The following is a 72,089-nucleotide window of genomic DNA, read 5'->3' as shown; positions in this document are numbered from 1 at the left end:
TTTTTATTAGAAACATTGAGATATCACATCTCATGCTATAGGAAGGGTTTCAGAATTGGAATGGGAAGGAGTTGGATATCACATCTCATGTTATAGAAAGGGTCTCAGGATTGGAATGGGAAGGATTTGGATATCACATCTCTTGCTATAGGAAGGGTCTCAGGTTTTTGTATTAGAAACATTGAGATATCACATCTCATGCTATAGGAAGGGTTTCAGGATTGGAATGGGAAGGATTTGAATATCACATCTCATGCTAAAGGAAGGGTCTCAGGTTTGGAAGGGGAAGGATTTGGATATCATATCTCATGTTATAGGACGGGTCCCAGGTTTGGTATTAGAAGCATTGAGATATCACATCTCATGGTATAGGAAAGGTCTCAGGATTGGAATGGGAAGGAGTTGGATATCCCTTCTCATGCTATAGGAAGGGTCTCAGGTTGGAATGGGAAGGAGTTGGATATCACATCTCATGTTATAGGAAGGGTCTCAGGATTCAAATGGGAAGGATTTGGATATCACATCTCTTGCTATAGGAAGGGTCTCAGGTTTTTTATTAGAAACATTGAGATATCACATCTCATGCTATAGGAAGGGTTTCAGGATTGGAATGGGAAGGATTTGGATATCACATCTCATGCTAAAGGAAGGGTCTCAGGTTTGGAAGGGGAAGGATTTGGATATCATATCTCATGTTATAGGACGGGTCCCAGGTTTGGTATTAGAAGCATTGAGATATCACATCTCATGGTATAGGAAGGGTCTCAGGATTGGAATGGGAAGGAGTTGGTTATCACATCTCATCCAATAGGAAGGGTCTCAGGTTTGGAATGGGAAGGAATTCGATATCACATCTCATGTTATAGGAAGGATCTCAGGATTGGAATGGGAAGGATTTGGATATCACATCTCTTGCTATAGGAAGGGTCTCAGGTTTTTTATTAGAAACATTGAGATATCACATCTCATGCTATAGGAAGGGTTTCAGAATTGGAATGGGAAGGAGTTGGATATCACATCTCATGTTATAGAAAGGGTCTCAGGATTGGAATGTGAAGAATTTTGATATCACATCTCTTGCTATAGGAAGGGTCTCAGGTTTTTTATTAGAAACATTGAGATATCACATCTCATGCTATAGGAAGGGTCTCAGGATTGGAATGGGAAGGAGTTGGATATCACATCTCATCCAATAGGAAGGGTCTCAGGTTTGGAATGGGAAGGAATTCGATATCACATCTCATGTTATAGGAAGGATCTCAGGATTGGAATGGGAAGGATTTGGATATCACATCTCTTGCTATAGGAAGGGTCTCAGGTTTTTTATTAGAAACATTGAGATATCACATCTCATGCTATAGGAAGGGTTTCAGAATTGGAATGGGAAGGAGTTGGATATCACATCTCATGTTATAGAAAGGGTCTCAGGATTGGAATGTGAAGAATTTTGATATCACATCTCTTGCTATAGGAAGGGTCTCAGGTTTTTTATTAGAAACATTGAGATATCACATCTCATGGTATAGGAAGGGTCTCAGGATTGGAATGGGAAGGAGTTGGATATCCCTTCTCATGCTATAGGAAGGGTCTCAGGTTGGAATGGGAAGGAGTTGGATATCACATCTCATGTTATAGGAAGGGTCTCAGGATTCAAATTGGAAGGATTTGGATATCCCTTATGCTATAGGAAGGGTTTCAGGATTGGAATGGGAAGGATTTGGATATCACATCTCATGCTAAAGGAAGGGTCTCAGGTTTGGAAGGGGAAGGATTTGGATATCATATCTCATGTTATAGGACGGGTCCCAGGTTTGGTATTAGAAGCATTGAGATATCACATCTCATGGTATAGGAAGGGTCTCAGGATTGGAATGGGAAGGAATTGGATATCACATCTCATGTTATAGGAAGGATCTCAGGATTGGAATGGGAAGGATTTGGATATCACATCTCTTGCTATAGGAAGGGTCTCAGGTTTTTTATTAGAAACATTGAGATATCACATCTCATGCTATAGGAAGGGTTTCAGGATTGGAATGGGAAGGATTTGGATATCACATCTCATGCTAAAGGAAGGGTCTCAGGTTTGGAAGGGGAAGGATTTGGACATCATATCTCATGTTATAGGACGGGTCCCAGGTTTGGTCTTAGAAGCATTGAGATATCACATCTCATGGTATAGGAAGGGTCTCAGGATTGGAATGGGAAGGAGTTGGATATCCCTTCTCATGCTATAGGAAGGGTCTCAGGTTGGAATGGGAAGGAGTTGGATATCACATCTCATGTTATAGGAAGGGTTTCAGGATTCAAATTGGAAGGATTTGGATATCACATCTCTTGCTATAGGATGGGTCTCAGGTTTTTTATTAGAAACATTGAGATATCACATCTCATGCTATAGGAAGGGTTTCAGGATTGGAATGGGAAGGATTTGGATATCCCTTCTCATGCTATAGGAAGGGTCTCAGGTTGTAATGGGAACGAGTTGGATATCACATCTCATGTTATAGGAAGGGTCTCAGGATTGGAATGGGAAGGATTTGGATATCACATCTCTTGCTATAGGATGGGTCTCAGGTTTTTTATTAGAAACATTGAGATATCACATCTCATGCTATAGGAAGGGTTTCAGGATTGGAATGGGAAGGATTTGGATATCACATCACATGCTAAAGGAAGGGTCTCAGGTTTGGAAGGGGAAGGATTTGGACATCATATCTCATGTTATTGGACGGGTCCCAGGTTTGGTCTTAGAAGCATTGAGATATCACATCTCATGGTATAGGAAGGGTCTCAGGATTGGAATGGGAAGGAATTGGATATCACATCTCATCCAATAGAAAGGATCTCAGGTTTGGAATGGGAAGGAATTGGATATCACATCTCATGTTATAGGAAGGATCTCAGGATTGGAATGGGAAGGATTTGGATATCACATCTCTTGCTATAGGAAGGGTTGCAGGTTTTTTATTAGAAACATTGAGATATCACATCTCATGGTATAGGAAGGGTCTCAGGATTGGAATGGTAAGGAGTTGGTTATCACATCTCATCCAATAGGAAGGGTCTCAGGTTTGGAATGGGAAGGAATTGGATATCACATCTCATGTTATAGGAAGGATCTCAGGATTGGAATGGGAAGGATTTGGATATCACATCTCTTCCTATAGGAAGGGTCTCAGGTTTTTTATTAGAAACATTGAGATATCACATCTCATGCTATAGGAAGGGTTTCAGAATTGGAATGGGAAGGAGTTGGATATCACATCTCATGTTATAGAAAGGGTCTCAGGATTGGAATGTGAAGAATTTTGATATCACATCTCTTGCTATAGGAAGGGTCTCAGGTTTTTTATTAGAAACATTGAGATATCACATCTCATGCTATAGGAAGGGTCTCAGGATTGGAATGGGAAGGAGTTGGATATCACATCTCATCCAATAGGAAGGGTCTCAGGTTTTTTATTAGAAACATTGAGATATCACATCTCATGCTATAGGAAGGGTTTCAGAATTGGAATGGGAAGGAGTTGGATATCACATCTCATGTTATAGAAAGGGTCTCAGGATTGGAATGGGAAGGATTTGGATATCACATCTCTTGCTATAGGAAGGGTCTCAGGTTTTTGTATTAGAAACATTGAGATATCACATCTCATGCTATAGGAAGGGTTTCAGGATTGGAATGGGAAGGATTTGAATATCACATCTCATGCTAAAGGAAGGGTCTCAGGTTTGGAAGGGGAAGGATTTGGATATCATATCTCATGTTATAGGACGGGTCCCAGGTTTGGTATTAGAAGCATTGAGATATCACATCTCATGGTATAGGAAAGGTCTCAGGATTGGAATGGGAAGGAGTTGGATATCCCTTCTCATGCTATAGGAAGGGTCTCAGGTTGGAATGGGAAGGAGTTGGATATCACATCTCATGTTATAGGAAGGGTCTCAGGATTCAAATGGGAAGGATTTGGATATCACATCTCTTGCTATAGGAAGGGTCTCAGGTTTTTTATTAGAAACATTGAGATATCACATCTCATGCTATAGGAAGGGTTTCAGGATTGGAATGGGAAGGATTTGGATATCACATCTCATGCTAAAGGAAGGGTCTCAGGTTTGGAAGGGGAAGGATTTGGATATCATATCTCATGTTATAGGACGGGTCCCAGGTTTGGTATTAGAAGCATTGAGATATCACATCTCATGGTATAGGAAGGGTCTCAGGATTGGAATGGGAAGGAGTTGGATATCACAGCTCATGGCAAAGGAAAGGTCTCAGGTTTGGAAGGGGAAGGATTTGGATATCACATCTCAAGTTATAGGACGGGTCTGTGGTTTGGTATTAGAAGCATTGAGATATATCTCATGGTATAGTATGGGTCTCAGGATTGGAATGGGAAGGAGTTGGATATCACATCTCATGCTATAGGAAGGGTCTCAGGATTGGAATGGGAAGGACTTGGACATCACATCTCATGTTATAGGAAGGGTCTCAGGTTTGTTATTAGAAGGATTGAGATATCACATCTCATGTTATAGGACAGTCTCAGGTTTGGTATTAGAAGCATTGAGATATCACATCTCATGGTATAGGACGGGTCTCAGGATTGGAATGGGAAGGAGTTTGATATAACATCTCATGCCATAGGAAGGTCTCAGGATTGGAATGGGAAGGAGTTTTATATCACATCTCATGCCATAGGAAGGTCTCAGGTTTGGTAGAAGCATTAAGATATCACATCTCATGCTATCGGAAGGGTCTCAGGATTGGATTGGGAAGGAGTTGGATATCACATCTCATGCTATAGGAAGGGTCACAGGTTGGAATTCGAAGGAGTTGGATATCACATCTCATGCTATCGGAAGGGTCTCAGGATTGGAATGGGAAGGAGTTGGATATCACATCTTATGGCAAAGGAAAGGTCTCAGGTTTGGAAGGGGAAGGATTTGGATATCACATCTCAAGTTATAGGACGGGTCTGTGGTTTGGTATTAGAAGCATTGAGATATATCTCATGGTATAGTATGGGTCTCAGGATTGGAATGGGAAGGAGTTGGATATCACATCTCATGCTATAGGAAGGGACTCAGGATTGGAATGGGAAGGACTTGGACATCACATCTCATGTTATAGGAAGGGTCTCAGGTTTGTTATTAGAAGGATTGAGATATCACATCTCATGTTATAGGACAGTCTCAGGTTTGGTATTAGAAGCATTGAGATATCACATCTCATGGTATAGGACGGGTCTCAGGATTGGAATGGGAAGGAGTTGGTTATCACATCTCATCCAATAGGAAGGGTCTCAGGTTTGGAATGGGAAGGAATTCGATATCACATCTCATGTTATAGGAAGGATCTCAGGATTGGAATGGGAAGGATTTGGATATCACATCTCTTGCTATAGGAAGGGTCTCAGGTTTTTTATTAGAAACATTGAGATATCACATCTCATGCTATAGGAAGGGTTTCAGAATTGGAATGGGAAGGAGTTGGATATCACATCTCATGTTATAGAAAGGGTCTCAGGATTGGAATGTGAAGAATTTTGATATCACATCTCTTGCTATAGGAAGGGTCTCAGGTTTTTTATTAGAAACATTGAGATATCACATCTCATGCTATAGGAAGGGTCTCAGGATTGGAATGGGAAGGAGTTGGATATCACATCTCATCCAATAGGAAGGGTCTCAGGTTTGGAATGGGAAGGCATTGGATATCACATCTCATGTTATAGGAAGGATCTCAGGATTGGAATGGGAAGGATTTGGATATCACATCTCTTGCTATAGGAAGGGTCTCAGGTTTTTTATTAATAACATTGAGATATCACATCTCATGCTATAGGAAGGGTTTCAGAATTGGAATGGGAAGGAGTTGGATATCACATCTCATGTTATAGAAAGGGTCTCAGGATTGGAATGGGAAGGATTTGGATATCACATCTCTTGCTATAGGAAGGGACTCAGGTTTTTGTATTAGAAACAATGAGATATCACATCTCATGCTATAGGAAGGGTTTCAGGATTGGAATGGGAAGGATTTGGATATCACATCTCATGCTAAAGGAAGGGTCTCAGGTTTGGAAGGGGAAGGATTTGGATATCATATCTCATGTTATAGGACGGGTCCCAGGTTTGGTTTTAGAAGCATTGAGATATCACATCTCATGGTATAGGAAAGGTCTCAGGATTGGAATGGGAAGGAGTTGGATATCCCTTCTCATGCTATAGGAAGGGTCTCAGGTTGGAATGGGAAGGAGTTGGATATCACATCTCATCCAATAGGAAGGGTCTCAGGTTTGGAATGGGAAGGAATTCGATATCACATCTCATGGTATAGGAAGGGTCTCAGGATTGGAATGGGAAGGAGTTGGTTATCACATCTCATCCAATAGGAAGGGTCTCAGGTTTGGAATGGGAAGGAATTCGATATCACATCTCATGTTATAGGAAGGATCTCACGATTGGAATGGGAAGGATTTGGATATCACATCTCTTGCTATAGGAAGGGTCTCAGGTTTTTTATTAGAAACATTGAGATATCACATCTCATGCTATAGGAAGGGTTTCAGAATTGGAATGGGAAGGAGTTGGATATCACATCTCATGTTATAGAAAGGGTCTCAGGATTGGAATGTGAAGAATTTTGATATCACATCTCTTGCTATAGGAAGGGTCTCAGGTTTTTTATTAGAAACATTGAGATATCACATCTCATGCTATAGGAAGGGTCTCAGGACTGGAATGGGAAGGAGTTGGATATCACATCTCATCCAATAGGAAGGGTCTCAGGTTTGGAATGGGAAGGCATTGGATATCACATCTCATGTTATAGGAAGGATCTCAGGATTGGAATGGGAAGGATTTGGATATCACATCTCTTGCTATAGGAAGGGTCTCAGGTTTTTTATTAGAAACATTGAGATATCACATCTCATGCTATAGGAAGGGTTTCAGAATTGGAATGGGAAGGAGTTGGATATCACATCTCATGTTATAGAAAGGGTCTCAGGATTGGAATGGGAAGGATTTGGATATCACATCTCTTGCTATAGGAAGGGTCTCGGGATTTTGTATTAGAAACATTGAGATATCACATCTCATGCTATAGGAAGGGTTTCAGGATTGGAATGGGGAGGATTTGGATATCACATCTCATGCTAAAGGAAGGGTCTCAGGTTTGGAAGGGGAAGGATTTGGATATCATATCTCATGTTATAGGGCGGGTCCCAGGTTTGGTATTAGAAGCATTGAGATATCACATCTCATGGTATAGGAAAGGTCTCAGGATTGGAATGGGAAGGAGTTGGATATCCCTTCTCATGCTATAGGAAGGGTCTCAGGTTGGAATGGGAAGGAGTTGGATATCACATCTCATGTTATAGGAAGGGTCTCAGGATTCAAATGGGAAGGATTTGGATATCACATCTCTTGCTATAGGAAGGGTCTCAGGTTTTTTATTAGAAACATTGAGATATCACATCTCATGCTATAGGAAGGGTTTCAGGATTGGAATGGGAAGGAGTTGGATATCACATCTCATCCAATAGGAAGGATCTCAGGGTTGGAATGGGAAGGAATTGGATATCACATCTCATGTTATAGGAAGGATCTCAGGATTGGAATGGGAAGGATTTGGATATCCCATCTCTTGCTATAGGAAGGGTCTCAGGTTTTTTATTAGAAACATTGAGATATCACATCTCATGCTATAGTAAGGGTTTGAGAATTGGAATGGGAAGGATTTGGATATCACATCTCATGTTATAGAAAGGGTCTCAGGATTGGAATGTGAAGAATTTGGATATCACATCTCTTGCTATAGGAAGGGTCTCAGGTTTTTTATTAGAAACATTGAGATATCACATCTCATGCTATAGGAAGGGTTTCAGAATTGGAATGGGAAGGAGTTGGATATCACATCTCATGTTATAGAAAGGGTCTCAGGATTGGAATGGGAAGGATTTGGATATCACATCTCTTGCTATAGGAAGGGTCTCAGGTTTTTGTATTAGAAACATTGAGATATCACATCTCATGCTATAGGAAGGGTTTCAGGATTGGAATGGGAAGGATTTGGATATCACATCTCATGCTAAAGGAAGGGTCTCAGGTTTGGAAGGGGAAGGATTTGGATATCATATCTCATGTTATAGGACGGGTCCCAGGTTTGGTATTAGAAGCATTGAGATATCACATCTCATGGTACAGGAAAGGTCTCAGGATTGGAATGGGAAGGAGTTGGATATCCCTTCTCATGCTATAGGAAGGGTCTGAGGTTGGAATGGGAAGGAGTTGGATATCACATCTCATGTTATAGGAAGGGTCTCAGGATTCAAATGGGAAGGATTTGGATATCACATCTCTTGCTATAGGAAGGGTCTCAGGTTTTTTATTAGAAACATTGAGATATCACATCTCATGCTATAGGAAGGGTTTCAGGATTGGAATGGGAAGGATTTGGATATCACATCTCATGCTAAAGGAAGGGTCTCAGGTTTGGAAGGGGAAGGATTTGGATATTATATCTCATGTTATAGGACGAGTCCCAGGTTTGGTATTAGAAGCATTGAGATATCACATCTCATGGTATAGGAAGGGTCTCAGGATTGGAATGGGAAGGAGTTGGTTATCACATCTCATCCAATAGGAAGGGTCTCAGGTTTGGAATGGGAAGGAATTGGATATCACATCTCATGTTATAGGAAGGATCTCAGGATTGGAATGGGAAGGATTTGGATATCACATCTCATGCTAAAGGAAGGGTCTCAGGTTTGGAAGGGGAAGGATTTGGACATCACTTCCTATAGCATGAGATGTGATATCCAATTCCTTCCTATTCCAATCCTGAGACCCTTCCTATGGCATGAGATGTGATATCTCAATGCTATTAATACCAAACCTGAGATCCTTCCTATAACATGAGATGTGATATCCAACTCCTTCCCAATCCAATCCTGAGACCCTTCCGATAGCATGAGATGTGATATCTCAATGCTTCTACCAAACCTGAGACCCTTCCTATAGCATGAGATTTGATATCCAACTCCTTCCCATTCCATTCCTGAGACCCGTCCTATACTATGAGATGTTATATCTCAATGCTTCTAATACCAAACCTGAGACTGTCCTATAACATGAGATGTGATATCTCAATGCTTCTAATAACAAACCTGAGACCCTTCCTATAACATGAGATGTGATATCTAAGTCCTTCCCATTCCAATCTCGAGACCCTTCTTATAACATGAGATGTGATATCCAACTCCTTCCCAATCCAATCCTGAGACCCTTCCGATAGCATGAGATATGATATCCAACTCTTCCCATCCAATCCTGAGACCCTTCCTATAACATGAGATGTGATATCCAACTCCTTCCCAATCCAATCCGGAGACCCTTCCGATAGCATGAGATATGATATCTCGATGCTTCTAATATCAAACCTGAGACCCTCCCAATAGCATGAGAGGTGATATCCAACTCCTTCCCATTCCAATCCTGAGACCCTTCCTATAGCATGAGATGTGATATCTCAATGCTTCTACCAAACCTGAGACCCTTCCGATAGCATGAGATGTGATATCCAACTCCTTCCAATTCCAACCTGTGACCCTTCCTATAGCATGAGATGGGATATCCAACTCCTTCCCAATCCAATCCTGAGACCCTTCCGATAGCATGAGATGTGATATCTTAATGCTTCTACCATACCTGAGACCTTCCTATGGCATGAGATGTGATATCAAACTCCTTCCCATTCCAATCCTGAGACCCTTCCTATAGCATGAGATGTGATATCCAACTCCTTCCCATTCCAATCCTGAGACCCGTCCTATACCATGAGATGTGATATCGCAATGCTTCTAATACCAAACCTGGGACCCGTCCTATAACATGAGATATGATATCCAAATCCTTCCCCTTCCAAACCTGAGACCCTTCCTTTAGCATGAGATGTGATATCCAAATCCTTCCCATTCCAATCCTGAAACCCTTCCTATAGCATGAGATGTGATATCTCAATGTTTCTAATCAAAAACCTGAGACCCTTCCTATAGCAAGAGATTTGATATCCAAATCCTTCCCATTTGAATCCTGAGACCCTTCCTATAACATGAGATGTGATATCCAACTCCTTCCCATTCCAACCTGAGACCCTTCCTATAGCATGAGAAGGGATATCCAACTCCTTCCCATTCCAATCCTGAGACCTTTCCTATACCATGAGATGTGATATCTCAATGCTTCTAATACCAAACCTGGGACCCGTCCTATAACATGAGATATGATATCCAAATCCTTCCCCTTCCAAACCTGAGACCCTTCCTTTAGCATGAGATGTGATATCCAAATCCTTCCCATTCCAATCCTGAAACCCTTCCTATAGCATGAGATGTGATATCTCAATGTTTCTAATACAAAAACCTGAGACCCTTCCTATAGCAAGAGATGTGATATCCAAATCCTTCCCATTCCAATCCTGAGACCCTTTCTATAACATGAGATGTGATATCCAACTCCTTCCCAATCCAAACCTGAGACCCTTCCGATAGCATGAGATATGATATCTCAATGCTTCTAATACCAAACCACAGACCCGTCCTATAACTTGAGATGTGATATCCAAATCCTTCCCCTTCCAAACCTGAGACCCTTCCTTTATCATGAGATGTGATATCCAACTCCTTCCCATTCTAATCCTGAGACCCTTCCTATAGCATGAGATGTGATATCCAACTCTTCCCATCCAATCCTGAGACCCTTCCTATAACATGAGATGTGATATCCAACTCCTTCCCAATCCAATCCTGAGACCCTTCCGATAGCATGAGATATGATATCTCGATGCTTCTAATATCAAACCTGAGACCCTCCCAATAGCATGAGAGGTGATATCCAACTCCTTCCCATTCCAATCCTGAGACCCTTCCTATAGCATGAGATGTGATATCTCAATGCTTCTACCAAACCTGAGACCCTTCCGATAGCATGAGATGTGATATCCAACTCCTTCCAATTCCAACCTGTGACCCTTCCTATAGCATGAGATGGGATATCCAACTCCTTCCCAATCCAATCCTGAGACCCTTCCGATAGCATGAGATGTGATATCTTAATGCTTCTACCATACCTGAGACCTTCATATGGCATGAGATGTGATATCAAACTCCTTCCCATTCCAATCCTGAGACCCTTCCTATAGCATGAGATGTGATATCCAACTCCTTCCCATTCCAATCCTGAGACCCGTCCTATACCATGAGATGTGATATCTCAATGCTTCTAATACCAAACCTGGGACCCGTCCTATAACATGAGATATGATATCCAAATCCTTCCCCTTCCAAACCGGAGACCCTTCCTTTAGCATGAGATGTGATATCCAAATCGTTCCCATTCCAATCCTGAAACCCTTCCTATAGCATGAGATGTGATATCTCAATGTTTCTAATAAAAAACCTGAGACCCTTCCTATAGCAAGAGATGTGATATCCAAATCCTTCCCATTTGAATCCTGAGACCCTTCCTATAACATGAGATGTGATATTCAACTCCTTCCCATTCCAACCTGAGACCCTTCCTATAGCATGAGAAGGGATATCCAACTCCTTCCATTCCAATCCTGAGACCTTTCCTATACCATGAGATGTGATATCTCAATGCTTCTAATACCAAACCTGGGACCCGTCCTATAACATGAGATATGATATCCAAATCCTTCCCCTTCCAAACCTGAGACCCTTCCTTTAGCATGAGATGTGATATCCAAATCCTTCCCATTCCAATCCTGAAACCCTTCCTATAGCATGAGATGTGATATCTCAATGTTTCTAATACAAAAACCTGAGACCCTTCCTATAGCAAGAGATGTGATATCCAAATCCTTCCCATTCCAATCCTGAGACCCTTTCTATAACATGAGATGTGATATCCAAATCCTTCCCATTCCAATCCTGAGATCCTTCCTATAACATGAGATGTGATATCCAATTCCTTCCCATTCCAAACCTGAGACCCTTCCAATTTGATGAGATGTGATATCCAACTCCTTCCCATTCCAATCCTGAGACCCTTCCTATAGCATGAGATGTGATATCTCAATGTTTCTAATAAAAAAACCTGAGACCCTTCCTATAGCAAGAGATGTGATATCCAAATCCTTCCCATTTGAATCCTGAGACCCTTCCTATAACATGAGATGTGATATCCAACTCCTTCCCATTCCAACCTGAGACCCTTCCTATAGCATGAGAAGGGATATCCAACTCCTTCCCATTCCAATCCTGAGACCTTTCCTATACCATGAGATGTGATATCTCAATGCTTCTAATACCAAACCTGGGACCCGTCCTATAACATGAGATATGATATCCAAATCCTTCCCCTTCCAAACCTGAGACCCTTCCTTTAGCATGAGATGTGATATCCAAATCCTTCCCATTCCAATCCTGAAACCCTTCCTATAGCATGAGATGTGATATCTCAATGTTTCTAATACAAAAACCTGAGACCCTTCCTATAGCAAGAGATGTGATATCCAAATCCTTCCCATTCCAATCCTGAGACCCTTTCTATAACATGAGATGTGATATCCAACTCCTTCCCATTCCAATTCTGAAACCCTTCCTATAGCATGAGATGTGATATCTCAATGTTTCTAATAAAAAACCTGAGACCCTTCCTATAGCAAGAGATGTGATATCCAAATCCTTCCCATTCCAATCCTGAGATCCTTCCTATAACATGAGATGTGATATCCAATGCCTTCCCATTCCAAACCTGAGACCCTTCCTATTGGATGAGATGTGATATCCAACTCCTTCCCATTCCAATCCTGAGACCCTTCCTATAGCATGAGATGTGATATCTCAATGTTTCTAATAAAAAACCTGAGACCCTTCCTATAGCAAGAGATGTGATATCAAAATTCTTCACATTCCAATCCTGAGACCCTTTCTATAACATGAGATGTGATATCCAACTCCTTCCCATTCCAATTCTGAAACCCTTCCTATAGCATGAGATGTGATATCTCAATGTTTCTAATAAAAAACCTGAGACTCTTCCTATAGCAAGAGATGTGATATCCAAATCCTTCCCATTCCAATCCTGAGATCCTTCCTATAACATGAGATGTGATATCGAATTCCTTCCCATTCCAAACCTGAGACCCTTCCTATTGGATGAGATGTGATAACCAACTCCTTCCCATTCCAATCCTGAGACCCTTCCTATACCATGAGATGTGATATCTCAATGCTTCTAATACCAAACCTGGGACCCGTCCTATAACATGAGATATGATATCCAAATCCTTCCCCTTCCAAACCTGATACCCTTCCTTTAGCATGAGATGTGATAACCAAATCCTTCCCATTCGATTCCTGAAACCCTTCCTATAGCATGAGATGTGATATCTCAATGTTTATAATAAAAAACCTGAGACCCTTCCTATAGCAAGAGATGTGATATCCAAATCCTTCCCATTTGAATCCTGAGACCCTTCCTATAACATGAGATGTGATATCCAACTCCTTCCCATTCCAACCTGAGACCCTTCCTATAGCATGAGAAGGGATATCCAAATCCTTCCCCTTCCAAACCTGAGACCCTTCCTTTAGCATGAGATGTGATATCCAAATCCTTCCCATTCCAATCCTGAAACCCTTCCTATAGCATGAGATGTGATATCTCAATGTTTCTAATACAAAAACCTGAGACCCTTCCTATAGCAAGAGATTTGATATCCAAATCCTTCCCATTCCAATCCTGAGACCCTTTCTATAACATGAGATGTGATATCCAACTCCTTCCCATTCCAATTCTGAAACCCTTCCTATAGCATGAGATGTGATATCTCAATGTTTCTAATAAAAAACCTGAGACCCTTCCTATTGGATGAGATGTGATATCCAACTCCTTCCCATTCCAATCCTGAGACCCTTCCTATAGCATGAAATGTGATATCTCAATGTTTCTAATAAAAAACCTGAGACCCTTCCTATAGCAAGAGATGTGATATCAAAATTCTTTACATTCCAATCCTGAGACCCTTTCTATAACATGAGATGTGATATCCAACTCCTTCCCATTCCAATTCTGAAACCCTTCCTATAGCATGAGATGTGATATCTCAATGTTTCAAATAAAAAACCTGAGACCCTTCCTAAAGCAAGAGATGTGATATCCAAATCCTTCCCATTCCAATCCTGAGATCCTTCCTATAACATGCGATGTGATATCCAATTCCTTCCCATTCCAAACCTGAGACCCTTCCTATTGGATGAGATGTGATAACCAACTCCTTCCTATTCCAATCCTGAGACCCTTCCTTTACCATGAGATGTGATATCTCAATGCTTCTAATACCAAACCTGGGATCCGTCCTATAACATGAGATATGATATCCAAATCCTTCCCCTTCCAAACCTGAGACCCTTCCTTTAGCATGAGATGTGATATCCAAATCCTTCCCATTCCAATCCTGAAACCCTTCCTATAGCATGAGATGTGATATCTCAATGTTTCTAATAAAAAACCTGAGACCCTTCCTATAGCAAGAGATGTGATATCCAAATCCTTCCCATTTGAATCCTGAGACCCTTCCTATAACATGAGATGTGATATCCAACTCCTTCCCATTCCAACCTGAGACCCTTCCTATAGCATGAGAAGGGATATCGAACTCCTTCCCATTCCAATCCTGAGACCTTTCCGATACCATGAGATGTGATATCTCAATGCTTCTAATACCAAACCTGGGACCCGTCCTATAACATGAGATATGATATCCAAATCCTTCCCCTTCCAAACCTGAGACCCTTCCTTTAGCATGAGATGTGATATCCAAATCCTTCCCATTCCAATCCTGAAACCCTTCCTATAGCATGAGATGTGATATCTCAATGTTTCTAATACAAAAAACTGAGACCCTTCCTATAGCAAGAGATGTGATATCCAAATCCTTCCCATTCCAATCCTGAGACCCTTTCTATAACATGAGATGTGATATCCAACTCCTTCCCATTCCAATTCTGAAACCCTTCCTATAGCATGAGATGTGATATCTCAATGTTTCTAATAAAAAACCTGAGACCCTTCCTATAGCAAGAGATGTGATATCCAAATCCTTCCCATTCCAATCCTGAGATCCTTCCTATAACATGAGATGTGATATCCAATGCCTTCCCATTCCAAACCTGAGACCCTTCCTATTGGATGAGATGTGATATCCAACTCCTTCCCATTCCAATCCTGAGACCCTTCCTATAGCATGAGATGTGATATCTCAATGTTTCTAATAAAAAACCTGAGACCCTTCCTATAGCAAGAGATGTGATATCAAAATTCTTCACATTCCAATCCTGAGACCCTTTCTATAACATGAGATGTGATATCCAACTCCTTCCCATTCCAATTCTGAAACCCTTCCTATAGCATGAGATGTGATATCTCAATGTTTCTAATAAAAAACCTGAGACCCTTCCTATAGCAAGAGATGTGATATCCAAATCCTTCCCATTCCAATCCTGAGATCCTTCCTATAACATGAGATGTGATATCGAATTCCTTCCCATTCCAAACCTGAGACCCTTCCTATTGGATGAGATGTGATAACCAACTCCTTCCCATTCCAATCCTGAGACCCTTCCTATACCATGAGATGTGATATCTCAATGCTTCTAATACCAAACCTGGGACCCGTCCTATAACATGAGATATGATATCCTAATCCTTCCCCTTCCAAACCTGATACCCTTCCTTTAGCATGAGATGTGATAACCAAATCCTTCCCATTCCAATCCTGAAACCCTTCCTATAGCATGAGATGTGATATCTCAATGTTTATAATAAAAAACCTGAGACCCTTCCTATAGCAAGAGATGTGATATCCAAATCCTTCCCATTTGAATCCTGAGACCCTTCCTATAACATGAGATGTGATATCCAACTCCTTCCCATTCCAACCTGAGACCCTTCCTATAGCATGAGAAGGGATATCCAAATCCTTCCCCTTCCAAACCTGAGACCCTTCCTTTAGCATGAGAGGTGATATCCAAATCCTTCCCATTCCAATCCTGAAACCCTTCCTATAGCATGAGATGTGATATCTCAATGTTTCTAATACAAAAACCTGAGACCCTTCCTATAGCAAGAGATTTGATATCCAAATCCTTCCCATTCCAATCCTGAGACCCTTTCTATAACATGAGATGTGATATCCAACTCCTTCCCATTCCAATTCTGAAACCCTTCCTATAGCATGAGATGTGATATCTCAATGTTTCTAATAAAAAACCTGAGACCCTTCCTATTGGATGAGATGTGATATCCAACTCCTTCCCATTCCAATCCTGAGACCCTTCCTATAGCATGAAATGTGATATCTCAATGTTTCTAATAAAAAACCTGAGACCCTTCCTATAGCAAGAGATGTGATATCAAAATTCTTTACATTCCAATCCTGAGACCCTTTCTATAACATGAGATGTGATATCCAACTCCTTCCCATTCCAATTCTGAAACCCTTCCTATAGCATGAGATGTGATATCTCAATGTTTCAAATAAAAAACCTGAGACCCTTCCTAAAGCAAGAGATGTGATATCCAAATCCTTCCCATTCCAATCCTGAGATCCTTCCTATAACATGCGATGTGATATCCAATTCCTTCCCATTCCAAACCTGAGACCCTTCCTATTGGATGAGATGTGATAACCAACTCCTTCCTATTCCAATCCTGAGACCCTTCCTTTACCATGAGATGTGATATCTCAATGCTTCTAATACCAAACCTGGGACCCGTCCTATAACATGAGATATGATATCCAAATCCTTCCCCTTCCAAACCTGAGACCCTTCCTTTAGCATGAGATGTGATATCCAAATCCTTCCCATTCCAATCCTGAAACCCTTCCTATAGCATGAGATGTGATATCTCAATGTTTCTAATAAAAAACCTGAGACCCTTCCTATAGCAAGAGATGTGATATCCAAATCCTTCCCATTTGAATCCTGAGACCCTTCCTATAACATGAGATGTGATATCCAACTCCTTCCCATTCCAACCTGAGACCCTTCCTATAGCATGAGAAGGGATATCGAACTCCTTCCCATTCCAATCCTGAGACCTTTCCGATACCATGAGATGCGATATCTCAATGCTTCTAATACCAAACCTGGGACCCGTCCTATAACATGAGATATGATATCCAAATCCTTCCCCTTCCAAACCTGAGACCCTTCCTTTAGCATGAGATGTGATATCCAAATCCTTCCCATTCCAATCCTGAAACCCTTCCTATAGCATGAGATGTGATATCTCAATGTTTCTAATACAAAAACCTGAGACCCTTCCTATAGCAAGAGATGTGATATCCAAATCCTTCCCATTCCAATCCTGAGACCCTTTCTATAACATGAGATGTGATATCCAACTCCTTCCCATTCCAATTCTGAAACCCTTCCTATAGCATGAGATGTGATATCTCAATGTTTCTAATAAAAAACCTGAGACCCTTCCTATTGGATGAGATGTGATATCCAACTCCTTCCCATTCCAATCCTGAGTCCCTTCCTATAGCATGAGATGTGATATCCAATTCCTTCCAATTCCAAACCTGAGACCCTTCCTATTGGATGAGATGTGATAACCAACTCCTTCCCATTCCAATCCTGAGACCCTTCCTATACCATGAGATGTGATATCTCAATGCTTCTAATTAAAAACCTTAGACCCTTCCTATAGCAAGAGATGTGATATCCAAATCCTTCCCATTTGAATCCTGAGACCCTTCCTATAACATGAGATGTGATATCCAACTCCTTCCCATTCCAACCTGAGACCCTTCCTATAGCATGAGAAGGGATATCCAACTCCTTCCCATTCCAATCCTGAGACCTTTCCTATACCATGAGATGTGATATCTCAATGCTTCTAATACCAAACCTGGGACCCGTCCTATAACATGAGATATGATATCCAAATCCTTCCCCTTCCAAACCTGAGACCCTTCCTTTAGCATGAGATGTGATATCCAAATCCTTCCCATTCCAATCCTGAAACCCTTCCTATAGCATGAGATGTGATATCTCAATGTTTCTAATTAAAAACCTTAGACCCTTCCTATAGCAAGAGATGTGATATCCAAATCCTTCCCATTTGAATCCCGAGACCCTTCCTATAACATGACATGTGATATCCAACTCCTTCGCATTCCAACCTGAGACCCTTCCTATAGCATGAGAAGGGATATCCAACTCCTACCCATTCCAATCCTGAGACCCTTCCTATACCATGAGATGTGATATCTCAATGCTTATACCAAACCTGAGACCCTCCCTTAACATGAGATGTGATACCCAACTCCTTCCCGTTCCAAACCTGAGACCCTTCCTATAGCATATGGAATATCCAACTCCTTCCCATTCCAAACATGAGACCCTTCCTATAGCAAGAATGTAATATCCAACTCCTTCCCATTCCAATCCTGAGATCCTTCCTATAACATGAGATGTGATATCCAACTCCTTCCCATTCCAATCCTGAAACCCTTCCTGTAGCATGCGATGTGATATCTCAATGTTTCTAATAAAAAACCTGAGACCCTTCCTATAGCAAGAGATGTGATATCCAAATCCTTCCCATTTGAATCGTGAGACCCTTCCTATAACATGAAATGTGATATCCAACTCTTTCCCATTCCAACCTGAGACCCTTCCTATAGCATGAGAAGGGATATCCAACTCCTTCCCATTCCAATTCTGAGACCTTTCCTATACCATGAGATGTGATATCTCAATGCTTCTAATACCAAACCTGGGACCCGTCCTATAACATGAGATATGATATCCAAATCCTTCCCCTTCCAAACCTAAGACCCTTCCTTTAGCATGAGATGTGATATCCAAATCCTTCCCATTCCAATCCTGAAACCCTTCCTATAGCATGAGATGTGATATCTCAATGTTTCTAATACAAAAACCTGAGACCCTTCCTATAGCAAGAGATGTGATATCAAAATTCTTCACGTTCCAATCCTGAGACCCTTTCTATAACATGAGATGTGATATCCAACTCCTTCCCATTCCAATTCTGAAACCCTTCCTATAGCATGAGATGTGATATCTCAATGTTTATAATAAAAAACCTGAGACCCTTCCTATAGCAAGAGATGTGATATCCAAATCCTTCCCATTCCAATCCTGAGATCCTTCCTATAACATGAGATGTGATATCGAATTCCTTCCCATTCCAAACCTGAGACCCTTCCTATTGGATGAGATGTGATAACCAACTCCTTCCCATTCCAATCCTGAGACCCTTCCTATAGCATGAGATGTGATATCTCAATGTTTCTAATAAAAAACCTGAGACCCTTCCTATAGCAAGAGATGTGATATCCAAATCCTTCCCATTTGAATCCTGAGACCCTTCCTATAACATGAGATGTGATATCCAACTCCTTCCCATTCCAACCTGAGACCCTTCCTATAGCATGAGAAGGGATATCCAACTCCTTTCCATTCCAATCCTGAGACCTTTCCTATACCATGAGATGTGATATCTCAATGCTTCTAATACCAAACCTGGGACCCGTCCTATAACATGAGATATGATATACAAATCCTTCCCCTTCCAAACCTGAGACCCTTCCTTTAGCATGAGATGTGATATCCAAATCCTTCCCATTCCAATCCTGAAACCCTTCCTATAGCATGAGATGTGATATCTCAATGTTTCTAATACAAAAACCTGAGACCCTTCCTATAGCAAGAGATGTGATATCCAAATCCTTCCCATTCCAATCCTGAGACCCTTTCTATAACATGAGATGTGATATCCAACTCCTTCCCATTCCAATTCTGAAACCCTTCCTATAGCATGAGATGTGATATCTCAATGTTTCTAATAAAAAACCTGAGACCCTTCCTATTGGATGAGATGTGATATCCAACTCCTTCCCATTCCAATCCTGAGACCCTTCCTATAGCATGAGATGTGATATCTCAATGTTTCTAATAAAAAACCTGAGACCCTTCCTATAGCAAGAGATGTGATATCAAAATTCTTCACATTCCAATCCTGAGATCCTTCCTATAACATGAGATGTGATATCCAATTCCTTCCCATTCCAAACCTGAGACCCTTCCTATTGGATGAGATGTGATAACCAACTCCTTCCCATTCCAATCCTGAGACCCTTCCTTTACCATGAGATGTGATATCTCAATGTTTCTAATACCAAACCTGGGACCCGTCCTATAACATGAGATATGATATCCAAATCCTTCCCCTTCCAAACCTGAGACCCTTCCTTTAGCATGAGATGTGATATCCAAATCCTTCCCATTCCAATCCTGAAACCCTTCCTATAGCATGAGATGTGATATCTCAATGTTTCTAATAAAAAACCTGAGACCCTTCCTATAGCAAGAGATGTGATATCCAAATCCTTCCCATTTGAATCCTGAGACCCTTCCTATAACATGAGATGTGATATCCAACTCCTTCCCATTCCAACCTGAGACCCTTCCTATAGCATGAGAAGGGATATCCAACTCCTTCCCATTCCAATCCTGAGACCTTTCCGATACCATGAGATGCGATATCTCAATGCTTCTAATACCAAACCTGGGACCCGTCCTATAACATGAGATATGATATCCAAATCCTTCCCCTTCCAAACCTGAGACCCTTCCTTTAGCATGAGATGTGATATCCAAATCCTTCCCATTCCAATCCTGAAACCCTTCCTATAGCATGAGATGTGATATCTCAATGTTTCTAATACAAAAACCTGAGACCCTTCCTATAGCAAGAGATGTGATATCCAAATCCTTCCCATTCCAATCCTGAGACCCTTTCTATAACATGAGATGTGATATCCAACTCCTTCCCATTCCAATTCTGAAACCCTTCCTATAGCATGAGATGTGATATCTCAATGTTTCTAATAAAAAACCTGAGACCCTTCCTATTGGATGAGATGTGATATCCAACTCCTTCCCATTCCAATCCTGAGACCCTTCCTATAGCATGAGATGTGATATCTCAATGTTTCTAATAAAAAACCTGAGACCCTTCCTATAGCAAGAGATGTGATATACAAATTCTTCACATTCCAATCCTGAGACCCTTTCTATAACATGAGATGTGATATCCAACTCCTTCCCATTCCAATTCTGAAACCCTTCCTATAGCATGAGATGTGATATCTCAATGTTTCTAATAAAAAACCTGGGACCCTTCCTATAGCAAGAGATGTGATATCCAAATCCTTCCCATTCCAATCCTGAGATCCTTCCTATAACATGAGATGTGATATCCAATTCCTTCCCATTCCAACCCTGAGATCCTTCCTATTGGATGAGATGTGATATCAAACTCCTTCTTATTCCAATCCTGAGACCCTTCCTATACCATGAGATGTGATATCTCAATGCTTCTAATACCAAAACTGGGACCCGTCCTATAACATGAGATATGATGTCCAAATCCTTCCCCTTCCAAACCTGAGACCCTTCCTTTAGCATGGGATGTGATATCCAAATCCTTCCCATTCCAATCCTGAAACCCTTCCTCTAGCATGAGATGTGATATCTCAATGTTTCTAATTAAAAACGTGAGACCCATCCTATAGCAAGAGATGTGATATCCAAATCCTTCCCATTCCAATCCTGAGACCCTTTCTATAACATGAGATGTGATATCCAACTCCTTCCCATTCCAATCCTGAAACCCTTCCTATAGCATGAGATGTGATATCTCAATGTTTCTAATAAAAAACCTGAGACCCTTCCTATAGCAAGAGATGTGATATCCAAATCCTTCCCATTCCAATCCTGAGATCCTTCCTATAACATGAGATGTGATATCCAATTCCTTCCAATTCCAAACCTGAGACCCTTCCTATTGGATGAGATGTGATAACCAACTCCTTCCCATTCCAATCCTGAGACCCTTCCAATACCATGAGATGTGATATCTCAATGCTTCTAATACCAAACCTGGGACCCGTTCTATAACATGAGATATGATATCCAAATCCTTCCCCTTCCAAACCTGAGACCCTTCCTTTAGCATGAGATGTGATATCCAAATCCTTCCCATTCCAATCCTGAAACCCTTCCTATAGCATGAGATGTGATATCTCAATGTTTCTAATTAAAAACCTTAGACCCTTCCTATAGCAAGAGATGTGATATCCAAATCCTTCCCATTTGAATCCCGAGACCCTTCCTATAACATGAGATGTGATATCCAACTCCTTCGCATTCCAACCTGAGACCCTTCCTATAGCATGAGAAGGGATATCCAACTCCTTCCCATTCCAATCCTGAGACCCTTCCTATACCATGAGATGTGATATCTCAATGCTTATACCAAACCTGAGACCCTCCCTTAACATGAGATGTGATACCCAACTCCTTCATGTTCCAAACCTGAGACCCTTCCTATAGCATATGGAATATCCAACTCCTTCCCATTCCAAACATGAGACCCTTCCTATAGCAAGAATGTAATATCCAACTCCTTCCCATTCCAATCCTGAGATCCTTCCTATAACATGAGATGTGATATCCAATTCCTTCCCATTCCAAACCTGAGACCCTTCCTATTGGATGAGATGTGATATCCAACTCCTTCCCATTCCAATCCTGAGACCCTTCCTATATCATGAGATGTGATATCTCAATGCTTCTAATACCAAACCTGGGACCCGTCCTATAACATGAGATATGATATCCAAATCCTTCCCCTTCCAAACCTGAGACCCTTCCTACAGCATGCGATGTGATATCTCAATGCTTCTAATACCAAACCTGAGACCCGTCCTATAACATGAGATGTGATATCCAAATCCTTCCCCTTCCAAACCTGAGACCCTTCCTTTAGCATGAGATGTCATATCTCAATGCTTCTAATATCAATACTGAGATCCTCCTTATAGCATGAGACGTGATATCCAACTCCTTCCCATTCCAATCCTGAGACCCTTCCTATAGCATGAGATGTGATATCTCAATGCTTCTACCAAAACTGAGACCCTTCCTTTAGCATGAGATGTGATATCCAACTCCTTCCCATTCCAATCCTGAGACCCTTCCTATAGCATGAGATGTGATATCTCAATGCTTCTAATACCAAACCTGAGATCCTTCCGATAGCATGAGATGTGATATCTCAATGCTTCCAATACCAAACCTGAGTTCCTTCCTATAACATGAGATGTGATATCCAACTCCTTACCATTCCAAACCTGAGACCCCTCCTATAGCATGGGATTTGATATCTCAATGTTTCTACTACCAAACCTGAGACCTTTCCTATAACATGAGACGTGATATCCAACTCCTTCCCATTCCAATCCTGAGACACTTTCTATAGCATGAGATGTGATATCTCAATGCTTCTAATACCAAACCTGAGACCCTTCCTATGGCATGAGATTTGATATCAAACTCCTTCCCATTCCAATCCTGAGACCCTTCCTATAGCATGAGATATGATATCCAACTCCTCCCCATTCCAATCCTGAAACCCTTCCTATACCATGAAGTGTGATATCTCAATGCTTCTAATACCAAACCTGAGACCCGTCCTATAACATGAGATGTGATATCCAAATCCTTCCCCTTCCAAACCTGAGACCCTTCCTTTAGCAGGAGATGTGATATCCAGCTCCTTCCCATTCCAATCCTGAGACCCTTCCGATAGCATGAGATGTGATATCTCAATGCTTCTAATATCAAAACTGAGATCCTCCTTATAGCATGAGACGTGATATCCAACTCCTTCCCATTCCAATCCTGAGACCCTTCCTATAGCACGAGATGTGATATCTCAATGCTTCTACCAAAACTGAGACCCTTCCTTTAGCATGAGATGTGATATCCAACTCCTTCCCATTCCAATCCTGAGACCCTTCCTATAGCATGAGATGTGAAATCTCAATGATTCTAATACCAAACCTGAGATCCTTCCTATAACATGAGATGTGATATCCAAATCCTTCCACTTCCAAACCTGAGACCCTCCCTTTAGCATGAGATGTGATATCCGACTCCTTCCCATTCCAATCCTGAGACCCTTCTGATAGCATGAGATGTGATATCTCAATGCTTCTAATACCAAACCTGAGATCCTTCCGATAGCATGAGATGTGATATCTCAATGCTTCGAATACCAAACCTGAGATCCTTCCTATAGCATGAGATGTGAAATCCAACTCCTTCCCATTCCAATCCTGAGACCCTTCTGATAGCATGAGATGTGATATCTCAATGCTTCTAATACCAAACCTGAGATCCTTCCGATAGCATGAGATGTGATATCTCAATGCTTCGAATACCAAACCTGAGATCCTTCCTATAGCATGAGATGTGAAATCCAACTCCTTCCCATTCCAATCCTGAGACCCTTCCTATAGCATGAGATGTGATATCTCAAGGCTTCCCATACCAAACCTGAGTTCCTTCCTATAACATGAGATGTGATATCAAACTCTTTTCCATTCCAATCCTGAGACCCTTCCTATAGCTTGAGATGGGATATCCAACTCCTTCCCATTCCAATCCTGAGACCCTTCCTATTGCATGAGATGTGATATCTCAATGCTTATACCAAACCTGAGACCCTTCCTATAGCATGAGATGTGCTATCCAACTCCTTCCCATTCCAATCCTGAGACCCTTCCTATAGCATGAGATGTGATATCTCAATGCCTCTAATACCAAATCTGAGATCCTTCCTCTAACATGAAATGTAATATCCAACTCCTTCCCTTTCCAAACCTGAGAGCCTACCTATAGCGTGAGATGTGATATCCAAGTCCTTCCCATTCCAATCCTTAGACCCTTCCTACAGCATGCGATATGATATCTCAATGAATCTAATACCAATCCTGAGACCCGTCCTATAACATGAGATGGGATATCCAACTCCTTCCCATTCCAATCCTGAGATACTTCCGATAGCAGAGATATGATATCTCAATGCTTATACCAAACCTGAGACGCTTCCTATAACATGAGATGTGATATCCAACTCCTTCCAGTTCCAAACCTGAGACCCTTCCTATAGCATGAGATGTGATATCCAACTCCTTCCCATTCCAATCCTGAGACCCATCCGATAGCATGAGATGTGATATCTCAATGCTTCTAATACCAAACCTGAGATCCTTCCTACAACATGAGATGTGATATCCAAATCCCCTTCCAAACCTGAGACCCTCCCTATAGCATGAGATGTGATATCCAAGTCCTTCCAGTTCCAAACCTGAGACCCTTCCTATAGCATGAGATGTGATATCCAACTCCTTCCCATTCCAATCCTGAGACCCTTCCGATAGCATGAGATGTTATATCTCAATGCCTCAAATACCAAACCTGAGATCCTTCCTCTAACAGGAAATGTGATATCAACTCCTTCCCTTTCCAAACCTGAGAGCATTCCTATAGCATGAAATGTGATATCCAAGTCCTTCCCATTCCAATCCTGAGACCCTTCCTATAACATGAGATGTGATATCCAACTCCTTCCCATTCCAACCTGAGACCCTTCCTTTAGCATGAGATGGGATATCCAACTCCATCCAAATCCAATCCTGAGACCGTTCCGATAGCATGAGATGTGATATCTCAATGCTTCTAATACCAAACCTGAGACCCTTCCTATAACATGAGATGGGATATCCAACTCCTTCCCATTCCAATCCCGAGACCCTTCCGATAGCAGAGATGTGATATATCAATGCTTATACCAAACCTGAGACCCTTCCTATGACATGAGATGTCATATACTACTCCTTCCCATTCCAATCCTGAGACCCTGCCTATAGCATGAGATGTGATATCTCAATGCTTCTACCAAACCTGAGACCCTTCCTATAGCGTGAGATGTGATATCTCAATGCTTCTAATACGAAACCTGAGACCCTTCCTAAAGCATGAGATGTGATATCCAACTCCTTCCCATTCCAATCCTGAGACCCTTCCTATAGCATGAGATGTTATATCTCAATGCTTCTAATACCAAACCTGAGACCCTTCCTATAACATGAGATGGGATATCCAACTCCTTCCCATTCCAATCCCGAGACCCTTCCGATAGCAGAGATGTGATATATCAATGCTTATACCAAACCTGAGACCCTTCCTATGACGTGAGATGTGATATCTCAATGCTTCTAATATCAAACCTGAGACCCTCCCTATAGCATGAGATGTGATATCCAAGTCCTTCCCATTCCAATCCTGAGACCCTTCCTATAACATGAGATGTTATATCTTAATGCTTCTAATACCAAACCTGAGACCCTTCCTATAACATGAGATGGGATATCCAACTCCTTCACATTCCAATCCCGAGACCCTTCCGATAGCAGAGATGTGATATATCAATGCTTATACCAAACCTGAGACCCTTCCTATGACATGAGATGTCATATACTACTCCTTCCCATTCCAATCCCGATACCCTGCCTATAGCATGAGATGTGATATCTCAATGCTTCTACCAAACCTGAGACCCTTTCTATAGCATGAGATGTGATATCCAACTTCTTCCCATTCCAATCCTGAGACCATTCCTATAGCATGATATGTGATATCTCAATGCTTCTAATACCAAACCTGATATCCTTCCTATAACATGAGATGGGATATCCAACTCCTTCCCATTCCAATCCTGAGATCCTTCCTATACCATGAGATGTGATATGTCAATGTTTCTCATACCAAACCTGAGGACCTTCCTATAGCAAGATGTGATATACAAATCCCTCCCATTCTAAACCTGAGACCCTTCCTATAGCATGAGATGTGATATCCGACTCCTTCCCAATGCAATCCTGAGACCCTTCCTATAGCATGAGATGTAATATCACAATGCTTCTAATACCAAACCTGATATCCTTCTTATAACATGAGATGGGATATCCAACTCCTTCCCATTCCAATCCTGAGATCCTTCCTATACCATGAGATGTGATATGTCAATGTTTCTCATACCAAACCTGAGGCCCTTACTATAGCAAGATGTGATATACAAATCCTTCCCATTCCAAACCTGAGACCCTTCCTATAGCATGAGATGTGATATCCGACTCCTTCCCAATCCAAACCTGAGACCCTTCCTATAGCATGAGATGGGATATCCAACTCCTTCCCATTCCAATCCTGAGACACTTCCGATAGCAGAGATGTGATATCTCAATGCTTATACCAAACCTGAGACCCTTCCTATAACATGAGATGTGATACCCAACTCCTTCCCGTTCCAAACCTGAGACCCTTTCTATAGCATATGTGATATCCAACTCCTTCCCATTCCAATCCTGAGACCCTTCCTATAGCATGAGATGGGATATCCAACTCCTTCCCATTCCAATCCTGAGACACTTCCGATAGCAGAGATGTGATATCTCAATGCTTACACCAAACCTGAGACCCTTCCTATAACATGAGATGTGATACCCAACTCCTTCCCGTTCCAAACCTGAGACCCTTCCTATAGCATATGTGATATCCAACTCCTTCCCATTCCAAACATGAGACCCTTCCTATAGCAAGAATGTAATATCCAACTCCTTCCCATTCCAATCCTGAGACCATTCCTATAGCATGAGATGTGATATCTCAATGCTTCTAATACCAAACCTGAGATCCTTCCTATGACATGAGATGTGATATCCAATTCCTTCCCATTCCAAACCTGAGACCCTTCCTACAGCATGCGATGTGATATCGCAATGCTTCTAATACCAAACCTGAGACCCGTCCTATAACATGAGATGGGATATCCAACTCCTTCCCATTCCAAATCTGAGACACTTCGTATAGCATGAGATTTGATATCCAACTCCTTCCCATCCCAATCATGAGACACTACCGATAGCAGAGATGTGATATCCAACTCCTTCCCATTCCAACCTGAGACCCTTCCTACAGCATGAGATGGGATATCCAACTCCTTCCAAATCCAATCCTGATACCCTTCCGATAGCATGAGATGTGATATCCCAATGCTTCTACCAAACCTGAGACCCATACTATGGCATGAGATGTGATATCAAACTCCTTCCCATTCCAATCCTGAGACCCTTCCTATAGCTTGAGATGGGATATCCAAGTCCTTCCCATTCCAATCCTTAGACCCTTCCGATAGCAGAGATGTGATATATCAATGCTTATACCAAACCTGAGACCCTTCCTATGACATGAGATGTCATATACTACTGCTTCCCATTCCAATCCTGAGACCCTTCCTATAGCATGAGATGTGATATCTCAATGCTTCTAATACCAAACCTGAGACCATTCCTATAGCATGAGATGTGATATCTAACTCCTTCCCATTCCAATCCTGAGACCCTTCCTATAGCATGAGATGTGATATCTCAATGCTTCTAATACCAAACCTGATATCCTTCCTATAACATGAGATGGGATATCCAACTCCTTCCCATTCCAATCCTGAGATCCTTCCTAAACCATGAGATGTGATATCTCAATGTTTCTCATACCAAACCTGAGACCCTTCCTATAGCATGAGATGTGATATCCGACTCCTTCCCAATCCAATCCTGAGACCCTTCATATAGCATGAGATGTGATATCCAACTCCTTCCTATTCCAATCCTGAGACCCTTCCTATAGCATGAGACGTGACATCTCAATGCTTCTAATACCAATCCTGAGACCCTTCCTATAGCATGATATGGGTTATCCAACTCCTTCCCATTCCAATCCTGAGACACTTCCGATAGCAGAGATGTGATATCTCAATGCTTATACCAAACCTGAGACCCTTCCTATAACATGAGATGTGATACCCAACTCCTTCCCGTTCCAAACCTGAAGGGTCTCAGGTCTGGTATTAGAAACATTGAGATATAACATCTCATGGTATAGGAAGGGTCTCAGGATTGGAATCGGAAGGAGTTGGATATCACATCTCATGTTATAGGAAGGGTCTCAGGTTTTGTATTAGAAGCACTGAGATATCAAATCTCATGCTGTATGAAGAGACGCAGGATTGGAATGGGAAGAAGTTGGATATCACATCTCTTGCAATAGGAAGGGTCTCAGGTTTGGTATTAGAAACATTGAGATATCTCATCTCATGGTATAGGAAGGGTCTCAGGATTGGAATCGGAAGGAGTTGGATATAACATCTCATGTTATAGGAAGGGTCTCAGGTTTGTTATAAGAAGCACTGAGATATCAAATCTTATGCTACATGAAGGGACGCAGGATTGGAATGGGAAGGAGTTGGATATCACATCTCATGCTATAGGAACGGTCCAACTTTGGTATTAGAAGCATTGAGATAGCACATCTCATGGAAGGGGCTCAGGATTGGAATGGGAAGGAGTTGGATATCACATCTCATGTTATAGGAATGATCGCAGGTTTGGTATTAAGAGCATTGAGATATCACATCTCATGCTATAGGAAGGGTCTCAGGATTGGATCGGGAAGGAGTTGGATATCACATCTCATGCTATAGGAAGGGTCTCAGGTTTGGTAGAAGCATTGAGATATCACATCTCATGCTATAGGAAGGGCCTCATGATGGGAATGGGAAGGAGTTGGATATCACATCTCATGTTATAGGAAGGGACTCAGGTTTGGTATTAGAAGCACTGAGATATCAGATCTCATCCTTTAGGAAGGGACTCAAGTTTGGTATTTGAAGGAGTGAGATAATAAATCTCATCCTATCGGAAGGGTCTCAGGATTGGAATGGGAAGGAGTTGAATATCACATCTCATGCTATAGGAAGGATCTCAGGTTTGGTAGAAGCATTGAGATATCACATCTCATGCTATAGGAAGGGTCTCAGGATTGGAATGGCAAGGAGTTGGATATCACATCTCATCCTATAGGAAGGGTCTCAGGTTTGTTAGAAGCATTGAGATATCACATCTCATGCTATAGGAAGGGCCTCATGATTGGAATGGGAAGGAGTTGGATATCACATCTCAGGCTATCGGAAGGGTCTCAGGATTGGAATGGGAAGGAGTTGGATATCCCATCTCATGCTATAGGGAGGGTCTCAGGTTTGGTATTAATAGCATTGAGATATCACTTCTCATGCTATAGGAAGGGTCTCAGGATTGGATGGGAATAAGTTGGATATCACATTTCATGCTATAGGAAGGGTCTCAGATTTGGTAGAAGCATTGAGATATCACATCTCATGTTATAGGAAGGGCCTCATGATTGGAATTGGAAGGAGTTGGATATCACATCTCATGCCATCGGAAAGGTCTCAGGTTTGGTAGAAGCATTGGGATATCACATCTCATGCTATAGGAAGGGTCTCAGGATTGGAATGGGAAGGAGTTGGATATCACAGCTCATGGCAAAGGAAAGGTCTCAGGTTTGGAAGGGGAAAGATTTGGATATCACATCTCAAGTTATAGGACGGGTCTGTGGTTTGGTATTAGAAGCATTGAGATATATCTCATGGTATAGTATGGGTCTCAGGATTGGAATGGGAAGGAGTTGGATATCACATCTCATGCTATAGGAAGGGTCTCAGGATTGGAATGGGAAGGACTTGGACATCACATCTCATGTTATAGGAAGGGTCTCAGGTTTGTTATTAGAAGGATTGAGATATCACATCTCATGTTATACGACAGTCTCAGGTTTGGTATTAGAAGCATTGAGATATCACATCTCATGGTATAGGACGGGTCTCAGGATTGGAATGGGAAGGAGTTTGATATAACATCTCATGCCATAGAAAGGTCTCAGGATTGGAATGGGAAGGAGTTTGATATCACATCCCATGCCATAGGAAGGTCTCAGGTTTGGTAGAAGCATTAAGATATCACATCTCATGCTATCGGAAGGGTCTCAGGATTGGATTGGGAAGGAGTTGGATATCACATCTCATGCTATAGGAAGGGTCACAGGTTGGAATTCGAAGGAGTTGGATATCACATCTCATGCTATCGGAAGGGTCTCAGGATTGGAATGGGAAGGAGTTGGATATCACATCTCATGGCAAAGGAAAGGTCTCAGGTTTGGAAGGGGAAGGATTTGGATATCACATCTCAAGTTATAGGACGGGTCTGTGGTTTGGTATTAGAAGCATTGAGATATATCTCATGGTATAGTATGGGTCTCAGGATTGGAATGGGAAGGAGTTGGATATCACATCTCATGCTATAGGAAGGGTCTCAGGATTGGAATGGGAAGGACTTGGACATCACATCTCATGTTATAGGAAGGGTCTCAGGTTTGTTATTAGAAGGATTGAGATATCACATCTCATGTTATAGGACAGTCTCAGGTTTGGTATTAGAAGCATTGAGATATCACATCTCATGGTATAGGACGGGTCTCAGGATTGGAATGGGAAGGAGTTGGATATCACATCTCATGCTATAGGAAGGGTCTCAGGATTGGAATGGGAAGGAGTTTGATATCACATTTCATGCTATAGGAAGGGTCTCAGATTTGGTAGAAGCATTGAGATATCACATCTCATGCTATAGGAAAGGGCCTCATGATTGGAATGGGAAGGAGTTGGATATCACCTCTCAGGCCATCGGAAAGGTCTCAGGTTTGGTAGAAGCATTGGGATATCACATCTCATGCTAAAGGAAAGGTCTCAGGTTTGGAAGGGGAAGGATTTGGATATCACATCTCAAGTTATAGGACGGGTCTGTGGTTTGGTATTAGAAGCATTGAGATATATCTCATGGTATAGTATGGGTCTCAGGATTGGAATGGGAAGGAGTTGGATATCACATCTCATGCTATAGGAAGGGTCTCAGGATTGGAACGGGAAGGAGTTGGATATCACATCTCATGCTATAGGAAGGGTCACAGGTTGGAATTCGAAGGAGTTGGATATCACATCTCATGCTATCGGAAGGGTCTCAGGATTGGAATGGGAAGGAGTTGGATATCACATCTCATGGCAAAGGAAAGGTCTCAGGTTTGGAAGGGGAAGGATTTGGATATCACATCTCAAGTTATAGGACGGGTCTGTGGTTTGGTATTAGAAGCATTGAGATATATCTCATGGTATAGTATGGGTCTCAGGATTGGAATGGGAAGGAGTTGGATATCACATCTCATGCTATAGGAAGGGTCTCAGGATTGGAATGGAAAGGACTTGGACATCACATCTCATGTTATAGGAAGGGTCTCAGGTTTGTTATTAGAAGGATTGAGATATCACATCTCATGTTATACGACAGTCTCAGGTTTGGTATTAGAAGCATTGAGATATCACATCTCATGGTATAGGACGGGTCTCAGGATTGGAATGGGAAGGAGTTGGATATCACATCTCATGCTATAGGAAGGGTCTCAGGATTGGAATGGGAAGGAGTTTGATATCACATTTCATGCTATAGGAAGGGTCTCAGATTTGGTAGAAGCATTGAGATATCACATCTCATGCTATAGGAAAGGGCCTCATGATTGGAATGGGAAGGAGTTGGATATCACCTCTCAGGCCATCGGAAAGGTCTCAGGTTTGGTAGAAGCATTGGGATATCACATCTCATGCTAAAGGAAAGGTCTCAGGTTTGGAAGGGGAAGGATTTGGATATCACATCTCAAGTTATAGGACGGGTCTGTGGTTTGGTATTAGAAGCATTGAGATATATCTCATGGTATAGTATGGGTCTCAGGATTGGAATGGGAAGGAGTTGGATATCACATCTCATGCTATAGGAAGGGTCTCAGGATTGGAACGGGAAGGAGTTGGATATCACATCTCATGCTATAGGAAGGGTCTCAGGTTTGGTAGAAGCATTGAGCTATCACATCTCATGCTATAGGAAGGGCCTCATGATTGGAATGGGAGGAGTTGGATATCACATCTCAGGCTATCGGAAGGCACTCAGGATTGGAATGGGAAGGAGTTGGATATCACATCTCATGCTATAGGGCGGGTCTCAGGTTTGGTATTAATAGCATTGAGATATCACTTCTCATGCTATAGGAAGGGTCTCAGGATTGGATGGGAATAAGTTGGATATCACATTTCATGCTATAGGAAGGGTCTCAGATTTGGTAGAAGCATTGAGATATCACATCTCATGCTATAGGAAGGGCCTCATGATTGATATGGGAAGGAGTTGGATATCACATCTCAGGCCATCGGAAAGGTCTCAGGTTTGGTAGAAGCATTGGGATATCACATCTCATGCTATAGGAAGGGTCTCAGGATTGGAATGGGAAGGAGTTGGATATCACATCTCATGGCAAAGGAAAGGTCTCAGGTTTGAAAGGGGAAGGATTTGGATATCACATCTCAAGTTATAGGACGGGTCTGTGGTTTGGTATTAGACGCATTGAGATATATCTCATGGTATAGTATGGGTCTCATGATTGGAATGGGAAGGAGTTGGATATCACATCTCATGCTATAGGAAGGGTCTCAGGATTGGAATGGGAAGGACTTGGACATCACATCTCATGTTATAGGAGGGTCTCAGGTTTGTTATTAGAAGGATTGAGATATCACATCTCATGTTATAGGACAGTGTCAGGTTTGGTATTAGAAGCATTGAGATATCACATCTCATGGTATAGGACGGGTCTCAGGATTGGAATGGGAAGCATTTGGATATCACATCTCTTGCAATAGGAAGGGTCTCAGGTTTGGTATTAGAAACATTGAGATATCACATTTCATGGTATAGGAAGGGTCTCAGGATTGGAATCGGAATGAGTTGGATAGCACATCTCATGTTATAGGAAGGGTCTCAGGTTTTGTATTAGAAGCACTGAGATATCAAATTTCATGCTATATGAAGAGACGCAGGATTGGAATGGGAAGAAGTTGGATATCTCGTCTCATGGTATAGGAAGGGTCTCAGGATTGGAATCGGAAGGAATTGGATATCACAACTCATGTTATAGGAAGGGTCTCAGGTTTTGTATTAGAAGCACTGAGATATCAAATTTCATGCTATATGAAGAGACGCAGGATTGGAATGGGAAGAAGTTGGATATCTCATCTCATGGTATAGGAAGGGTCTCAGGATTGGAATCGGAAGGAGTTGGATATAACAACTCATGTTATAGGAAGGGTCTCAGGTTTGGTATTAGAAGCACTGAGATATCAAATCTCATGCTAAATTAAGGGACACAGGATTGGAATGGGAAGGAGTTGGATATCACATCTCATGGTATAGGAACGGTCCAACTTTGGTATTAGAAGTATTGAGATATCACATCTCATGGAAGGGGCTTAGGATTGGAATGGGAAGGAGTTGGATATCACATCTCATGTTATAGGAATGATCCCAGGTTTGGTATTAAGAGCATTGAGATATCACATCTCATGCTATAGGAAGGGTCTCAGGTTTGGTAGAAGCATTGAGATATCACATCTCATGCTACAGGAAGGGCCTCATGATTGGAATGGGAAGGAGTTGGATATCACATCTCATGTTATAGGAAGGGACTCAGGTTTGGTATTAGAAGCACTGAGATATCAGATCTCATCCGTTAGGAAGGGACTCAAGTTTGGTATTTGAAGGAGTGAGATAATAAATCTCATCCTATCGGAAGGGTCTCAGGATTGGAATGGGAAGGAGTTGAATATCACATCTCATTCTATAGGACGGATCTCAGGTTTGGTAGAAGCATTGAGATATCACATCTCATGCTATAGGAAGGGTCTCAGGATTGGAATGGGAAGGAGTTGGATATCATCTCATGCTATAGGAAGGGCCTCATGATTGGAATGGGAGTTGGATATCACATCTCAGGCTATCGGAAGGGACTCAGGATTGGAATGGGAAGGAGTTGGATATCACATCTCATGCTATAGGGAGGGTCTCAGGTTTGGTATTAATAGCATTGAGATATCACTTCTCATGCTAAAGGAAGGGTCTCAGGATTGGATGGGAATATGTTGGATATCACATTTCATGCTATAGGAAGGGTCTCAGATTTGGTAGAAGCATTGAGATATCACATCTCATGCTATAGGAAGGGCCTCATGATTGGAATGGGAAGGAGTTGGATATCACATCTCATGCCATCGGAAATTTCTCAGGTTTGGCAGAAGCATTGGGATATCACATCTCATGCTATAGGAAGGGTCTCAGGATTGGAATGGGAAGGAGTTGGATATCACATCTCATGTTATAGGAATGATCGCAGGTTTGGTATTAAGAGCATTGAGATATCACATCTCATGCTATAGGAAGGGTCTCAGGATTGGATCGGGAAGGAGTTGGATATCACATCTCATGCTATAGGAAGGGTCTCAGGTTTGGTAGAAGCATTGAGATATCACATCTCATGCTATAGGAAGGGCCTCATGATTGGAATGGGAAGGAGTTGGATATCACATCTCATGTTAAGGAAGAGACTCAGGTTTGGTATTAGAAGCACTGAGATATCAGATCTCATCCTTTAGGAAGGGACTCAAGTTTGGTATTTGAAGGAGTGAGATAATAAATCTCATCCTATCGGAAGGGTCTCAGGATTGGAATGGGAAGGAGTTGAATATCACATCTCATGCTATAGGAAGGATCTCAGGTTTGGTAGAAGCATTGAGATATCACATCTCATGCTATAGGAAGGGTCTCAGGATTGGAAGGGGAAGGAGTTGGATATCATCTCATGCTATAGGAAGGGCCTCATGATTGGAATGGGAGGAGTTGGATATCACATCTCAGGCTATCGGAAGGGTCTCAGATTTGGTAGAAGCATTGAGATATCACATCTCATGCTATAGGAAGGGCCTCATGATTGGAATGGGAAGGAGTTGGATATCACATCTCATGCCATCGGAAAGGTCTCAGGTTTGGCAGAAGCATTGGGATATCACATCTCATGCTATAGGAAGGGTCTCAGGATTGGAATGGGAAGGAGTTGGATATCACATCTCAGGCTATCGGAAGGGACTCAGGATTGGAATGGGAAGGAGTTGGATATCACATCTCATGCTATAGGGAGGGTCTCAGGTTTGGTATTAATAGCATTGAGATATCACTTCTCATGCTATAGGAAGGGTCTCAGGATTGGATGGGAATAAGTTGGATATCACATTTCATGCTATAGGAAGGGTCTCAGATTTGGTAGAAGCATTGAGATATCACATCTCATGCTATAGGAAGGGCCTCATGATTGGAATGGGAGGAGTTGGATATCACATCTCATGCCATCGGAAAGGTCTCAGGTTTGGTAGAAGCATTGGGATATCACATCTCATGCTATAGGAAGGGCCTCGTGATTGGAATGGGAGGAGTTGGATATCACATCTCAGGCTATCGGAAGGGACTCAGGATTGGAATGGGAAGGAGCTGGATATCACATCTCATGCTATAGGGAGGGTCTCAGGTTTGGTATTAATAGCATTGAGATATCACTTCTCATGCTATAGGAAGGGTCTCAGGATTGGATGGGAATAAGTTGGATATCACATTTCATGCTATATGAAGGGTCTCAGATTTGGTAGAAGCATTGAGATATCACATCTCATGCTATAGGAAGGGCCTCATGATTGGAATGGGAAGGAGTTGGATATCACATCTCATGCCATCGGAAAGGTCTCAGGGTTGGTAGAAGCATTGGGATATCACATCTCATGCTATAGGAAGGGTCTCAGGTTTGGAATGGGAAGGAGTTGGATATCACATCTCATGGCAAAGGAAAGGGCTCAGGTTTGGAAGGGGAAGGATTTGGATATCACATCTCAAGTTATAGGACGGGTCTGTGGTTTGGTATTAGAAGCATTGAGATATATCTCATGGTATAGGACGGGTCTCAGGATTGGAATGGGAAGGAGTTGGATATCACATCTCATGCTATAGGAAGGGTCTCAGGATTGGAATGGGAAGGAGTTTGATATCACATCTCATGCCATAGGAAGGTCTCAGGTTTGGTAGAAGCATTGAGATATCACATCTCATGGTATAGGACGGGTCTCAGGATTGGAATGGGAAGGAGTTGGATATCACATCTCATGCTATAGGATGGGTCACAGGTTGAAATTCGAAGGAGTTGGATATCACATCTCATGCTATCGGAAGGGTCTCAGGATTAGAATGGGAAGGAGTTGGATATCACATCTCATGCTATAGGGAGGGTCTCAGGTTTGATATTAGAAGCATTGAGATTTCACATCTAATGCTATCGGAAGGGTCTCAGGATTGGATTGGGAAGGAGTTGGATATCACATCTCATGCAATAGGAAAGGTCTCAGGTTTGGAATGGGAAGGATTTGGATATCACATCTCTTGCAATAGGAAGGGACTCAGGTCTGGTATTAGAAACATTGAGATATCACATCTCATGGTATAGGAAGGGTCTCAGGATTGGAATCGGAATGAGTTGGATATCACATCTCATGCCATCGGAAAGGTCTCAGGGTTGGTAGAAGCATTGGGATATCACATCTCATGCTATAGGAAGGGTCTCAGGATTGGAATGGGAAGGAGTTGGATATCACATCTCATGGCAAAGGAAAGGTCTCAGGTTTGGAAGGGGAAGGATTTGGATATCACATCTCAAGTTATAGGACGGGTCTGTGGTTTGGTATTAGAAGCATTGAGATATATCTCATGGTATAGTATGGGTCTCAGGATTGGAATGGGAAGGAGTTGAATATCACATCTCATGGTATAGGAAGGGTCTCAGGATTGGAATGGGAAGGACTTGGACATCACATCATGTTATAGGAAGGGTCTCAGGTTTGTTATTAGAAGGATTGAGATATCACATCTCATGTTATAGGACAGTCTCAGGTTTGGTATTAGAAGCATTGAGATATCACATCTCATGGTAGAGGACGGGTCTCAGGATTGGAATGGGAAGGAGTTGGATATCACATCTCATGCTATAGGGAGGGTCTCAGGTTTGATATTAGAAGCATTGAGATATCACATCTCATGCTATAGGGAGGGTCTCAGGTTTGGTATTAATAGCATTGAGATATCACTTCTCATGCTAAAGGAAGGGTCTCAGGATTGGATGGGAATAAGTTGGATATCACATTTCATGCTATAGGAAGGGTCTCAGATTTGGTAGAAGCATTGAGATATCACATCTCATGCTATAGGAAGGGCCTCATGATTGGAATGGGAAGGAGTTGGATATCACATCTCATGCCATCGGAAATTTCTCAGGTTTGGCAGAAGCATTGGGATATCACATCTCATGCTATAGGAAGGGTCTCAGGATTGGAATGGGAAGGAGTTGGATATCACATCTCATGTTATAGGAATGATCGCAGGTTTGGTATTAAGAGCATTGAGATATCACATCTCATGCTATAGGAAGGGTCTCAGGATTGGATCGGGAAGGAGTTGGATATCACATCTCATGCTATAGGAAGGGTCTCAGGTTTGGTAGAAGCATTGAGATATCACATCTCATGCTATAGGAAGGGCCTCATGATTGGAATGGGAAGGAGTTGGATATCACATCTCATGTTAAGGAAGAGACTCAGGTTTGGTATTAGAAGCACTGAGATATCAGATCTCATCCTTTAGGAAGGGACTCAAGTTTGGTATTTGAAGGAGTGAGATAATAAATCTCATCCTATCGTAAGGGTCTCAGGATTGGAATGGGAAGGAGTTGAATATCACATCTCATGCTATAGGAAGGATCTCAGGTTTGGTAGAAGCATTGAGATATCACATCTCATGCTATAGGAAGGGTCTCAGGATTGGAAGGGGAAGGAGTTGGATATCATCTCATGCTATAGGAAGGGCCTCATGATTGGAATGGGAGGAGTTGGATATCACATCTCAGGCTATCGGAAGGGTCTCAGATTTGGTAGAAGCATTGAGATATCACATCTCATGCTATAGGAAGGGCCTCATGATTGGAATGGGAAGGAGTTGGATATCACATCTCATGCCATCGGAAAGGTCTCAGGTTTGGCAGAAGCATTGGGATATCACATCTCATGCTATAGGAAGGGTCTCAGGATTGGAATGGGAAGGAGTTGGATATCACATCTCAGGCTATCGGAAGGGACTCAGGATTGGAATGGGAAGGAGTTGGATATCACATCTCATGCTATAGGGAGGGTCTCAGGTTTGGTATTAATAGCATTGAGATATCACTTCTCATGCTATAGGAAGGGTCTCAGGATTGGATGGGAATAAGTTGGATATCACATTTCATGCTATAGGAAGGGTCTCAGATTTGGTAGAAGCATTGAGATATCACATCTCATGCTATAGGAAGGGCCTCATGATTGGAATGGGAGGAGTTGGATATCACATCTCATGCCATCGGAAAGGTCTCAGGTTTGGTAGAAGCATTGGGATATCACATCTCATGCTATAGGAAGGGCCTCGTGATTGGAATGGGAGGAGTTGGATATCACATCTCAGGCTATCGGAAGGGACTCAGGATTGGAATGGGAAGGAGCTGGATATCACATCTCATGCTATAGGGAGGGTCTCAGGTTTGGTATTAATAGCATTGAGATATCACTTCTCATGCTATAGGAAGGGTCTCAGGATTGGATGGGAATAAGTTGGATATCACATTTCATGCTATATGAAGGGTCTCAGATTTGGTAGAAGCATTGAGATATCACATCTCATGCTATAGGAAGGGCCTCATGATTGGAATGGGAAGGAGTTGGATATCACATCTCATGCCATCGGAAAGGTCTCAGGGTTTGGTAGAAGCATTGGGATATCACATCTCATGCTATAGGAAGGGTCTCAGGTTTGGAATGGGAAGGAGTTGGATATCACATCTCATGGCAAAGGAAAGGGCTCAGGTTTGGAAGGGGAAGGATTTGGATATCACATCTCAAGTTATAGGACGGGTCTGTGGTTTGGTATTAGAAGCATTGAGATATATCTCATGGTATAGGACGGGTCTCAGGATTGGAATGGGAAGGAGTTGGATATCACATCTCATGCTATAGGAAGGGTCTCAGGATTGGAATGGGAAGGAGTTTGATATCACATCTCATGCCATAGGAAGGTCTCAGGTTTGGTAGAAGCATTGAGATATCACATCTCATGGTATAGGACGGGTCTCAGGATTGGAATGGGAAGGAGTTGTATATCACATCTCATGCTATAGGATGGGTCACAGGTTGGAATTCGAAGGAGTTGGATATCACATCTCATGCTATCGGAAGGGTCTCAGGATTAGAATGGGAAGGAGTTGGATATCACATCTCATGCTATAGGGAGGGTCTCAGGTTTGATATTAGAAGCATTGAGATTTCACATCTAATGCTATCGGAAGGGTCTCAGGATTGGATTGGGAAGGAGTTGGATATCACATCTCATGCAATAGGAAAGGTCTCAGGTTTGGAATGGGAAGGATTTGGATATCACATCTCTTGCAATAGGAAGGGACTCAGGTCTGGTATTAGAAACATTGAGATATCACATCTCATGGTATAGGAAGGGTCTCAGGATTGGAATCGGAATGAGTTGGATATCACATCTCATGCCATCGGAAAGGTCTCAGGGTTGGTAGAAGCATTGGGATATCACATCTCATGCTATAGGAAGGGTCTCAGGATTGGAATGGGAAGGAGTTGGATATCACATCTCATGGCAAAGGAAAGGTCTCAGGTTTGGAAGGGGAAGGATTTGGATATCACATCTCAAGTTATAGGACGGGTCTGTGGTTTGGTATTAGAAGCATTGAGATATATCTCATGGTATAGTATGGGTCTCAGGATTGGAATGGGAAGGAGTTGAATATCACATCTCATGCTATAGGAAGGGTCTCAGGATTGGAATGGGAAGGACTTGGACATCACATCATGTTATAGGAAGGGTCTCAGGTTTGTTATTAGAAGGATTGAGATATCACATCTCATGTTATAGGACAGTCTCAGGTTTGGTATTAGAAGCATTGAGATATCACATCTCATGGTATAGGACGGGTCTCAGGATTGGAATGGGAAGGAGTTGGATATCACATCTCATGCTATAGGGAGGGTCTCAGGTTTGATATTAGAAGCATTGAGATATCACATCTAATGCTATCGGAAGGGTCTCAGGATTGGATTGGGAAGGAGTTGGATATCACATCTCATGCAATAGGAAAGGTCTCAGGTTTGGAATGGGAAGGATTTGGATATCACATCTCTTGCAATAGGAAGGGTCTCAGGTCTGGTATTAGAAACATTGAGATATCACATCTCATGGTATAGGAAGGGTCTCAGGATTGGAAACGGAATGAGTTGGATATCACATCTCATGCCATCGGAAAGGTCTCAGGGTTGGTAGAAGCATTGGGATATCACATCTCATGCTATAGGAAGGGTCTCAGGATTGGAATGGGAAGGAGTTGGATATCACATCTCATGGCAAAGGAAAGGTCTCAGGTTTGGAAGGGGAAGGATTTGGATATCACATCTCAAGTTATAGGACGGGTCTGTGGTTTGGTATTAGAAGCATTGAGATATATCTCATGGTATAGTATGGGTCTCAGGATTGGAATGGGAAGGAGTTGAATATCACATCTCATGCTATAGGAAGGGTCTCAGGATTGGAATGGGAAGGACTTGGACATCACATCATGTTATAGGAAGGGTCTCAGGTTTGTTATTAGAAGGATTGAGATATCACATCTCATGTTGTAGGACAGTCTCAGGTTTGGTATTAGAAGCATTGAGATATCACATTTCATGGTATAGGACGGGTCTCAGGATTGGAATGGGAAGGAGTTGGATATCACATCTCATGCTATAGGAAGGGTCTCAGGATTGGAATGGGAAGGAGTTTGATATCACATCTCATGCCATAGGAAGGTCTCAGGTTTGGTAGAAGCATTGAGATATCACATCTCATGGTATAGGACGGGTCTCAGGATTGGAATGGGAAGGAGTTGGATATCACATCTCATGCTATAGGATGGGTCACAGGTTGGAATTCGAAGGAGTTGGATATCACATCTCATGCTATCGGAAGGGTCTCAGGATTGGAATGGGAAGGAGTTGGATATCACATCTCATGCTATAGGGAGGGTCTCAGGTTTGATATTAGAAGCATTGAGATATCACATGTAATACTAACGGAAGGGTCTCAGGATTGGATTGGGAAGGAGTTGGATATCACATCTCATGCAATAGGAAAGGTCTCAGGTTTGTTATTAGAAGGATTGAGATATCACATCTCATGTTATAGGACAGTCTCAGGTTTGGTATTAGAAGCATTGAGATATCACATCTCATGGTATAGGACGGGTCTCAGGATTGGAATGGGAAGGAGTTGGATATCACATCTCATGCTATAGGAAGGGTCTCAGGATTGGAATGGGAAGGAGTTTGATATCACATCTCATGCCATAGGAAGGTCTCAGGTTTGGTAGAAGCATTGAGATATCACATCTCATGGTATAGGACGGGTCTCAGGATTGGAATGGGAAGGAGTTGGATATCATCTCATGCTATAGGAAGGGTCTCAGGATTGGAATGGGAAGGTTTTGGATATCACATCTCATCCTATAGGAAGCGTCTCAGGTTTGGAATGGGAAGCATTTGGATATCACATCTCTTGCAATAGGAATGATCCAAGGTTTGGTATTAAGAGCATTGAGATATCACATCTCATGCTATAGGAAGGGTCTCAGGATTGGAACGGGAAGGAGTTGGATATCACATCTCATGCTATAGGAAGGGTCTCAGGTTTGGTAGAAGCATTGAGATATCACATCTCATGCTATAGGAAGGGCCTCTTGATTGGAATGGGAGGAGTTGGATATCACATCTCAGGCTATCGGAAGGGACTCAGGATTGGAATGGGAAGGAGTTGGATATCACATCTCATGCTATAGGGAGGGTCTCAGGTTTGGTATTAATAGCATTGAGATATCACTTCTCATGCTATAGGAAGGGTCTCAGGATTGGATGGGAATAAGTTGGATATCACATTTCATGCTATAGGAAGGGTCTCAGATTTGGTAGAAGCATTGAGATATCACATCTCATGCTATAGGAAGGGCCTCATGATTGGAATGGGAAGGAGTTGGATATCACATCTCATGCCATCGGAAAGGTCTCAGGTTTGGTAGAAGCATTGGGATATCACATCTCATGCTATAGGAAGGGTCTCAGGATTGGAATGGGAAGGAGTTGGATATCACATCTCATGGCAAAGGAAAGGTCTCAGGTTTGGAAGGGGAAGGATTTGAGTATCACATCTCAAGGTATAGGACGGGTCTGTGGTTTGGTATTAGAAGCATTGAGATATATCTCATGGTATAGTATGGGTCTCAGGATTGGAATGGGAAGGAGTTGGATATCACATCTCATGCTATAGGAAGGGTCTCAGGATTGGAATGGGAAGGACCTGGACATCACATCTCATGTTATAGGAAGGGTCTCAGGTTTGTTATTAGAAGGATTGAGATATCACATCTCATGTTATAGGACAGTCTCAGGTTTGGTATTAGAAGCATTGAGATATCACATCTCATGGTATAGGACGGGTCTCAGGATTGGAATGGGAAGGAGTTGGATATCACATCTCATGATATAGGAAGGGTCTCAGGATTGGAATGGGAAGGTGTTTGATATCACATCTCATGCCATAGGAAGGTCTCAGGTTTGGTAGAAGCATTAATATCACATCTCATGCTATCGGAAGGGTCTCAGGATTGGATTGGGAAGGAGTTGGATATCCCATCTCATGCTATAGGGAGGGTCTCAGGTTTGATATTAGAAGCATTGAGATATCACATCTAATGCTATCGGAAGGGTCTCAGGATTGGATTGGGAAGGAGTTGGATATCACATCTCATGCAATAGGAAAGGTCTCAGGTTTGGAATGGGAAGGATTTGGATATCACATCTCTTGCAATAGGAAGGGTCTCAGGTCTGGTATTAGAAACATTGAGATATCACATCTCATGGTATAGGAAGGGTCCCAGGATTGGAATCTGAAGGCGTTGTATATCACATCTCATGTTATAGGAAGGGTCTCAGGTTTTGTATTAGAAGCACTGAGATATCAAATCTCATTCTGTATGAAGAGACGCAGGATTGGAATGGGAAGAAGTTGGATATCACATCTCATGCTATAGGAAGGGTCTCAGGTTTGGAATGGGAAGGATTTGGATATCACATCTCTTGCAATAGGAAGGGTCTCAGGTTTGGTATTAGAAACATTGAGATGTCTCATCTCATGGTATAGGAAGGGTCTCAGGATTGGAATCGGAAGGAGTTGGATATAACATCTCATGTTATAGGAAGGGTCACAGGTTTGTTATAAGAAGCACTGAGATATCAAATCTTATGCTACATGAAGGGACGCAGGATTGGAATGGGAAGGAGTTGGATATCACATCTCATGCTATAGGAACGGTCCAACTTTGGTATTAGAAGCATTGAGATAGCACATCTCATGGAAGGTGCTCAGGATTGGAATGGGAAGGAGTTGGATATCACATCTCATGTTATAGGAATGATCGCAGGTTTGGTATTAAGAGCATTGAGATATCACATCTCATGCTATAGGAAGGGTCTCAGGATTGGATCGGGAAGGAGTTGGATATCACATCTCATGCTATAGGAAGGGTCTCAGGTTTGGTAGAAGCATTGAGATATCACATCTCATGCTATAGGAAGGGCCTCATGATGGGAATGGGAAGGAGTTGGATATCACATCTCATATTATAGGAAGGGACTCAGGTTTGGTATTAGAAGCACTGAGATATCAGAGCTCATCCTTTAGGAAGGGACTCAAGTTTGGTATTTGAAGGAGTGAGATAATAAATCTCATCCTATCGGAAGGGTCTCAGGATTGGAATGGGAAGGAGTTGAATATCACATCTCATGCTATAGGAAGGATCTCAGGTTTGGTAGAAGCATTGAGATATCACATCTCATGCTATAGGAAGGGTCTCAGGATTGGAATGGCAAGGAGTTGGATATCACATCTCATCCTATAGGAAGGGTCTCAGGTTTGTTAGAAGCATTGAGATATCACATCTCATGCTATAGGAAGGGCCTCATGATTGGAATGGGAAGGAGTTGGATATCACATCTCAGGCTATCGGAAGGGTCTCAGGATTGGAATGGGAAGGAGTTGGATATCACATCTCATGCTATAGGGAGGGTCTCAGGTTTGGTATTAATAGCATTGAGATATCACTTCTCATGCTATAGGAAGGGTCTCAGGATTGGATGGGAATAAGTTGGATATCACATTTCATGCTATAGGAAGGGTCTCAGATTTGGTAGAAGCATTTAGATATCACATCTCATGCTATAGGAAGGGCCTCATGATTGGAATGGGAAGGAGTTGGATATCACATCTCATGCCATCGGAAAGGTCTCAGGTTTGGTAGAAGCATTGGGATATCACATCTCATGCTATAGGAAGGGTCTCAGGATTGGAATGGGAAGGAGTTGGATATCACAGCTCATGGCAAAGGAAAGGTCTCAGGTTTGGAAGGGGAAGGATTTGGATATCACATCTCAAGTTATAGGACGGGTCTGTGGTTTGGTATTAGAAGCATTGCGATATATCTCATGGTATAGTATGGGTCTCAGGATTGGAATGGGAAGGAGTTGGATATCACATCTCATGCTATAGGAAGGGTCTCAGGATTGGAATGGGAAGGACTTGGATATCTCATCTCATGGTATAGGAAGGGTCTCAGGATTGGAATCGGAAGGAGTTGGATATCACAACTCATGTTATAGGAAGGGTCTCAGGTTTTGTATTAGAAGCACTGAGATATCAAATTTCATGCTATATGAAGAGACGCAGGATTGGAATGGGAAGAAGTTGGATATCTCATCTCATGGTATAGGAAGGGTCTCAGGATTGGAATCGGAAGGAGTTGGATATCACATCTCATGCTATAGGAAGGGTCTCAGGATTGGAATGGGAAGGACTTGGATATCTCATCTCATGGTATAGGAAGGGTCTCAGGATTGGAATCGGAAGGAGTTGGATATCACAACTCATGTTATAGGAAGGGTCTCAGGTTTGGTATTAGAAGCACTGAGATATCAAATCTCATGCTAAATGAAGGGACACAGGATTGGAATGGGAAGGAGTTGGATATCACATCTCATGGTATAGGAACGGTCCAACTTTGGTATTAGAAGTATTGAGATATCACATCTCATGGAAGGGGCTCAGGATTGGAATGGGAAGGAGTTGGATATCACATCTCATTTTATAGGAATGATCCCAGGTTTGGTATTAAGAGCATTGAGATATCACATCTCATGCTATAGGAAGGGTCTCAGGTTTGGTAGAAGCATTGAGATATCACATCTCATGCTACAGGAAGGGCCTCATGATTGGAATGGGAAGGAGTTGGATATCACATCTCATGTTATAGGAAGGGACTCAGGTTTGGTATTAGAAGCACTGAGATATCAGATCTCATCCGTTAGGAAGGGACTCAAGTTTGGTATTTGAAGGAGTGAGATAATAAATCTCATCCTATCGGAAGGGTCTCAGGATTGGAATGGGAAGGAGTTGAATATCACATCTCATTCTATAGGACGGATCTCAGGTTTGGTAGAAGCATTGAGATATCACATCTCATGCTATAGGAAGGGTCTCAGGATTGGAATGGGAAGGAGTTGGATATCATCTCATGCTATAGGAAGGGCCTCATGATTGGAATGGGAGTTGGATATCACATCTCAGGCTATCGGAAGGGACTCAGGATTGGAATGGGAAGGAGTTGGATATCACATCTCATGCTATAGGGAGGGTCTCAGGTTTGGTATTAATAGCATTGAGATATCACTTCTCATGCTAAAGGAAGGGTCTCAGGATTGGATGGGAATAAGTTGGATATCACATTTCATGCTATAGGAAGGGTCTCAGATTTGGTAGAAGCATTGAGATATCACATCTCATGCTATAGTAAGGGCCTCATGATTGGAATGGGAAGGAGTTGGATATCACATCTCATGCCATCGGAAAGGTCTCAGGTTTGGCAGAAGCATTGGGATATCACATCTCATGCTATAGGAAGGGTCTCAGGATTGGAATGGGAAGGAGTTGGATATCACATCTCATGTTATAGGAATGATCGCAGGTTTGGTATTAAGAGCATTGAGATATCACATCTCATGCTATAGGAAGGGTCTCAGGATTGGATCGGCAAGGAGTTGGATATCACATCTCATGCTATAGGAAGGGTCTCAGGTTTGGTAGAAGCATTGAGATATCACATCTCATGCTATAGGAAGGGCCTCATGATTGGAATGGGAAGGAGTTGGATATCACATCTCATGTTATAGGAAGGGACTCAGGTTTGGTATTAAAAGCACTGAGATATCAGATCTCATCCTTTAGGAAGGGACTCAAGTTTGGTATTTGAAGGAGTGAGATAATAAATCTCATCCTATCGGAAGGGTCTCAGGATTGGAATGGGAAGGAGTTGAATATCACATCTCATGCTATAGGAAGGATCTCAGGTTTGGTAGAAGCATTGAGATATCACATCTCATGCTATAGGAAGGGTCTCAGGATTGGAATGGGAAGGAGTTGGATATCATCTCATGCTATAGGAAGGGCCTCATGATTGGAATGGGAGGAGTTGCATATCACATCTCAGGCTATCGGAAGGGACTCAGGATTGGAATGGGAAGGAGTTGGATATCACATCTCATGCTATAGGGAGGGTCTCAGGTTTGGTATTAATAGCATTGAGATATCACTTCTCATGCTAAAGGAAGGGTCTCAGGATTGGATGGGAATAAGTTGGATATCACATTTCATGCTATAGGAAGGGTCTCAGATTTGGTAGAAGCATTGAGATATCACATCTCATGCTATAGGAAGGGCCTCATGATTGGAATGGGTAGGAGTTGGATATCACATCTCATGCCATCGGAAAGGTCTCAGGTTTGGCAGAAGCATTGGGATATCACATCTCATGCTATAGGAAGGGTCTCAGGATTGGAATGGGAAGGAGTTGGATATCACATCTCAGGCTATCGGAAGGGACTCAGGATTGGAATGGGAAGGAGTTGGATATCACATCTCATGCTATAGGGAGGGTCTCAGGTTTGGTATTAATAGCATTGAGATATCACTTCTCATGCTATAGGAAGGGTCTCAGGATTGGATGGGAATAAATTGGATATCACATTTCATGCTATAGGAAGGGTCTCAGATTTGGTAGAAGCATTGAGATATCACATCTCATGCTATAGGAAGGGCCTCATGATTGGAATGGGAGGAGTTGGATATCACATCTCATGCCATCGGAAAGGTCTCAGGTTTGATAGAAGCATTGGGATATCACATCTCATGCTATAGGAAGGGCCTCATGATTGGAATGGGAGGAGTTGGATATCACATCTCATGCTATAGGGAGGGTCTCAGGTTTGGTATTAATAGCATTGAGATATCACTTCTCATGCTATAGGAAGGGTCTCAGGATTGGATGGGAATAAGTTGGATATCACATTTCATGCTATAGGAAGGGTCTCAGATTTGGTAGAAGCATTGAGGTATCACAACTCATGCTATAGGAAGGGCCTCATGATGGGAATGGGAAGGAGTTGGATATCACATCTCATGCCATCGGAAAGGTCTCAGGGTTAGTAGAAGCATTGGGATATCACATCTCATGCTATAGGAAGGGTCTCAGGTTTGGAATGGGAAGGAGTTGGATATCACATCTCATGGCAAAGGAAAGGTCTCAGGTTTGGAAGGGGAAGATTTTGGATATCACATCTCAAGTTATAGGACGGGTCTGTGGTTTGGTATTAGAAGCATTGAGATATATCTCATGGTATAGGACGGGTCTCAGGATTGGAATGGGAAGGAGTTGGATATCACATCTCATGCTATAGGAAGGGTCTCAGGATTGGAATGGGAAGGAGTTTGATATCACATCTCATGCCATAGGAAGGTCTCAGGTTTGGTAGAAGCATTGAGATATCACATCTCATGGTATAGGACGGGTCTCAGGATTGGAATGGGAAGGAGTTGGATATCACATCTCATGCTGTAGGATGGGTCACAGGTTGGAATTCGAAGGAGTTGGATATCACATCTCATGCTATCGGAAGGGTCTCAGGATTGGAATGGGAAGGAGTTGGATATCACATCTCATGCTATAGGGAGGGTCTCAGGTTTGATATTAGAAGCATTGAGATATCACATCTAATGCTATAGGAAGGGTCTCAGGATTGGAATGGGAAGGAGTTTGATATCACATCTCATGCCATAGGAAGGTCTCAGGTTTGGTAGAAGCATTGAGATATCACATCTCATGGTATAGGACGGGTCTCAGGATTGGAATGGGAAGGAGTTGGATATCACATCTCATGCTGTAGGATGGGTCACAGGTTGGAATTCGAAGGAGTTGGATATCACATCTCATGGTATAGGACGGGTCTCAGGATTGGAATGGGAAGGAGTTGGATATCACATCTCATGCAATAGGAAAGGTCTCAGGTTTGGAATGGGAAGGATTTGGATATCACATCTCTTGCAATAGGAAGGGTCTCAGGTCTGGTATTAGAAACATTGAGATATCACATCTCATGGTATAGGAAGGGTCTCAGGATTGGAATCGGAATGAGTTGGATATCACATCTCATGCCATCAGAAAGGTCTCAGGGTTGGTAGAAGCATTGGGATATCACATCTCATGCTATAGGAAGGGTCTCAGGATTGGAATGGAAAGGAGTTGGATATCACATCTCATGGCAAAGGAAAGGTCTCAGGTTTGGAAGGGGAAGGATTTGGATATCACATCTCAAGTTATAGGACGGGTCTGTGGTTTGGTATTAGAAGCATTGAGATATATCTCATGGTATAGTATGGGTCTCAGGATTGGAATGGGAAGGAGTTGAATATCACATCTCATGCTATAGGAAGGGTCTCAGGATTGGAATGGGAAGGACTTGGACATCACATCATGTTATAGGAAGGGTCTCAGGTTTGTTATTAGAAGGATTGAGATATCACATCTCATGTTATAGGACAGTCTCAGGTTTGGTATTAGAAGCATTGAGATATCTAATTTCATGGTATAGGACGGGTCTCAGGATTGGAATGGGAAGGAGTTTGATATCACATCTCATGCCATAGGAAGGTCTCAGGTTTGGTAGAAGCATTGAGATATCACATCTCATTGTATAGGACGGGTCTCAGGATTGGAATGGGAAGGAGTTGGATATCACATCTCATGCTATAGGATGGGTCACAGGTTGGAATTCAAAGGAGTTGGATATCACATCTCATGCTATCGGAAGGGTCTCAGGATTGGAATGGGAAGGAGTTGGATATCACATCTCATGCTATAGGGAGGGTCTCAGGTTTGATATTAGAAGCATTGAGATATCACATCTAATGCTATCGGAAGGGTCTCAGGATTGGATTGGGAAGGAGTTGGATATCACATCTCATGCAATAGGAAAGGTCTCAGGTTTGGAATGGGAAGGATTTGGATATCACATCTCTTGCAATAGGAAGGGACTCAGGTCTGGTATTAGAAACATTGAGATATCACATCTCATGGTATAGGAAGGGTCTCAGGATTGGAATCGGAATGAGTTGGATATCACATCTCATGCCATCGGAAAGCTCTCAGGGTTGGTAGAAGCATTGGGATATCACATCTCATGCTATAGGAAGGGTCTCAGGATTGGAATGGGAAGGAGTTGGATATCACATCTCAAGTTATAGGTTATAGGACGGGTCTGTGGTTTGGTATTAGAAGCATTGAGATATATCTCATGGTATAGTATGTGCCTCAGGATTGGAATGGGAAGGACTTGGACATCACATCTCATGTTATAGGAAGGGTCTCAGGTTTGTTATTAGAAGGATTGAGATATCACATCTCATGTTATAGGACAGTCTCAGGTTTGGTATTAGAAGCATTGAGATATCACATCTCATGGTATAGGACGGGTCTCAGGATTGGAATGGGAAGGAGTTGGATATCACATCTCATGCTATAGGAAGGGTCTCAGGATTGGAATGGGAAGGAGTTTGATATCACATCTCATGCCATAGGAAGGTCTCAGGTTTGGTAGAAGCATTGAGATATCACATCTCATGGTATAGGACGGGTCTCAGGATTGGAATGGGAAGGAGTTGGATATCATGTCATGCTATAGGAAGGGTCTCAGGATTGGAATGGGAAGGTTTTGGATATCACATCTCATCCTATAGGAAGGGTCTCAGGTTTGGAATGGGAAGCATTTGGATATCACATCTCTTGCAATAGGAATGATCCAAGGTTTGGTATTAAGAGCATTGAGATATCACATCTCATGCTATAGGAAGGGTCTCAGGATTGGAACGGGAAGGAGTTGGATATCACATCTCATGCTATAGGAAGGGTCTCAGGTTTGGTAGAAGCATTGAGATATCACATCTCATGCTATAGGAAGGGCCTCTTGATTGGAATGGGAGGAGTTGGATATCACATCTCAGGCTATCGGAAGGGACTCAGGATTGGAATGGGAAGGAGTTGGATATCACATCTCATGCTATAGGGAGGGTCTCAGGTTTGGTATTAATAGCATTGAGATATCACTTCTCATGCTATAGGAAGGGTCTCAGGATTGGATGGGAATAAGTTGGATATCACATTTCATGCTATAGGAAGGGTCTCAGATTTGGTAGAAGCATTGAGATATCACATCTCATGCTATAGGAAGGGCCTCATGATTGGAATGGGAAGGAGTTGGATATCACATCTCATGCCATCGGAAAGGTCTCAGGTTTGGTAGAAGCATTGGGATATCACATCTCATGCTATAGGAAGGGTCTCAGGATTGGAATGGGAAGGAGTTGGATATCACATCTCTTGGCAAAGGAAAGGTCTCAGGTTTGGAAGGGGAAGGATTTGGATATCACATCTCAAGTTATAGGACGGGTCTGTGGTTTGGTATTAGAAGCATTGAGATATATCTCATGGTATAGTATGGGTCTCAGGATTGGAATGGGAAGGAGTTGGATATCACATCTCATGCTATAGGAAGGGTCTCAGGATTGGAATGGGAAATACTTGGACATCACATCTCATGTTATAGGAAGGGTCTCAGGTTTGTTATTAGAAGGATTGAGATATCACATCTCATGTTATAGGACAGTCTCAGGTTTGGTATTAGAAGCATTGAGATATCACATCTCATGGTATAGGACGGGTCTCAGGATTGGAATGGGAAGGAGTTGGATATCACATCTCATGCTATAGGAAGGGTCTCAGGATTGGAATGGGAAGGTGTTTGATATCACATCTCATGCCATAGGAAGGTCTCAGGTTTTGTAGAAGCATTAATATCACATGTGATATCTCAATGCCTCTAATACCAAACCTGAGATCCTTCCTATAACATGAGATGTGATATCCAAATTACCTTCCAAACCTGAGACCCTCCCTAAAGCATGAGATGTGATATCCAACTCCTTCCAGTTCCAAACCTGAGACCCTTCCTATAGCATGAGATGTGATATCCAACTCCTTCCCATTCCAATCCCGAGACCCTTCCAATAGCATGAGATGTGATATCTCAATGCCTCTAATACCAAACCTGAGATCCTTCCTCTAACATGAAATGTGATATCCAACTCCTTCCCTTTCCAAACCTGAGAGCCTTCCTATAGCATGAGATGTGATATCCAAGTCCTTCCCATTCCAATCCTGAGACCCTTCCTATAACATGAGATGTGATATCCAACTCCTTCCCATTCCAATCCTGACACCCTTCCTATAACATGAGATGTGATATCCAACTCCTTCCCATTCCAACCTGAGACCTTTCCTATAGCATGAGATGGGATATCCAACTCCATCCAAATCCAATCCTGAGACCGTTCCGATAGCATGAGATGTGGTATCTCAATGCTTCTACCAAACCTGAGACCCATACTATGGCATGAGATGTGATATCAAACTCCTTCCCATTCCAATCCTGAGACCCTTCCTATAGCTTGAGTTGTGATATCCAACTCCTTCCCATTCCAATTCTGAGACCTTTCCTATACCATGAGACTTGATATCTCAATGCTTCTAATACGAAACCTGAGACCCTTCCTATAGCATGAGATGTGATATCCAATTCCTTCCCATTCCAAACCTGAGACCCTTCCTACAGCATGCGATGTCATATCTCAATGCTTCTAATACCAAACCTGAGACCCATCCTATAACATGAGATGGGATATCCAACTCCTTCCCATTCCAAATCTGAGACCCTTCGTATAGCATGAGATGTGATATCTCAATGCTTCTAATACCAAACCTGGATCCTTCCTATAGCATGAGATGTGATATAAAACTCCGTCCCATTCCAATCCTGCGTCCCTTCCTATAGCATGAGATTTGATATCTCAATGTTTCTACTACCAAACCTGAGACCTTTCCTATAACATGAGACGTGATATCCAACTCCTTCCCATTCCAATCCTGAGACTCTTCCTATAGCATGAGATGTGATATCTCAATGCTTCTACCAAACCTGAGACCCTTCCTATAGCATGAGATGTGATATCCAACTCCTTCCCATTCCAATCCTCAGACACTTTCTATAGCATGAGATGTGATATCGCAATGCTTCTAATACCAAACCTGAGACCCTTCCTATGGCATGAGATTTGATATCAAACTCCTTCCCATTCCAATCCTGAGACCCTTCCTATAGCATGAGATATGATATCCAACTCCTCCCCATTCCAATCCGGAAACCCTTCCTATACCATGAGGTGTGATATCTCAATGCTTCTAATACCAAACCTGAGTCCCGTCCTATAACATGAGATGTGATATCCAAATCCTTCCCCTTCCAAAACTGAGACCCTTCCTTTAGCATGAGATGTGCTATCCAGCTCCCTCCCATTCCAATCCTGAGACCCTTCCGATAGCATGAGATGTTATATCTCAATGCTTCTAATATCAAAACTGAGACCCTCCTTATAGCATGAGATGTGATATCTAAGTCCTTCCCATTCCAATCCTGAGATCCTTCCGATAGCAGAGATGTGATATCTCAATGCTTATACGAAACCTGAGACCCTTCCTATGGCATGAGATGTGATAACCAACTCCTTCCCATTCCAATCCTGAGACCCTTCCTATAGCACGAGATGTGATATCTCAATGCTTCTACCAAAACTGAGACCCTTCCTTTAGCATGAGATGTGATATCCAACTCCTTCCCATTCCAATCCTGAGACCCTTCCTATAGCATGAGATGTGATATCTCAATGCTTCTAATACCAAACCTGAGATCCTTCCTATAACATGAGATGTGATATCCAAATCCTTCCACTTCCAAACCTGAGACCCTCCCTTTAGCATGAGATGTGATATCCGACTCCTTCCCATTCCAATCCTGAGACCGTTCTGATAGCATGAGATGTGATATCTCAATGCTTCTAATACCAAACCTGATGTCCTTCCAATAGCATGAGGTGTGATATCTCAATGCTTCTAATACCAAACCTGAGATCCTTCCTAAAACATGAGATGTGATATCCAAATCCGTCCACTTCCAAACCTGAGACCCTCCCTTTAGCATGAGATGTGATATCCGATCCTTCCCATTCCAATCCTGAGACCCTTCTGATAGCATGAGATGTGATATCTCAATGCTTCTAATACCAAACCTGAGATCCTTTCGATAGCATGGGATGTGATATCTCAATGCTTCTAATACCAAACCTGGATCCTTCCTATAGCATGAGATGTGATATAAAACTCCGTCCCATTCCAATCCTGCGTCCCTTCCTATAGCATGAGATTTGATATCTCAATGTTTCTACTACCAAACCTGAGACCTTTCCTATAACATGAGACGTGATATCCAACTCTGTCCCATTCCAATCCTGAGACTCTTCCTATAGCATGAGATGTGATATCTCAATGCTTCTACCAAACCTGAGACCCTTCCTATAGCATGAGATGTGATAGCCAACTCCTTCCCATTCCAATCCTCAGACACTTTCTATAGCATGAGATGTGATATCTCAATGCTTCTAATACCAAACCTGAGACCCTTCCTATGGCATGAGATTTGATATCAAACTCCTTCCCATTCCAATCCTGAGACCCTTCCTATAGCATGAGATATGATATCTCAATGCCTCTAATACCAAACCTGAGACCCTTCCTATAGCATGAGATGTGATATCCAATTCCTTCCCATTCCAAACCTGAGACCCTTCCTACAGCATGCGATGTCATATCTCAATGCTTCTAATACCAAACCTGAGACCCGTCCTATAACATGAGATGGGATATCCAACTCCTTCCCATTCCAAATCTGAGACTCTTCGTATAGCATGAGATGTGATATCTCAATGCTTCTACCAAACCTGAGACCCTTCCTATAGCATGAGATGTGATATCCAACTCCTTCCCATTCCAATCCTCAGACACTTTCTATAGCATGAGATGTGATATCGCAATGCTTCTAATACCAAACCTGAGACCCTTCCTATGGCATGAGATTTGATATCAAACTCCTTCCCATTCCAATCCTGAGACCCTTCCTATAGCATGAGATATGATATCCAACTCCTCCCCATTCCAATCCGGAAACCCTTCCTATACCATGAGGTGTGATATCTCAATGCTTCTAATACCAAACCTGAGTCCCGTCCTATAACATGAGATGTGATATCCAAATCCTTCCCCTTCCAAAACTGAGACCCTTCCTTTAGCATGAGATGTGATATCCAGCTCCTTCCCATTCCAATCCTGAGACCCTTCCGATAGCATGAGATGTGATATCTCAATGCTTCTAATATCAAAACTGAGACCCTCCTTATAGCATGAGATGTGATATCTAAGTCCTTCCCATTCCAATCCTGAGATCCTTCCGATAGCAGAGATGTGATATCTCAATGCTTATACGAAACCTGAGACCCTTCCTATGGCATGAGATGTGATATTCAACTCCTTCCCATTCCAATCCTGAGACCCTTCCTATAGCACGAGATGTGATATCTCAATGCTTCTACCAAAACTGAGACCCTTCCTTTATCATGAGATGTGATATCCAACTCCTTCCCATTCCAATCCTGAGACCCTTCCTATAGCATGAGATGTGATATCTCAATGCTTCTAATACCAAACCTGAGATCCTTCCTTTAACATGAGATGTGATATCCAAATCCTTCCACTTCCAAACCTGAGACCCTCCCTTTAGCATGAGATGTGATATCCGACTCCTTCCCATTCCAATCCTGAGACCGTTCTGATAGCATGAGATGTGATATCTCAATGCTTCTAATACCAAACCTGATGTCTTTCCAATAGCATGAGGTGTGATATCTCAATGCTTCTAATACCAAACCTGAGATCCTTCCTAAAACATGAGATGTGATATCCAAATCCGTCCACTTCCAAACCTGAGACCCTCCCTTTAGCATGAGATGTGATATCCGATCCTTCCCATAGCAATCCTGAGACCCTTCTAATAGCATGAGATGTGATATCTCAATGCTTCTAATACCAAACCTGAGATCCTTTCGATAGCATGGGATGTGATATCTCAATGCTTCTAATACCAAACCTGAGATCCTTCCTATAGCATGAGATGTGGTATCCAATTCCTTCCCATTCCAATCCTGAGACCCTTCGTATAGCATGAGATGTGATATCTCAATGCTTCTAATACCAAACCTGGATCCTTCCTATAGCATGAGATGTGATATAAAACTCCGTCCCATTCCAATCCTGCGTCCCTTCCTATAGCATGAGATTTGATATCTCAATGTTTCTACTACCAAACCTGAAACCTTTCCTATAACATGAGACGTGATATCCAACTCTGTCCCATTCCAATCCTGAGACTCTTCCTATAGCATGAGATGTGATATCTCAATGCTTCTACCAAACCTGAGACCCTTCCTATAGCATGAGATGTGATAGCCAACTCCTTCCCATTCCAATCCTCAGACACTTTCTATAGCATGAGATGTGATATCTCAATGCTTCTAATACCAAACCTGAGACCCTTTCTATGGCATGAGATTTGATATCAAACTCCTTCCCATTCCAATCCTGAGACCCTTCCTATAGCATGAGATATGATATCCAACTCCTCCCCATTCCAATCCGGAAACCCTTCCTATACCATGAGGTGTGATATCTCAATGCTTCTAATACCAAACCTGAGACCCGTCCTATAACATGAGATGTGATATCTAAATCCTTCCCCTTCCAAAACTGAGACCCTTCCTTTAGCATGAGATGTGATATCCAGCTCCTTCCCATTCCAATCCTGAGACCCTTCCGATAGCATGAGATGTGATATCTCAATGCTTCTAATATCAAAACTGAGACCCTCCTTATAGCATGAGATGTGATATCTAAGTCCTTCCCATTCCAATCCTGAGATCCTTCCGATAGCAGAGATGTGATATCTCAATGCTTATACGAAACCTGAGACCCTTCCTATGGCATGAGATGTGATATCCAACTCCTTCCCATTCGAATCCTGAGACCCTTCCTATAGCACGAGATGTGATATCTCAATGCTTCTACCAATCCTGAGACCCTTCCTATAGCATGATATGTGATATCTCAATGCTTCTAATACCAAAACTGAGATCCTTCCTATAACATGAGATGTGTATCCAACTCCTTCCCATTCCAAACCTGAGACCCTTCCAATAGCATGAGATGTGATATCCGACTCCTTCCCAATCCAATCCTGAGAACCTTCCTATAGCATGAGATGTAATATCACAATGCTTGTAATAAGACAGCTGAGTCCCTTCATATAGCATGAGATGGGATATCCAACTCCTTCCCATTCCAATCCCGAGACCCTTCCAATAGCAGAGATGTGATATCTCAATGCTTATACCAAACCTGAGACCCTTCCTATGGCATGAGATGTCATATATTTGTCCTTCCCATTCCAATCCTGAGACCCTTCCTATAGCATGAGATGTGATATCTTAATGCTTCTACCAAACCTGAGACCCTTCCTATAGCATGAGATGTGATATCCAACTCCTTCCCATTCCAATCCTGATACCCTTCCTATAGCATGAGATATGATATCTCAATGCTTCTAATACCAAACCTGATATCCTTCCTATAACATGAGATGTGATATCCAACTCCTTCCTATTCCAATCCTGAGACCCTTCCTATACCATGAGATGTAATATCCTAATCCTTCCCCTTCCAAGCCTGAGACCCTTCCTTTAGCATGAGATGTGATATCCAACTCCTTCCCATTCCAATCCTGAGACCTTTCCGATAGCATGAGATATGATATCTCAATGCTTCTAATATCAAACCTGAGACCCTCCCTATAGCATGAGATGTGATATCCAAGTCCTTCCCATTCCAATCCTGAAACTCTTCCTATAACATGAGATGTGGTATCTCAATGCTTCTAATACCAAACCTGAGACCCTTCCTATAACATGAGATGGGATATCCAACTCCTTCCCATTCCAATCCCGAGACCCTTCCGATGGCAGAGATGTGATATATCAATGCTTATACCAAACCTGAGACCCTTCCTATGACATGAGATTTCATATACTACTCCTTCCCATTCCAATCCCGAGACCCTGCCTATAGCATGAGATGTGATATCTCAATGCTTCTACCAAATCTGAGACCCTTCCTATAGCATGAGATGTGATATCCAACTCCTTCCCATTCCAATCCTGAGGCCCTTCCTATAGCATGAGATGTGATATCTCAATGCTTCTAATACCAAGCCTGATATCCTTCCTATAACATGAGATGGGATATCCAACTCCTTCCCATTCCAATCCTGAGATCCTTCCTATACCATGAGATGTGATATCTCAATGTTTCTCATACCAAACCTGAGGCCCTTCCTATAGCAAGATGTGATATACAAATCCTTCCCATTCCAAACCTGAGACCCTTCCTATAGCATGAGATGTGATATCCGACTCCTTCCCAATCCAATCCTGAGACCCTTCCTATAGCATGAGATGTAATATCACAATGCTTGTAATACCAAACCTGAGTCCCTTCATATAGCATGAGATGTGCTATCCAACTCCTTCCTATTCCAATCCTGAGACCCTTCCTATATCATGAGACGTGACATCTCAATGCTTCTAATACCAAACCTGAGACCCTTCCTTTAGCATGAGATGGGATATCCAACTCCTTCCCATTCCAATCCTGAGACACTTCCGATAGCAGAGATATGATATCTCAATGCTTATACCAAACCTGAGACCCTTCCTATAACATGAGATGTGATACCCAACTCCTTCCCGTTCCAAACCTGAGACCCTTCCTATAGCATATGTGATATCCAACTCCTTCCCATTCCAAACATGAGACCCTTCCTATAGCAAGAATGTAATGTCCAACTTCTTCCCATTCCAATCCTGAGACCAATCCTATAGCATGAGATGTGATACCTCAATGCTTCTAATACCAAACCTGAGATCCTTCCTATGACATGAGATGTGATATCCAATTCCTTCCCATTCCAAACCTGAGACCCTTCTTACAGCATGCGATGTGATATCTCAATGCTTCTAATACCAAACCTGAGACCCGTCCTATAACATGAGATGGGATATCCAACTCCTTCCCATTCCAAATCTGAGACCCTTCGTATAGCATGAGATGTGATATCCAACTCCTTCCCATCCCAATCATGAGACACTTCCGATAGCAGAGATGTGATATCTCAATGCTTATACCAAACCTGAGACCCTTCCTATGGCATGAGATGTGATATCCAACTCCTCCCCATTCCTATCCTGAGACTCTTCCTATAGCATGAGATGTGATATCTCAATGCTTCTAATAGCAAACCTGGATCCTTCCTATAGCATGAGATGTGATATAAAACTATGTCCCATTCCAATCCTGAGACCCTTCTGATAGCATGAGATGTGATATCCCAATGCTTCTAATACCAAACCTGAGATCCTTCCGATAGAATTAGATGTGATATCTCAATGCTTCTAATACCAAACCTGAGATCCTTCCTAAAACATGAGATGTGATATCCAAATCCGTCCACTCCCAAACCTGAGACCCTCCCTTTATCATGAGATGTGATATCCGACTCCTTCCCATTCCAATCCTGAGACCCTTCTGATAGCATGAGATGTGATATCCCAATGCTTCTAATACCACACCTGAGATCCTTCTGATAGCATGAGATGTGATATCTCAATGCTTCTAATACCAAACCTGAGATCCTTCCTATAGCATGAGATGTGATATCCAACTCCTTCCCATTCCAATCCTGAGCTCATCCTATAGCATGAGATGTGATATCTCAATGCTTCCAATACCAAACCTGAGTTCCTTTCTATAACATGAGATGTGATATCCAACTCCTTCCCATTCCAAACCTGAGACCCTTCCTATAGCTTGAGATGTGATATCTAACTCCTTCCCATTCCAATCCTGAGATAGCTTGAGATGTGCTATCCAACTCCTTCCCATTCCAATCCTGAGACCCTTCCTATACCATGAGATGTGATATCTCAATGCTTCTAATACCAAACCTGAGACCCGTCCTAAAACATATGTGAGATCCAAATCCTTCCCCTTCCAAACCTGAGACCTTTCCTTTAGCATGAGATGTGATATCCAACTCCTTCCCATTCCAATCCTGAGACCCTTCCTATAGCATAATATGTGATATCTCAATGCTTCTAATACCAAACCTGAGATCCTTCCTATAACATGAGATGTGTATCCAACTCCTTCCCATTCCAAACCTGAGACCCTTCCTATAGCATGAGATGTGATATATCAATGCTTATACCAAACCTGAGACCCTTCCTATGACATGAGATTTCATATACTACTCCTTCCCATTCCAATCCTGAGACCCTGCCTATAGCATGAGATGTGATATCTCAATGCTTCTACCAAATCTGAGACCCTTCCTATAGCATGAGATGTAATATCCAACTCCTTCCCATTCCAATCCTGAGACCCTTCCTATAGCATGAGATGTGATATCTCAATGCTTCTAATACCAAACCTGATATCCTTCCTATAACATGAGATGGGATATCCAACTCCTTCCCATTCCTATCCTGAGATCCTTCCTATACCATGAGATGTGATATCTCAATGTTTCTCATACCAAACCGGAGGCCCTTCCTATAGCAAGATGTGATATACAAATCCTTCCCATTCCAAACCTGAGACCCTTCCTATAGCATGAGATGTGATATCCGACTCCTTCCCAATCCAATCCTGAGACCCTTCCTATAGCATGAAATGTAATATCACAATGCTTGTAATACCAAACCTGAGTCCCTTCATATAGCATGAGATGTGATATCCAACTCCTTCCTTTTCCAATCCTGAGACCCTTCCTATATCATGAGACGTGACATCTCAATGCTTCTAATACCAAACCTGAGACCCTTCCTATAGCATGAGATAGGATATCCAACTCCTTCCCATTCCAATCCTGAGACACTTCCGATAGCAGAGATGTGATATCTCAATGCTTATACCAAACCTGAGACCCTTCCTATAACATGAGATGTGATACCCAACTCCTTCCCGTTCCAAACCTGAGACCCTTCCTATAGCATATGTGATATCCAACTCCTTCCCATTCCAAACATGAGACCCTTCCTATAGCAAGAATGTAATGTCCAACTCCTTCCCATTCCAATCCTGATACCATTCCTATAGCATGAGATGTGATATCTCAATGCTTCTAATACCAAACCTGAGATCCTTCCTATGACATGAGATATGATATCCAATTCCTTCCCATTCCAAACCTGAGACCCTTCTTACAGCATGCGATGTGATATCTCAATGCTTCTAATACCAAACCTGAGACCCGTCCTATAACATGAGATGTGATATCCAACTCCTTCCAGTTCCAAACCTGAGACCCTTCCTATAGCATGAGATATGATATCCAACTCCTCCCCATTCCAATCCTGAGACACTTCTAATAGCAGATATATGATATCTCAATGCTTATACCAAACCTGAGATCCTTCCTATAACATGAGATGTGATATCCAAATCACCTTCCAAACCTGAGACCATCCCTATAGCATGAGATGTGATATCCAACTCCTTCCAGTTCCAAACCTGAGACCCTTCCTATAGCATGAGATGTGATATCCAACTCCTTCCCATTCCAATCCTGAGACCCTTCCAATAGCATGAGATGTGATATCTCAATGCCTCTAATACCAAACCTGAGATCCTTCCTCTAACATGAAATGTGATATCCAACTCCTTCCCTTTCCAAACCTGAGAGCCTTCCTATAGCATGAGTTGTGATATCCAAGTCCTTCCCATTCCAATCCTGAGACCCTTCCTATAACATGAGATGTGATATCCAACTCCTTCCCATTCCAACCTGAGACCCTTCCTATAGTATGAGATGGGATATCCAACTCCATCCAAATCCTATCCTGAGACCGTTCCGATAGCATGAGATGTGATATCTCAATGCTTCTACCAAACCTGAGACCCATACTATGGCATGAGATGTGATATCAAACTCCTTCCCATTCCAATTCTGAGACCCTTCCTATACCATGAGACTTGATATCTCAATGCTTCTAATACCAAACCTGAGACCCTTCCTATGGCATGAGATTTGATATCACACTCCTTCCCATTCCAATCCTGAGACCCTTCGTATAGCATGAGATATCATATCCAACTCCTCCCCATTCGAATCCGGAAACCCTTCCTATACCATGAGGTGTGATATCTCAATGCTTCTAATACCAAACCTGAGACCCGTCCTATAACATGAGATGTGATATCCAAATCCTTCCCCTTCCAAAACTGAGACCCTTCCTTTAGCATGAGATGTGATATCCAGCTCCTTCCCATTCCAATCCTGAGACCGTTCCGATAGCATGAGATGTGATATCTCAATGCTTCTACCAAACCTGAGACCCATACTATGGCATGAGATGTGATATCAAACTCCTTCCCATTCCAATTCTGAGACCCTTCCTATACCATGAGACTTGATATCTCAATGCTTCTAATACGAAACCTGAGACCCTTCCTATAGCATGAGATGTGATATCCAATTCCTTCCCATTCCAAACCTGAGACCCTTCCTACAGCATGCGATGTCATATCTCATTGCTTCTAATACCAAACCTGAGACCCGTCCTATAACATGAGATGGGATATCCAACTCCTTCCCATTCCAAATCTGAGACCCTTCGTATAGCATGAGATGTGATATCTCAATGCTTCTAATACCAAACCTGGATCCTTCCTATAGCATGAGATGTGATATAAAACTCTGTCCCATTCCAAGCCTGCGTCCCTTCCTATAGCATGAGATTTGATATCTCAATGTTTCTACTACCAAACCTGAGACCTTTCCTATAACATGAGACGTGATATCCACCTCCTTCCCATTCCAATCCTGAGACTCTTCCTATAGCATGAGATGTGATATCTCAATGCTTCTACCAAACCTGAGACCCTTCCTATAGCATGAGATGTGATATCCAACTCCTTCCCATTCCAATCCTGAGGCCCTTCCTATAGCATGAGATGTGATATCTCAATGCTTCTAATACCAAGCCTGATATCCTTCCTATAACATGAGATGGGATATCCAACTCCTTCCCATTCCAATCCTGAGATCCTTCCTATACCATGAGATGTGATATCTCAATGTTTCTCATACCAAACCTGAGGCCCTTCCTATAGCAAGATGTGATATACAAATCCTTCCCATTCCAAACCTGAGACCCTTCCTATAGCATGAGATGTGATATCCGACTCCTTCCCAATCCAATCCTGAGACCCTTCCTATAGCATGAGAGGTAATATCACAATGCTTGTAATACCAAACCTGAGTCCCTTCATATAGCATGAGATGTGCTATCCAACTCCTTCCTATTCCAATCCTGAGACCCTTCCTATATCATGAGACGTGACATCTCAATGCTTCTAATACCAAACCTGAGACCCTTCCTTTAGCATGAGATGGGATATCCAACTCCTTCCCATTCCAATCCTGAGACACTTCCGATAGCAGAGATATGATATCTCAATGCTTATACCAAACCTGAGACCCTTCCTATAACATGAGATGTGATACCCAACTCCTTCCCGTTCCAAACCTGAGACCCTTCCTATAGCATATGTGATATCCAACTCCTTCCCATTCCAAACATGAGACCCTTCCTATAGCAAGAATGTAATGTCCAACTTCTTCCCATTCCAATCCTGAGACCAATCCTATAGCATGAGATGTGATACCTCAATGCTTCTAATACCAAACCTGAGATCCTTCCTATGACATGAGATGTGATATCCAATTCCTTCCCATTCCAAACCTGAGACCCTTCTTACAGCATGCGATGTGATATCTCAATGCTTCTAATACCAAACCTGAGACCCGTCCTATAACATGAGATGGGATATCCAACTCCTTCCCATTCCAAATCTGAGACCCTTCGTATAGCATGAGATGTGATATCCAACTCCTTCCCATCCCAATCATGAGACACTTCCGATAGCAGAGATGTGATATCTCAATGCTTATACCAAACCTGAGACCCTTCCTATGGCATGAGATGTGATATCCAACTCCTCCCCATTCCTATCCTGAGACTCTTCCTATAGCATGAGATGTGATATCTCAATGCTTCTAATAGCAAACCTGGATCCTTCCTATAGCATGAGATGTGATATAAAACTATGTCCCATTCCAATCCTGAGACCCTTCTGATAGCATGAGATGTGATATCCCAATGCTTCTAATACCAAACCTGAGATCCTTCCGATAGAATTAGATGTGATATCTCAATGCTTCTAATACCAAACCTGAGATCCTTCCTAAAACATGAGATGTGATATCCAAATCCGTCCACTCCCAAACCTGAGACCCTCCCTTTATCATGAGATGTGATATCCGACTCCTTCCCATTCCAATCCTGAGACCCTTCTGATAGCATGAGATGTGATATCCCAATGCTTCTAATACCACACCTGAGATCCTTCTGATAGCATGAGATGTGATATCTCAATGCTTCTAATACCAAACCTGAGATCCTTCCTATAGCATGAGATGTGATATCCAACTCCTTCCCATTCCAATCCTGAGCTCATCCTATAGCATGAGATGTGATATCTCAATGCTTCCAATACCAAACCTGAGTTCCTTTCTATAACATGAGATGTGATATCCAACTCCTTCCCATTCCAAACCTGAGACCCTTCCTATAGCTTGAGATGTGATATCTAACTCCTTCCCATTCCAATCCTGAGATAGCTTGAGATGTGCTATCCAACTCCTTCCCATTCCAATCCTGAGACCCTTCCTATACCATGAGATGTGATATCTCAATGCTTCTAATACCAAACCTGAGACCCGTCCTAAAACATATGTGAGATCCAAATCCTTCCCCTTCCAAACCTGAGACCTTTCCTTTAGCATGAGATGTGATATCCAACTCCTTCCCATTCCAATCCTGAGACCCTTCCTATAGCATAATATGTGATATCTCAATGCTTCTAATACCAAACCTGAGATCCTTCCTATAACATGAGATGTGTATCCAACTCCTTCCCATTCCAAACCTGAGACCCTTCCTATAGCATGAGATGTGATATATCAATGCTTATACCAAACCTGAGACCCTTCCTATGACATGAGATTTCATATACTACTCCTTCCCATTCCAATCCTGAGACCCTGCCTATAGCATGAGATGTGATATCTCAATGCTTCTACCAAATCTGAGACCCTTCCTATAGCATGAGATGTAATATCCAACTCCTTCCCATTCCAATCCTGAGACCCTTCCTATAGCATGAGATGTGATATCTCAATGCTTCTAATACCAAACCTGATATCCTTCCTATAACATGAGATGGGATATCCAACTCCTTCCCATTCCTATCCTGAGATCCTTCCTATACCATGAGATGTGATATCTCAATGTTTCTCATACCAAACCGGAGGCCCTTCCTATAGCAAGATGTGATATACAAATCCTTCCCATTCCAAACCTGAGACCCTTCCTATAGCATGAGATGTGATATCCGACTCCTTCCCAATCCAATCCTGAGACCCTTCCTATAGCATGAAATGTAATATCACAATGCTTGTAATACCAAACCTGAGTCCCTTCATATAGCATGAGATGTGATATCCAACTCCTTCCTTTTCCAATCCTGAGACCCTTCCTATATCATGAGACGTGACATCTCAATGCTTCTAATACCAAACCTGAGACCCTTCCTATAGCATGAGATAGGATATCCAACTCCTTCCCATTCCAATCCTGAGACACTTCCGATAGCAGAGATGTGATATCTCAATGCTTATACCAAACCTGAGACCCTTCCTATAACATGAGATGTGATACCCAACTCCTTCCCGTTCCAAACCTGAGACCCTTCCTATAGCATATGTGATATCCAACTCCTTCCCATTCCAAACATGAGACCCTTCCTATAGCAAGAATGTAATGTCCAACTCCTTCCCATTCCAATCCTGATACCATTCCTATAGCATGAGATGTGATATCTCAATGCTTCTAATACCAAACCTGAGATCCTTCCTATGACATGAGATATGATATCCAATTCCTTCCCATTCCAAACCTGAGACCCTTCTTACAGCATGCGATGTGATATCTCAATGCTTCTAATACCAAACCTGAGACCCGTCCTATAACATGAGATGTGATATCCAACTCCTTCCAGTTCCAAACCTGAGACCCTTCCTATAGCATGAGATATGATATCCAACTCCTCCCCATTCCAATCCTGAGACACTTCTAATAGCAGATATATGATATCTCAATGCTTATACCAAACCTGAGATCCTTCCTATAACATGAGATGTGATATCCAAATCACCTTCCAAACCTGAGACCATCCCTATAGCATGAGATGTGATATCCAACTCCTTCCAGTTCCAAACCTGAGACCCTTCCTATAGCATGAGATGTGATATCCAACTCCTTCCCATTCCAATCCTGAGACACTTCCAATAGCATGAGATGTGATATCTCAATGCCTCTAATACCAAACCTGAGATCCTTCCTCTAACATGAAATGTGATATCCAACTCCTTCCCTTTCCAAACCTGAGAGCCTTCCTATAGCATGAGATGTGATATCCAAGTCCTTCCCATTCCAATCCTGAGACCCTTCCTATAACATGAGATGTGATATCCAACTCCTTCCCATTCCAACCTGAGACCCTTCCTATAGTATGAGATGGGATATCCAACTCCATCCAAATCCTATCCTGAGACCGTTCCGATAGCATGAGATGTGATATCTCAATGCTTCTACCAAACCTGAGACCCATACTATGGCATGAGATGTGATATCAAACTCCTTCCCATTCCAATTCTGAGACCCTTCCTATACCATGAGACTTGATATCTCAATGCTTCTAATACCAAACCTGAGACCCTTCCTATGGCATGAGATTTGATATCACACTCCTTCCCATTCCAATCCTGAGACCCTTCGTATAGCATGAGATATCATATCCAACTCCTCCCCATTCGAATCCGGAAACCCTTCCTATACCATGAGGTGTGATATCTCAATGCTTCTAATACCAAACCTGAGACCCGTCCTATAACATGAGATGTGATATCCAAATCCTTCCCCTTCCAAAACTGAGACCCTTCCTTTAGCATGAGATGTGATATCCAGCTCCTTCCCATTCCAATCCTGAGACCGTTCCGATAGCATGAGATGTGATATCTCAATGCTTCTACCAAACCTGAGACCCATACTATGGCATGAGATGTGATATCAAACTCCTTCCCATTCCAATTCTGAGACCCTTCCTATACCATGAGACTTGATATCTCAATGCTTCTAATACGAAACCTGAGACCCTTCCTATAGCATGAGATGTGATATCCAATTCCTTCCCATTCCAAACCTGAGACCCTTCCTACAGCATGCGATGTCATATCTCATTGCTTCTAATACCAAACCTGAGACCCGTCCTATAACATGAGATGGGATATCCAACTCCTTCCCATTCCAAATCTGAGACCCTTCGTATAGCATGAGATGTGATATCTCAATGCTTCTAATACCAAACCTGGATCCTTCCTATAGCATGAGATGTGATATAAAACTCTGTCCCATTCCAAGCCTGCGTCCCTTCCTATAGCATGAGATTTGATATCTCAATGTTTCTACTACCAAACCTGAGACCTTTCCTATAACATGAGACGTGATATCCACCTCCTTCCCATTCCAATCCTGAGACTCTTCCTATAGCATGAGATGTGATATCTCAATGCTTCTACCAAACCTGAGACCCTTCCTATAGCATGAGATGTGATATCCAACTCCTACCCATTCCAATCCTCAGACACTTTCTATAGCATGAGATGTGATATCTCAATGCTTCTAATACCAAACCTGAGACCCTTCCTATGGCATGAGATTTGATATCACACTCCTTCCCATTCCAATCATGAGACCCTTCGTATAGCATGAGATATGATATCCAACTCCTCCCCATTCCAATCCGGAAACCCTTCCTTTACCATGAGGTGTGATATCTCAATGCTTCTAATACCAAACCTGAGACCCGTCCTATAACATGAGATGTGATATCCAAATCCTTTCCCTTCCAAAACTGAGACCCTTCCTTTAGCATGAGATGTGATATCCAGCTCCTTCCAAACCTGAGACCCTCCCTATAGCATGAGATGTGATATCCAACTCCTTCCAGTTCCAAACCTGAGACCCTTCCTATACATGAGATGTGATATCCAACTCCTTCCCATTCCGATCCCGAGACCCTTCCGATAGCATGAGATGTGATATCTCAATGCTCCTAATATCAAAACTGAGACCCTTCCTATGGCATGAGATGTGATATACAAATCCTTCCCATTCCAAACCTGAGACCCTTCCTATAGCGTGAGCTGTGATATCCGACTCCTTCCCAATCCAATCCTGAGACCCTTCCTATAGCATGAGATGTGATATCTCAATGCTTCTAATACCAAAACTGAGACCCTTCTTAAAGCATGAGATGTGATATCCAACTCCTTCCCGTTCCAAACCTGAGGCCCTTCCTATAGCATATGTGATACCCAACTCCTTCCCATTCCAAACCTGAGACCCATCCTATAGCAAGAATGTAATATCCAACTCCTTCTCATTCCAATCCTGAGACCATTCCTATAGCATGCGATGTGATATCTCAATGCTTCTAATAGCAAACCTGAGATCCTTCCTATGACATGAGATGTGATATCGAATTCCTTCCCATTCCAAACCTGAGACCCTTCCTACAGCATGCGATGTGATATCTCAATGCTTCTAATACCACACCTGAGACCCGTCCAATAACATGAGATGGGATATCCAAGTCCTTCCCATTCCAATCCTGAGACCCTTCCTATAGCATGAGATGTGATATCTCAATGCTTCTAATACCAAACCTGAGACCCTTGCTATAACATGAGATGGGATATCCAACTCCTTCCCATTCCAATCCTGAGACCCTTCCGATAGCAGAGATGTGATATCTCAATGCTTATACCAAACCGGAGACCTTTCCTATGGCATGAGATGTCATATACAACTCCTTCCCATTCCAATCCTGAGACCCTTCCTATAGCTTGAGATGTGATATCCAACTCCTTCCCATTCCAATTCTGAGAGCCTTCCTATACCATGAGACTTGATATCTCAATGCTTCTAATACCAAACCTGAGACCCTTCCTATGGCTTAAGATGTGATATCCAACTCCTTCCCATTCCAACCTGAGACCCTTCCTGTAGCATGAGATGGGTTATCCAACTCCTTCCAAATCCAATCCTGATAGCCTTCCGATAGCATGAGATGTGATATCCCAATGCTTCTACCAAACCTGAGACCCATACTATGGCATGAGATGTGATATCAAACTCCTTCCCATTCCAATCCTGAGACCCTTCCTATAGCTTGAGATGTGATATCCAACTCCTTCCCATTCCAATCCTGAGACCTTTCCTATAGCATGAGATGTGATGTCTCAATGCTTATACCAAACCTGAGACCCTTCCTATAGCATGAGATGTGATATCCAACTCCTTCCCATTCCAATCCTGAGACCCTTCCTATAGCATGAGATGTGATATCTCAATGCCTCTAATACCAATCCTGAGATCCTTCCTCTAACATGAAATGTGATATCCAACTCCTTCCCTTTCCAATCCTGAGACCCTTCCGATAGCAGAGATGTGATATCTCAATGCTTATACCAAACCTGAGACCTTTCCTATGGCCTGAGATGTCATATACAACTCCTTCCCATTCCAATCCTGAGACCCTTCCTATAGCATGAGATGTGATATCTCAATGCTTCTAATACCAAACCTGAGATCCTTCCTATGACATGAGATATGATATCCAATTCCTTCCCATTCCAAACCTGAGACCCTTCTTACAGCATGCGATGTGATATCTCAATGCTTCTAATACCAAACCTGAGACCCGTCCTATAACATGAGATGTGATATCCAACTCCTTCCAGTTCCAAACCTGAGACCCTTCCTATAGCATGAGATATGATATCCAACTCCTTCCCATTCCAATCCTGAGACACTTCCAATGGCAGAGATATGATATCTCAATGCTTATACCAAACCTGAGATCCTTCCTATAACATGAGATGTGATATCCAAATCACCTTCCAAACCTGAGACCATCCCTATAGCATGAGATGTGATATCCAACTCCTTCCAGTTCCAAACCTGAGACCATCCCTATAGCATGAGATGTGATATCCAACTCCTTCCAGTTCCAAACCTGAGACCCTTCCAATAGCATGAGATGTGATATCTCAATGCCTCTAATACCAAACCTGAGATCCTTCCTCTAACATGAAATGTGATATCCAACTCCTTCCCTTTCCAAACCTGAGAGCCTTCCTATAGCATGAGATGTGATATCCAAGTCCTTCCCATTCCAATCCTGAGACCCTTCCTATAACATGAGATGTGATATCCAACTCCTTCCCATTCCAACCTGAGACCCTTCCTATAGTATGAGATGGGATATCCAACTCCATCCAAATCCTATCCTGAGACCGTTCCGATAGCATGAGATGTGATATCTCAATGCTTCTACCAAACCTGAGACCCTTCCTATAGCATGAGATGTGATATCCAACTCCTTCCCATTCCAATCCTCAGACACTTTCTATAGCATGAGATGTGATATCTCAATGCTTCTAATACCAAACCTGAGACCCTTCCTATGGCATGAGATTTGATATCACACTCCTTCCCATTCCAATCCTGAGACCCTTCGTATAGCATGAGATATGATATCCAACTCCTCCCCATTCGAATCCGGAAACCCTTCCTATACCATGAGGTGTGATATCTCAATGCTTCTAATACCAAACCTGAGACCCGTCCTATAACATGAGATGTGAAATCCAAATCCTTCCCCTTCCAAAACTGAGACCCTTCCTTTAGCATGAGATGTGATATCCAGCTCCTTCCCATTCCAATCCTGAGACCCTTCCTATAGCATGAGATGGGATATCCAACTCCATCCAAATCCTATCCTGAGACCGTTCCGATAGCATGAGATGTGATATCTCAATGCTTCTACCAAACCTGAGACCCATACTATGGCATGAGATGTGATATCAAACTCCTTCCCATTCCAATTCTGAGACCCTTCCTATACCATGAGACTTGATATCTCAATGCTTCTAATACGAAACCTGAGACCCTTCCTATAGCATGAGATGTGATATCCAATTCCTTCCCATTCCAAACCTGAGACCCTTCCTACAGCATGCAATGTCATATCTCAATGCTTCTAATACCAAACCTGAGACCCGTCCTATAACATGAGATGGGATATCCAACTCCTTCCCATTCCAAATCTGAGACCCTTCGTATAGCATGAGATGTGATATCTCAATGCTTCTAATACCAAACCTGGATCCTTCCTATAGCATGAGATGTGATATAAAACTCTGTCCCATTCCAAGCCTGAGACCCTTCCTATAGCATGAGATTTGATATCTCAATGTTTCTACTACCAAACCTGAGACCTTTCCTATAACATGAGAAGTGATATCCAACTCCTTCCCATTCCAATCCTGAGACTCTTCCTATAGCATGAGATGTGATATCTCAATGCTTCTACCAAACCTGAGACCCTTCCTATAGCATGAGATGTGATATCCAA

The sequence above is a fragment of the Ambystoma mexicanum genome, chromosome 10 (genome assembly GCF_040938575.1).
Source record: "Ambystoma mexicanum isolate Mex_15411 chromosome 10, UKY_AmexF1_1, whole genome shotgun sequence".
Classification (NCBI taxonomy): domain Eukaryota; kingdom Metazoa; phylum Chordata; class Amphibia; order Caudata; family Ambystomatidae; genus Ambystoma; species Ambystoma mexicanum.
Note: the sequence above shows the minus strand (reverse complement) of the source record.